This window comes from Carica papaya, chromosome 2 (genome assembly GCF_054855325.1).
Source record: "Carica papaya isolate Zhongbai chromosome 2, ASM5485532v1, whole genome shotgun sequence".
Lineage (NCBI taxonomy): Eukaryota > Viridiplantae > Streptophyta > Magnoliopsida > Brassicales > Caricaceae > Carica > Carica papaya.
Genome location: NC_142310.1, coordinates 15409057 through 15481145, shown reverse-complemented (window position 1 = coordinate 15481145; position 72089 = coordinate 15409057). Strand labels below are relative to the sequence as shown.

The 72089-nt window shown below is 35.6% G+C and overlaps 2 protein-coding genes, 1 long non-coding RNA gene and 1 pseudogene across 3 annotated transcripts; 2 read left to right on the top strand and 2 right to left on the bottom strand.

Annotated features, from left to right (window-relative positions):
• Positions 1-12874: 12874 nt before the first annotated feature.
• Positions 12875-15445, top strand: LOC110814837 (alpha carbonic anhydrase 7-like; annotated as a pseudogene).
• Positions 15446-29995: 14550 nt separating this feature from the next.
• Positions 29996-31332, bottom strand: LOC148268804 (uncharacterized). Its single transcript, XM_088212161.1, has 4 exons — positions 30821-31332; positions 30698-30739; positions 30511-30583; positions 29996-30428 (listed from the first exon to the last, which is right to left on the bottom strand). The coding sequence occupies exons 1-4, from the start codon at positions 30866-30868 to the stop codon at positions 30100-30102; spliced, it is 492 nt and encodes a 163-aa protein (XP_088068287.1). The 5' UTR covers positions 30869-31332; the 3' UTR covers positions 29996-30099.
• A 4186-nt stretch (positions 31333-35518) lies between these two features.
• On the top strand, positions 35519-36795 carry LOC148268803 (uncharacterized). Its single transcript, XR_015816720.1, has 2 exons — positions 35519-35848; positions 36566-36795. It is a non-coding gene; the product is annotated as an uncharacterized LOC148268803 (long non-coding RNA).
• An 11689-nt stretch (positions 36796-48484) lies between these two features.
• LOC110825944 (alkylbase DNA glycosidase-like protein mag2) lies at positions 48485-70669 on the bottom strand. Its single transcript, XM_088213394.1, has 2 exons — positions 69137-70669; positions 48485-48921 (listed from the first exon to the last, which is right to left on the bottom strand). The coding sequence occupies exons 1-2, from the start codon at positions 70315-70317 to the stop codon at positions 48900-48902; spliced, it is 1203 nt and encodes a 400-aa protein (XP_088069520.1). The 5' UTR covers positions 70318-70669; the 3' UTR covers positions 48485-48899.
• Positions 70670-72089: the final 1420 nt, after the last annotated feature.

Genomic DNA, 72089 nt, shown 5'->3' with positions numbered 1-72089 from the left:
CCTTCTCGATAAGGGAAGTTAGGGGAGTGGCAATACAGGAGAACCCTTCAATGAAGAGTTGGTAATAGCCGACCAAACCCAAGAAACTATGAACCTCCGCGATGTCAGTTAATTAGCTCTAATTAATGATATCCTCGAGCTTGAAAGGATCAACAGAAATACCCTCACCAAAAATCACGTGATTGAGAAAAGATATTCGTCCAACCAAAAGGAACATTTGCTATATTTGGCATAAAGGTGGTGTCGTTAGAGAGTCTTCAATACTTTGGTCAAGTGAGCGACATGCTTTTCGGGTGTCTTGGAATATACCAGAATGTCATCAATGAAGACAATGACAAATTGGTCGAATGCAGGTTGAAGACGCAATTCATGAGATCCATGAAAATGACAGGGGCATTGGTCAAACCAAATAGCATGACTCGAAACTCAAAATAAGCCATAACAACAGCAGAACGCCATCTTGGGAATATCCTCAGACTTCACCTGTAATTGGTGATAGTCAAATCTAAGGTCAGTCTTTGAAAAGATCGACGCACCTTAGAATTGGTCAAATAGTTCATCGATACGAGGTAGGGGATACTTACTTTTAATGATTACTGAGTTTGGTTCTTGGTAGTCAATACAGAGTTGAAGCATTCTATCATTCTTTTTTACGAACAAGACTAGAACATCTCATAGGGAGTGACTGGATCAAATAAATTTCTTCTGTCGTAGTGCGATTATTTGATGTATGAGCTCTATGTGTTCTACTTGGCTCATCTAGTAGGCAGGCTTTAGAAAAAGATGGGTTCCAAGGACAAGGTTAATGGAGAACTCAATCTCTTGTCAGGGAGACAGACTAGGCAGATCTTCCGCAAAAACATCCGAAAAATTACAGATCACTAGGATTTTCTGTAGTAAGGGCTTAGAATATATATTCCTAGGCATCAACGGTCAAAATTTTAAAATAAACCTGTTCATTTATTCACAATCACCCAAAACTTTCATAATCATATATTTACAAACGAATCTCTTTAATCCTACGATTGTTTTCGTTTTAGTGAGTATAGGGTTACGACCTTACTCTCACAATCTATGATAACTCGATAATTTTCTATTCAATCCATTCCTAGGATTATGTCAAATCTTGAGAAGTATAAGAGTAAGATGTCTACAGTACTTCCTTACCTGCGATACTTTACAATTTCTAAAGACTATGTGGGCTTTTAAAAGTCCCTCAGTAGGAATTTCTATTGTCAAAGTTTGCTCTAAAGATTCTAGTTTTATTTCTAAATTTCTGGCAAACTTACACGACACAAATGAATAGGTAGCACTTGTATCTACTAAGGCATGGGTAGTAGAATTATAAATGGAAAGTGTACTGTAATAATAACCAGTGTGGCTACTGCATTAAGCTCATCGAGGTGGTAAACTTGGCCCTGGGTAAGAGGTTAGACCATGACCCAAGGTTACCGGGGATAGTCCCAAGCAAAATGCTAAGTGCTCCTGCATTTGAAGTAAGAATTATTAAGGCAATGGAATGGGCGATCACCATGATCCTTTCCATAGTGATAAAAAGATTGGGTAGATTGGAGGGATTACCAGGAGGTGGGTGAGGGCCAAATATAAGTACAGTGTGAGGTCTCTTTTTGACATGGTTGGAGTCAGGGCAAGCATGTCTCCTCATCAGCTGTTGTTGTTGTTGCTATGAATGAAAATAGGGGAGGCATTATTACCGGGCTGCAATAAATCCCTCGGTCATCTTTGCATGCTCAAGTGCCTCTGCATAGGTGCCAGGATTCAGGATTGCGATATGATTATAGATGTCTCCTATAAGGCCTCTCATGAATTTTTAAGCCTTTAAGTTCTTCGTGGCCACCATCATGGCAACAAATCAAGATAGCTAAATAACCCTGGCAGTGTGCTGGTTGACAGTCAAGTTTCCTTGATGAAGGCCTTGGAATTCCTCCTCCTTCTTTTCCTGAATTTATACTAAGAAAAATTTCTCTAGAAAGGTGGTCATAAAATGGGTCCAAGTAGTAGAGGTGGGCAAGACATCCTTCTTTAGTTGCCACCAATGCTCCGCTTCACCAGTGAACATGGAGGTGATGAGAGGGACCTTCAGTTCCTCATAGAGGTCCAAGACATAGACGAACTTCTCAATTTATAGATCCAAGCTTTTATAGCCAAAAGATTAGGTCCGTCGTCAAAATAAGAAGGGTTTAGCCTCTAAAACTTAGAAATATTATGGGAAATGATCTCATCTATGGGATGATAGCTGTGGACATGAGGGATCTAGTCATATTGGGTTTGATTGTGACCTATTGTGACGGTAAGCTTTGAATAACTCGAAAGAGTTTTGTAAATTCGACCCTAGTTGGGGCGTCCTGGGCCTTTGTGTGGTCTATGTAATGCCTCCCATGAGTCATTCAGCCTACACATAAGAAAAAAAAGTGGGTTGCAAGAACGTTTTTTCTAACTCTAAAAATTCTTCTAAGACTTCTATGTCTAGTTAGAGGCTAAATGTAAGGGATTTTCCGAGGGTCATCCTCTGATACCAAGTTGTAGCATCCTAAATACTTGGTGGGGTATAAAGGTGCCTGGTAACAAAAACATATACGAGTGCAACAGAAAATGTATATAGCAAAAGTTAGAAATCCCTTACAATCAAAGTATAAGATGAGCGTTTATACATCTAGGACCAGTGAAAGTCACCGAATAAATACATATACAAAAGTTAATTACAAATACATTGTTAATCAGAGTGCAGACAAAACAAGCACTCGTAAGTACATTAGGGATCTAAAGAAAGATCGAAGTAGGCTTCAAGAGGCAACATTGCAGATAGTTCATCGCTATTGTTATATGAGAGGCCCTAGCATGAAAAAGGTGAGTTCCATGAAACTTAATAAGGAAAATAGTATTAAGATTATACAACTAAGGTTTCAAAGTTTATTCGTTTTAAATAAATATGTTTATCCAATAAATACATACCTTGAAGATCCATGGCGGAAGGACAGAGTAAGTATTTAGAAAACAATTGTTCTTTTAAGAAAATCCTTTTAGCATAGAAATACAACAATAATTCATAATGATAGACAAAATCAGAAACTATTACAAAAAAGAAATAGAAAGAAACACAACATAGAAATATTTCCATATTTACCTCTTTTACCATTTTCTTCGCATGAAGCCATTCTGATATATATCTATTGAGGAAAAAAGGGATTCTTGACTACCACTATGAATGATGCCAGATCAGATGATATCAGCATGTTTCGGTGTGCCAAACCAAATAAGGGTGGAATCTATGACCACGACCGTACGTCGCCACTGTGGCCCCTATCTATGGTTACACGTATTCGCTCTTGTCAGAGAGAACAATCATCATTCACGGGGAGTGGTTTGCCCAAAGATTCAGAGGCTGAGGGAAATACATAAAGCAGAAATAGAAATCTCTCATAGATACCCCGCCTAATGAATTTTACACATATTCCCCCTTTTCTTATTTTGGCACAAGGCCATCGTGTCCAAATTTAACGAATATAACATAATCAACATAATGAAACACCATAGTATGCATGCTTTGAAAATCATACCAGACAACAAACAATAACATCCATGCATCATCATAATTCAGTTATTTTATCTAAAAAGGGGACCTAGAGGTATAAATAGAAATACAGGATCCCTTACTGATACTTGGTGAGAAACTGAATTCTTAGAAGTGGATAGTAGGTCGCATCTAGAATTCCTTTGGTGTCCCCAACAATCTTCTTTCTTGCTTTCTCTTTCTAGAACTCAACTTTCTCTCTCTAAAAAACTTTATAAGAAGAATGAAAGATGGAAATGAGTGGAAAAATGAGGGGGAGGGGCTAAATTTATAGAGTTTAAGAGCTATTAGATGCGTGCCATATAGCAGGTATCATGGCTGTCCACGTGGTAGGGAGGGGGAGGCTGCCACAGTGGTACCCACGTGGTAGGGTGAGTCATGCCTGCCGGTGCACAAGGCTTGGACGTACTGTGCGCGCAGGTGCTGATGTGTACACATGCACACACAGTGCCTGTGCGCAGGGCACTTGCATGCACACCTACACACAAATGGCACTTGGGCGCGAGCCTACACCTATGCAGGCGCATGAGCAAGTGCGCAGGCTCCCAGCTGTAAGATTTTTCTAGTGTGTCCGAAGATTTTTCCCCGTCCTCTATTTTTTCAATTTCTTACTATTTTTTTCTCTTTTCTATGAAAATTTCCAAACACTACATACACATATATTTTCAAAATTCTCTAAAATACGGGTTAGTTCTTAAAAGCAAATAACTAAAAATATACTAGAAATATTAAATATAAGTGGCCTTATGGCCTAAATGGAGATTTTAACACCATGTTTAAGCATAGAGGTCTTGGGGTGTTATAGTTTGACCGCCATTATGGATCACAAACGTGCCCCTCATGCTGACTCGTGATTTCTTTCAAATGACCATCGTCATGTTGACCGAACCATCTCTCTAAATATCTCAGAATTTAGGAGACTAAACCCTCCTCACTTCAATGGTGGACCTGACCCATCTTGGATAATGCAAATCGAGAAATCTTCTCCGTCCTAGAACTCACCAAAGAGCAGAAGCTTCCCCTGGCAACCTTCATGTTCACTGGAAAGGTTGAACATTGGTGCCATCTCAAGAAAGATGCCCTGCCAACTACGACTACCTAGGATCATTTCATGGATACTTTTCTCAAGAATTTCTTCCCAGTATATGTCTAAGAGAAGAAAGAAGAAGAATTCCAAGACCTGCGTCAATGAGCATGACTATCAGTCAGTATGCCACCCAGTTTGTCTAATTATCCTACTTTGTCTTTGAGATCATAACCATTGAGAGTCAGAAGGCTCGAAAATTTCTGAAGGTCTTAGGGTGGACATCTTTGATCAAGTGCTATGTTGAAGCCAAATACCTATGCAGAGGTCCTTGAGCATGTTCAGTTGGCCGAAGAACTCCTTGCGGCCCATTACTAGAGCATCAATCATGTTCGAACACAATAATAACAAAAGAGGAAGTTGATTGGCCACGATTAGAATGAAAAACTACCTAGAATAGTTCCTACTGCCCCACCCCCACCTCCTGGTAACCTATTTAGCTTACCCAGACTTGCCAAAACTGTAAGTGCAATTATGGTAATTGGTCATGCCACCGACTAATCAATTCTACTACATGTGTTGGAGCACACAACACTTTGTAAAATACTGTCCCAAAAAGTCATGGGACACTGCTAGACAGATTTCCTAGGGAAGAATCTTCCATCTTGACGAGTTTTATGCCATGGAAACATCGACTATCATTCAGTGTATGCTTTCTGTTCATAATTCTACCTCTCGTGCTTTGATTAATACTAATGCCACCCACTCTTTTGCATCATGTGAATTTATAAAAAATTTAAAAATTAAACTAAAACCTCTATGACAAGTTGTTAAAACACCCTATAAGGAACTCTTAGAAGCACATGTTGTATGTAAAAACTATAGAGTGAAAGTTTTAGGTAAAGAACTAACTATAGACCTTATAATCTTAGATTTTTCTTGGTTCGATGTAATTATAGGTATGGACTGGTTAAAAAACTGTCAAGCTGCCATCGATTGTGGTGATAAAACTATAACACTTTGTTCTCCTAAAAAGAAATAATCCTGGGATTATAGGAAGTTTTGTTTTATAAATGAATATTTTTTGAATATTTAAATCTTTAAATGTGTTTAAGTACTTGCATGAAAAGGATTTTTAAGATTTAGATTGCCTATCTTTTTATAACCTCTATGATGCACAAATACATGGATTCTGAGAGATTAGTATAGATGATCCCTATTTTCTATAACTTTCTAGATGTTTTTTTGTGGAGCTACCAAGTCTTCCACCCAGGCAGGAGATCGAGTTCTCCATTGACCTAGTCCCAAAGATATAGTCTATCTACAAAATCACCTACCAAATGGGCTGAATAGAACTTCTAGAGCTAGAACATTATATCACAACATTGAGGGAAAAGAAGTTTATCAGACCAAGTCATTCTCCATGGGTTGCTCCAGTTTTTTTTTGTTAAGAAAAAGGATGGGACCCTTAGGTTGTGTAATGGCTATAAGGAATTCAACAAGGTGATAATCAAGAGTAAGTATCTTTTACCCTGTATTAACAACCTATTTGACTAATTACGGGGCGTATCAGTTTTTTTAAGGATTAATATCAGGTCTAGCCAGTTAAGGGTTAAGGTTGAAGACATTCCCAAAATGACGTTCCACTGTAGTTATGGCCAATTTGAATTTAAGATCATGCCTTTTAGGTTAACCAATGCCTCTGCAGTGTTTATGGACCTTATGAACCGAATTTTCAAGCCTGCACTAGATCAGTACGTCATCATTTTTTATTAATGACATCCTAATGTATTCCAATGACCCTCAAGAACATGTCATTCACCTAACTCAACTCTTGGGTATTCTTCAACAACACCGACTGTATGTTAAGCTCAGTAGGTGCTCTTTTTTGTTGGAACAAATTTATTTCCTTAGATCATATGGTTTATGGTGATGGAGTTTCTTTTGACCCTTCAAAGGTTAAGGCTGTAATTAATTGGAGTCAACCGACCAATGTCAAAAAAGTTTGTAGCTTTTTCGGACTGACGGGATATTATGGGTGTTTCATTGAAGGCTTCTCCATATTGGCGCTCCCTTAACTCGCCTCACCAGAAAATGTCTTATATTCGTTGGGATACCAAATGTGAAGAAAGTTTTGTCGAACTTAAACATCGACTTACCACTACCTGGTGTTGATTCTTCCTGACAATGTCGGTCAATTTTAAGTTTTCTGTAATGCGTCTCGTGTTAGTTTGGGATGCATACTCATGCAGCATGATCGAGTAGTAGCATATAGTTTAAGGCAATTAAAGTCTCATTAATATAACTACCCTACTCACGACCTTGAGCTTGCCACCATTGCCTTTGCTTGAAGATATGGTGCCACTATGACCAAATTTTAAAAATATATATCGATCATAAAAGTTTGAAGTATTTATTTTTTCAAAAGGAGTTGAATATGAGACAGGGGCATGGATGGACCTCTTGAAGGACTCCGACTGTAAGAAATACTAAATTTCTTACCGAAATCTCGAAGTTTTCTACATCTTTTCTTCTTTTTCTTCTCTCCCTCTCTCTCTCTAAGCTCTTGAAGTATGGAAGAATGGAATGGAAGTGATGGGGAAATGGTGAAGGGAGGATTCCTATTTATAAAAAATTAGGACTGTCGATTTGCACTAAGTGGTAAAATCTTATGAGGAGAGAGAATGTTAATGGAAAAAGAAGTAATGTGACGACTGACGAATGTGATCGATAGACGAATGATGTGACATAATGGCAGCATAAAAAATGGAGACACGTCACCCAATCGATGGCGGCATGTCGCCTAAGGGACGACAGCGCGCCGCCCGAGCCAGCGACGACTTACCGCCTAACCAACAATGCGCACTGCCCGAGGCAGCTGCACGTTGCCCAGTTGGCGGCGCGCCTACCTGCCACACGCAGGACCTACATCGTGCAAGACCTATAATGCGCAGCGTGCTGCACGGCTTACTGTGCAGGCCTATTGCGAGGACGGCACGCGCACAGGGTGCATGAAAATGCGCTCGTCTGCGCGTGATGGGACATGCGCGGACTAAGCCCATCTCTGTGCGATGGGACGCACGCGCAGACTATGCCTCATGCCTCATGCGGACAAGACATGCGCACGTCCTGTGCTGGCCGCGCGCGAGCGATGTGCGGTGCCCGCACGAGCAGGACCCTTCCCACAGGCATTTTCCTATGGGATTTCTGCATTTTCTCCATTTTTTCTAAAAATTATTTTTTAAATAACAACAAAATAAAGTTTTCTACGATGAAATAAAATGATAAATTTTAAGAATCATTTAAATTAAATAAAAATATGAAATTTAAAATACAAAATACGATATTTATCCAAAAATTAAAATTACGAAATACTTAAGGAGTTTAAACGACCTTAGGGCCCGAATAAATAGGAGTTCAAAATTACAAATTAGGTGCAAAGGATTTCGGGGTGTTACGGGAGGTTAGCTATTTTGTTAACTAGGAATTTTTTGTACAATTGATTTATTTTCTAACTTGCAGATAGAATTTTTGTTAATTATTCCATTCTATTCTTATTTACATTTTGCATTTTATGATTAATATTTAATCCTATAAAAACCCCCATCGTTACTTTTCATTCGTTGGTCAAAACAGTTATTCAGTTTTTAATTCCTTGTTGATTCGACCTTATTTACCATTGTTATAGATTTGTTTTATTGGATAATCAGGATTTTATTTTTGGTAGATTCGACACCCATCATTTGGGGGTGTGAAATTTTTTCTTATGAGTATTATAAAATTTATGTTTTCTCTATCAATAAAATTTTGAGTGCTTGTTTGATTATATAGTTTATTCTCTTTGCAATTACAATAAAATTAAATTGTTAACATCTACTATCAGAGCATAAGGATCGAGTGATATGACTTTAAGTTCAACAACAGAAATCTAAATTCAACAAGTGTAGTCATTAATTTTAAAGTTTGATGGCAAAAATAATTTTACAATGTGGAAGCACTTAATGGAGCTATGTTTGAGAAGTAATGGTTACAATGAAATTCTAGATAATGGTCTTGTTGAAAAGGAAAAGTCGTCAGCAGCTGGATTACAAGATTTGGAATGCAATCGTTTATTAAATAAGAAGGTTCTATTTTTAATTTGTTAGTCTGTGGAGCTGTTAGTCCTAAAAAAATATTTCATGCTAAAAGAGCGAGAGAGGCTTGGAATATTTTGCTCAAAATATATGAATGTGCAGATCCAGTCAAACAAACACAGCTGCAACGATTGAAAAGATAGTTTGAGCTAATGGAATAAGGCAAAGACGAAAGTATTTGTGATTATTTTTCATAAATGGAGAAGTTAATAAATGAGATAAAAAAATAATGGAGATCAAATAAATGAAAGAGATGTCATGGAGAAGATCTTACGTATATTTTCTAGTCGATTTGTTTACCTAATGATAGCCGTTGAAGAGTCTAAAAACTTGAACACTATGACCTTTAATGATTTACAAATTTGTTAAAGTCACGCGAGATGTGGATGAATGAAAGGTCTTTAAGCATAATAGAACAAGCATTAAAGGCTAAAGTAAATTTAAAAGATGAGAAGGAAACGCCCATATTGAAGAATAAAAGAGCTCAAATTTTGAGAAATAGTGAAGGAAAAAGTTTCAGAACAACTTCAAGACAAGGAGCAGCAGAGAATCAATTTTCTCAAGGTAAGTCTCATATCTAATGTCATGAATGGAAAAAATATGGTCACTATCAATATGAATAAAAATTATTTATTCAGTACTATAATTACAAAGGATACGATCATTATAGTAGAAAGTGTCATGCAAAGAGACTATAGCATAAAGATAAGCATGTTGTGATAGCCAGAATGATAATATAGAGACTTTATTGCTGGCAACTCATGAAACTAGTGGAAAGAATAATTGTCAATGGGTATTATACTCAAGTTGCAGGAATAATATACTGGAAACAAGGAAATCTTTTCTGAATTAGATGAACCCACTCCTTCGAGTCCAAGTTCTACTAGAGATGTCGTACAAGAGTCAACTGCTTTAGAATTAGTTTCAAGATAAGTAATTAGTTTAATAGAAATTTGTGAGTCATAATTTCGGGCTAATTGAGCTATAAAGCTTTGAAGAAACTAAGAAGCAACCATAAAGATGGGATGAAGAAGATGATGTGAAGGTGGATGATTTTGAAGAAAAACAAATAAAAGATCAAGATAAGAACCAAACAAGAGAATCCGTTCATGTCCAACTTGCTATTACAACTACATAGTATCATGAAAAGGTTGAGGAAATTTCAGCACCATCCGTACACAACAAATTTATGAGAAAGAGTAATGTGAACTAATTTTCTTGACTTCCAATTGGGCACCTATTTAAATAGATGAGATTGAACATAAAGTAGAAGATGAAAATAAGAAAGATGACAATCAGAATGGACTATCATCGATCAAACTTATTCTTCATAGAAAACTAAGAGAAACTATTGATATTCAACCAGTACCCGTGGGCACTACAACGTATCAAGAAATGTTAGAAGGATGTCTAGCTAAAGAGGAAAAAAAAAGGAATGCAAATTAAAGGAAGCATTATACAACATAAGACAAACACCAATAGCATGAGACAGTCAGATAAATAATTACTTCGAGCAGATAGAATTGAGTGACGAGTCTACTTTATGTGTCAAAGAAAAGAAATTAAATGTGGATATTGTTGGAATACTTAATTCATTTTCTTTAACAAAAAAGTGTAACGGCAAAGATGGCTGCAGGAAGTACAAAAAAAAAAAAGAAGAAGAATTTAGAGCATCCGAACAAAGGAAGAAGGAAAAGAAGAAAAGAAAATGAGGTAAATGAAGTAGATATATTTATTAAGTTAAAAAAATATTGGGAATAATCAAATCAAGTTTAAAGGAGGATGTTAAAAAATTAAATTTAAAGTAATTAATGTTGAAAATTAAAATTTGAATTAATTAACAATAAAGAGGGGAAGGTGAGGCTGCAAGGGGAAGGTGAGGCTGCAACAGTAAAAAAAAAAAAGAACAACAATAATAAAGAAAAAAAATACAAAACGAGGGAATACAAAACGGTAACCTTTCTGCTTATATATATATATATAGTTTTGAGAGAAGAGAAAATACAGACTATATTATAAGGTTATAAACAAAATATCTCTTTTAGTTATTTCCTGGCGGTCTTGGTCAAGAAATTGCATCAAGTCCTAAACAATTTTATAAGATTATAAAATCAATATATTTATATATATTCGTCGTATAGAATTATTCATATTCACCATCTTTTTGAAAATATATACTGGGAGGAAATATATGTAACATGCATGCACATGTGCATCAAAATCAAAGCAAGCATAGCAAGTTTAATTGCGTACACACAAGCAAAAAGAACATAAAAGCAGGATGTACATATATGCATATTTAAACATGACGAATTTATGACATATTATATATATATATATATATATATATACACTTATAAAGAAAAAGGACATCCATGTACCATTATATATATATGTACGATCAATTAATATTTAGAGACTATGTATAATTCGAAATCATAGGTTTAAGTTGATAAAGAAAATTTTAAAATATGGATAAATAAATGTAAATTTTACAAGTTAGTTTTATGTTGGATTTAATTATATTAAATTTAATTTAAATTTTAATTTCATTATAAATAAAAATAAGAATTGAAAATAAATATTATAAAAGCTTAAATATATTGAATGGTATTTTAATTGTAAATTAATTTTATATTCAATTTAAAAAAATATATTTTTATAATTCATTTATTAACATATGAAAATATAAATCTATATCAAAAATAAAATTAATTTTATTATGCATCAAATATCTAAATTAAATATTAAATAAATAAAATTTGTGATTAATGAAAATCTGATTTGAGAATAACTTTTATGATTGAGTTCTAGATAATATGATTATATAAATAAATAACATTCCCTTATCTTGACCTTCTTCTGTCATTGAATTGGACCTTCTATTTCTAGAATCAAGATAATATAAAGTATTGTGACCATTATAAAATCCGACGGTCCATATTGAATTAATCAACTAGATCTACAGATGAAGACTTTGGGCCTCGGCTACTCTACGTCGTCCATCATACGGTCTCCGTTAACTATTTCATTCAAATCAGACGGTTTAGTAAAAATTAATTGTTACTTTTTGGGAAGAAAGAATCTCAACGTTGATCGAAAATTAGGAAAATGGGTCATTTTTTGTTATATTAAAAAAATCGACCATTTCGAATAAAAAATAAGATGGAATACCGTATTTTTTGATCTTTTTCTTAATTTGTTATTTTAATTTTCTGTTTAGAATGTCCTGATAAAATTCTTCAACCAATAACAAATTGTATGTAAAAAATTATATATATAATGATAATATATTTGAATTAATGGCCTATTTATGTATGCTGGACTAAAAAAATTATGTCATCTTAGCTTATTAGATCTGAAGTTTCTCAAGCTCAAGTATTTACCTTCACAGTTAGAGAGCAATGTTTTGGAGCAACAGATTTAGGTAAATATTTAATACATTTCACTATCGGATAAGTTATTTTTGAAGAAAAAACTATACATTTCTCAAATCTGCATGCTCATCGGTTAGAACCTCTTAAGGGATCTTAGTTGTTTGGACTTCAGTAGGTTGAAAAAACAAATACAGTCTTATCAAGAATTTTGTTCTATGGAATATATCACTCATGCCCTTGTGAATTCTTCAAATTCTGTATGTAGCATTACTAATGCAATCAAGTTTATTTTTATAAAAAATTCGTGAGTTATCTTTTATTTTGTTCTAGAATTCGTTTTATTTATAGGTCATTTATAATAGGTAGAAAGGGATTGTGTTGTTAAACTAATTTAATATATAAATTAATTTTTTAAAAATTCATATTTTTATTTTATCAAATCGTTTGTTAATCAACTTATCAAGAATGGTTACCGAATGTTTATATAAATTCGAAAATAATTATTTAAATGTGGAAGAAAAATAAAACAACACTTTTTTTTAATAATTGTATTTGAACAAAGTTCAAAGCAACTTCACATCGCTTTCTAACTTTTCAAACATTCAGCCTGAAAATAAACAATAGTGGAAATTTTGAATATATATATATAGATACATAATTTTGTGTATTCACATTACGGAAATTTCCTATATAAAGACCATGCATTTCTTCCATTTGGTTCACGTATAGCACATTTACCAAGTTCTTCTTCAAGAAACCTCTCTGCTTTATAATATCAAGACTTTCAAATTGTATTAAGTTTGGAAATGGAGATGATCAAAACGGCAAACAAATCCTCGTTTTGCATTTACATCTTCATTGTTTCTCTTCTACTTGTCTTGCATTCTTGCCCGGTAGCGTCTCAAGAAGTTGATGAGTTAATTAAGTTTAATTTCTCTTTTTTGCTGTTTTATCACAATAAGATATATATAAACTAATTAAATATATATATATATATGTTGAAAATTATTATTTTTTGTTAATGTTAATTAATTTATTATTATTTTTTTTTTCAGAAAACGAAAGGGAATTTGACTACAATGAGAATGGAGAGAAGGGGCAAGCAGATGAGGAGAGATACACCCAGAATGGAGTTTTGTGTGGGAATGGAAAAATGCAGTCTCCTATTGATCTTTTGAGTGAGAGTTAAAATTGTATCTCACTTGGGAAAGCTTAACAGGAACTATAAGCCGTCCAATTCCACTCTCAAGAATAGAGGCCATGACATGATGGTATTTATATAAATATTCATATTATACATACACACATATGAGATATTCAACATACTTCGTTTAATGCAGGTTTAATCCCATTATATGTATATATATATATATATCTATATATGTATCCGCATGATAAAGATTAAATTTATAATTTAAAAGTTAGGTGACCAGTAAAGGTGCTACTGAAAGCTTTTTGTTAGGTGATGACAAGTGTTGTTAAGTAGTAGGTAAAATGTATTTGGAAACTAATCTATACAATAATTATATAACTTACAGTGCTTACTCTTATATATACGCAATATAAATATACCTATATATACGTTTATAACTTTTTTTTAAACATATATTTGGATTAATGCAGTTGAAATGGGAAGGTGGTGCTGGAACTCCCCAAATAAATGGAACCCAATATGTGCTTCAACAAGCTCATTGGCACTCACCATTTGAGCACACCATTAATGGCAGAAGTTGCAATTTGATTTCATAAATAATTCTTCTCATAATTCCCCATATATATCATATATTTATATTAAATGATATATAATAGCTATTTATGTAAAACTAATTCTTGAAATAATAATTTAAAGGTTTTATCTTGAACTTCACATGGTTCACGAGAGTAAAGATGGTAAAATCGCTGTTTTTGGTATCTTATACAAGCTTGGTCGACCTGATAATTTTCTCTCCTCCGTAATCATAATTTTTTATTTTGTAATATTAGTTATTAAATAAATTTACAATTAATTTTTATAAATAACTTATACTTATTTATTGGATTTGATTGTAAAGACCCGAAACTTAAAAGGAAATAAAATCATAAATTAAATACGGAAGCGAAATAATAGAGTTTATGATTTATATTTCTTATACAATAATTTAGAATGCCTAATAAGAATACGAGAATGTCTATTCTAAAAGAATAATGAAAATCAAAGAAATAAACAAAAGGCAAATAACTGAGCATTATAGAATGACCTTCACTAACTTTTGAAGGGAGTCTGGGTGGTGAACTATTCACAACCCTCTTGTTGATTGGGATCTGGATCTTCGTCCTCTCGATCTAAAATAATTAATAAAATGGTAAACTACACTTACCTATTAAGAATATCACACTACTCACCGATACAGAAACTAAATGTTGGTAAAAATCATAAAAACAACCAATGGAGCTCTTTACTTTCATTTATCATAAGGAAAACTATTTATTGCATATATTTACCATTGCGAGATTTTCAAAATTGATCTAGAGATAATAATTCAAATAACATTATAATCTCATATTCAAGTAAACTAGGACAAAAACTTCTCCTTTTTATTTTCCTACTAGTATCCCTGGGGGTCCATAGGGATGTCTAACTACGCGTGAACCAATATCTAAACTTGTCAACTAACTGGCCGTCCCTATACCTCGTCCGGTATGAGCACTAAAAATATCATCCCTCAATACCTCGTCCTGTATGAGGGTGAATAAGACCGTCCCAATACAAACCAAAATCCTTGGTTTACCTCACTTTTTTGGGATAGCTTCTAAGAAGCACTTGGTTCAGGATTGTACTTCAGCACTCACTATCATCTCTAGACTGATGGCTAGTCTGAATATACTATCCAGACACTCAAAGACATGTTGCACCCTTGTGTCCTGGACTTTAGCTATAACTAGTATGAGTATCTTTCCCTGTGTAAATAACAGTTATCATTCCAACATCAACATGGCTTTGTATGAAGCCTTGTATAGTAGGCCCTGCCGTTCTGCCACTTGTTGGAATAAATTTTGGAACCAGCATCATTTGGTACATGATTTCATCTAGGATACTATCGAGAAAGTTGCTATCATTCGAAGGAACTTAACCACCAACTAGAATTGCCAGAAAAGCTACGCCGACAACCATAAAAGACCCTTGGAATTTGCAGTTGGTGATAAAGTCTTCCTTAAAATCTTCCCTTACAAGGAAAAAATGCAGTTCGAAAAGACTGAAAAGTTAAGCCTCAATCATGTGGGACATTTTTAGATCATGGAATATGTCAGACTCGTGGCGTACTGCCTTGCTCTACCCTAAGAGCTTGCAGGTCTACATAATATTTTTCACGTCTCGATGCTCAAAAGGTACCACCCTGACCCTTCTCACATCATTCCTCGTAAGGAAATGCAGGTTCAAGCTGATATGACATACAAGGAACTCCCCACAAAAATTCTTGATTAGACTGACAAGGTTTTATCGATATTATTTTATTATTTATTTTTAAAAATAAATTTTCAGTAGAAAAGACAAAGAAAAGGGCAGAATGTATAAATCACTAAAATTATAAACAGATCATTAATTGCAAGACTTCCCTATACATTAAACTTACATGTAATACTCCTATAATTAAACAAAATTAAAACATTGATTAGTCATATATAAAGATATTTACATCTTCACTATATGATAGTGTTTAATTGTAATCAATCATTATGGCAAGAACTTTAATAATGTCATCAATTGAAGGCCTATGTAAACGATTATCCTCCAAGCTAGTCTTTGCTACAATGGCTAAATATAAGGCATCTGCCAGAGGATAATTGCCTTTAAAACAAGGATCCATGATGTTCTTTAGCTGCTCAAAACATCCTCCTCCTTCTTTTCTGCCTAAAATATGATATAATCGCTTAATAATTTCTTCTCCATGTTTTCTCTTCCCGAGATTAGCTCAAGCAAGACAATCCGAATGCTAAGATGTTTTCCTTTTTGAAGACAACTTGATACGAAACCCAAGATCAACTAACGTAATAAACAACTTCGCATATACATCAACAACCAGAAACTCAAAACCCTACGTAAACCCTCCTTACTTGATCTGCACTCAACAAGAAAATGAAAACCAAGGCAATAGGGATAAATTAATTAATTAGAATGCCATAAGAAAAATCTTGAAAAGTCAATGTGATTTGATAGTGTGCCTAAATCTACAAACAAGACTAACAAGAAAATATTTTACTATGTAATCTAAGAGTACATCACTAATAAATTAGCAAACTTAGTTATAGAGAGACTAGTAGAGTTTTTCTCAAATAAAAACTCTTTAGGATATATATCAAATATTTTCGAGGATAAATATAAATAATATACTACGAAAAACATAAACTATCCCCAAAATATAGATAAATATCATCAAAATTCAAGCCACATCAACAAATCTTTCTCTTGGCTTAAATTCCCTCTATAATCAAAGCAACTAGCAGTTTTGTCGCACTATCTTGCCAACATATCCCTACTGAGGCGTTATTGAGTATCACATACTCCAACCAAGTCTAGACCATGCTTTAAATTACTATTTGATTCTTGAACAAAGTGACATTTTCCATCAAGTTCTTCACATCCAACACCAATTATCTGATCTCCATCTGAACTCCCTAGTTCCTGCAAATCAACTGTTCTTGGAATTGACAAGTTATATGTAACCAGATTCTCATACTTCTATGGTTGTTTAATCTATCTTATCTCCCTGCCTATTGCAATAGTATATGATTGTTATTGATTAGGTGCACTATCACCTTCTTGATTAAGATCCTATACTTCATTCCATAGACCATTGGACTGAACTTCTAACTCTATTTGGTCTCTAACACCGTGAACTGATTCTACTATTGTCTTCTCCTTCTAACTGTGTAACACCCTAAAACTTTTGCACTTAACTATTATATAGAATTTCTATTTATTCGGACCCTAAGGTCATTAACTCTTTAAATTTATTTTTGGTTTTTGAATAAAATTGTGTTTAAAATTTAAAATTTTATATTTTTATGAACTAATTTATTTATTTATATATTTATTTATTTATTTTACTTATTTATTTATGTAATTGTTTATTTATTTTACTAATTTTGAAAATTTTTGGAAAAACAGAGAAGGAAAACGGCGAAAAAGGCCGCGATAAGTTTTTCTTATTCGCGCGAGCCCCTTGAGCAGTGTGCGCTGCCCTTGGGGGTCATGTGCTATCGTTTGGCCAGCGCACCGCTGCTGTTTGGGCGGCAAGCCTTTCGTCGTTGTGTTGCCATCGTCTCATTGACCATCTGTCAGTTGACGCCTTGCGTCGATCACTTTTTCCCTTCCCTCTCTCCTGATTTGTGCCACTTAGTAGAAATCTAACTGTCTCTCTTTTATATAAATAGGGACCTTCTCCACCACTCCTTCATCACTTCATCTTCATTCACCTAAAATAAATTTTAAAGAGAGAGAGAAGAAGAAAATGATAAAAAGAAGAGGAGTTAGGAAAAACTTCAATCTTTCGGTAAGAAAACTTAGTATTTATTTTTCACGTTCTAAGGAGTATTTTTAGATTAATAAAAAAGAATATTGCATGAATATGAGATGGCTCATTACGTATTTAATTATTACTATGTTTTAAATATATTTACATAAATATTCTATGATGTTGCAAGATTTGCATCATTCTAACAAATGAATAAATAAACATAATGAATATGGTGGCATGATAAGAAATGATGAAACATGATGTTATTTGAGGAATTTGTGAAAGGATTATGGATATTTTGCATGCATTGTATTTAAAATTAATATAATTCGTTTGGCTTTTTATCTCTGAGAGGTTTTGTTTCTCCCACATCTGGTTTGAAAAGATGTTAGATGACTGTTTCCTGTGGATGACAGCGTACCATCTGACGAGATTAATAGCATGATATGATCGTAGGGGTCACATTTGGATTTGTGCATCAATCTTATATTTCAATATATAAATCATTATATTTCAATAAAATGCTTGTGTCATTTACAGCAGTAGTTGAGAGTCCCTTCAGCCCTCAGTACGTTTGTGTCGAAACAGTTTCATGCGAAGGTTAATAAAACACTTAATAAAGATACAGTTGTGGTTGTGGTTAAGAGAAGATGGTACTTTTATTATCTCGGTTTAGGTAGATGTTATAGTTTTTTTTTTCTGTTCTTAATATGTTTAATGTTATTTATGTCTTGTTATGATATCTTGGCCACTTGTTTCTTTCAAGTTAAAAGATGATTTTCTTTAATCACCTAATTTATGTTCATCCATGAAAGCTTACGAGATAAGTCAACCTTATTGTGAAACTCGTGCTCTTCTTCAAAAGTTAATCACTTTTCAAACTTTAGTAACGTAGTTTCAATACTGTTTTCCTTACTTAGTTTATATAGAACTCACCCTTAATTCATGGCCCCCATATATGAAAGTGATGATGTGCTCGATATGTTGCCCCTTGAAACTTATCTAGATCCCTTCTCAGATCTATAGGATAGTTACGAGTGCTTTTGTAAAACTTGCACTCTAATGACTCTTTGTAAATATTTTAAACGGTTATATTTTATGTATCCACATTTTGGATAGCCAACCATTAACCTCAGGTGTAATGTGAACATTGATTTTATGTAAGGGCTTTCTATTCTTTCGCTTCAATATAAATTCGGTTATTAGCATTTATGCATGTTTTTGTTTTCTGGCTCCCTCCTACCACCAGATATTTGGGATGTCACAGTTCTTCTTGAAAATTTTTAAATATAAGTTACATCCTAGATTTATATATCTTAACTTACAATAGTTTAAAAATTTACATTAGCATGAATTAAATACTCTTATCATAAAAATTAATTTATATATTCCAACCGTTTTTATCATCAATTAATATGAAGACTTTTTCACAAGTTATGTAGTAGTCATGGATAAATGAGTTTAAAAAAAAGAAGATACTTTGAGAGATTGTAAAACTATTAATTAATATTAACTATAGATAGTTGTATTAGTTGATATAATAATGAATGTTCAATTTCTTAATTTATAACTATATCACTATGTTTAGTATATCAAAGTTGGAAGAAAACTTTTAAAGATAAATTGCAAACTTTTCAAACATATGTAACAAACATGTGTTGTGTCAAAACACATCATACATAAAATAGTATGCAAATTTGTTTTACAAAACATGTGATATGTCATGTAATAACACATGATTACTGCACGTAAAATGCTTATGACTTGCTTAAAACATGTGATGTGTTGCGCAATAATAAATGATCACTACAGATATAACGAGTGTTACATGATTTAGTGTTATGTGTTGTGCAATATTAATGCTCTGTTTGGATGATTTTTGTGGTGGGTAATTAATGTAAGGTAATGTATGGTAGGTGTGCATGATGGTAATTATAAAGTTATGACATGTTTAAGAAAACGTTGTATTAATATATGGTAATGATAGTTGTTTTGTTTGAATTGATAGGTTGATATGATTGTATATGTAGCGCCCAGACCGAGAAGGAGAGCCGCCGCACTCGAGAGCGCCGCCGCCGGTAAGCTCTGCTTCTCCGTGATTTTTTGGCCCCCCGAGGGCCCTAGGGTTGTTTTCTCGCAGGGACCGATGCGAGTGTGGCCGAATTCGGCCGGAAACGGCCGAAAACAGCCAACCCGAGGCGAATCGCCGTCGCCGGAGCACGGCGGAGCCGCCGTGCCGGAGTTGCGATATTGGCCAAAAAGGGGCCCTGAGCCTAATTTGAGATTTTTTGGAACACGTGCAGGTACCGTTAGTGTGTTTCAGTTACCCGGGAAAAATTCAGGGAAAATTAGGGACGACCTGTAGGCGCACTGTGAATCGTATTCGGATCCCAAAAACAAGTAAGGACCCCTCACCCTATTTCCTATCACGGTATTAAAGTTCAAAATGATAAAACGGTATTTCTTGAATTAACGAATGTGTGAAATTGCTTAAGGTTGCTAATGGAGCCCGAGTCTAGTGTGATTGATGATTTACTGTTATTTGGCCTGTTTTACAACTTTAAATGCAGTATGAGGTTTGATGTGTTTATTTTATAGTTTCGTGTGCATATATTACGTTTTTATTGGTTATGGGTTGAATGACTGAAAAACTGATACCGTATGTTGTCTGTTTGGCATGAATTACGATTTGCTTGTTTAAAATGTGAATTGATAATGCTTACTGAGGAAGAGGAAAATGAAAGATTGTGTAGACTGATAATTGTATGATGGGGTCAGCCTGACTAGATATCCTGGGAGATGGTGGACGGACCGGGTCCGTAGGGAACCCTACCGGAATTGTGGTCTCACATGCCGGACGGGGTATGGAGATCTTATGTGTTTTGGCGCCCATACCGGACGGGGTATGGGGACGGCCCGTTTCACCCTCATACCGGACGGGGTATTGAGGTTTATGGTTTTGGCGCCCATACCGGACGGGGTATGGGGACGGCCCTGGAAACTGATTATGAATGTTAAAGGTTAACGGGTAGCGGGACCCCTATGGACCCCCATGGATACTAGTAGGCTGGTAAATGAGAAAATGATATGTTGTATAATGATTGAATTACAAAAGGCGTGATAAGTGCTATGTTTTACAGCTTATATTATTCCATGATTGTGATAATGTTATTGTTTTTCTTATATTGTTTCATGAATTCCACCGAGGTAAGTGGATGGTAAAGGTTTTATCATAAATAAAAGGATTTGTTGTAAATCATGCTCCATTGGTCTTTTCTGTTTTTCTACCCACCTTTACCTCCGTGACGGTGAGATATCGTGATGTTCTTACTGGGCTAGTGTAGCTCACTCCTTATTTAACCATTTTAGATTAGGAAGACATGGTTCCCGAACCCGTTCCGCAGGAGGACGACGAAGGGGATGCCTAGAGACTCTGTAGTCATACTCATAGTTTTATTTTCGAGTTTCTCTTTTAGTTAGTTTAATCTTTTATATTTTAAGTACGTTTTTGGTTTTCGTGTAAGGGATGTTAACTGAAATTTTGATCTCGCTTCCGCATTTTATGTGTTTAAATACTCATTTCATTTTAACATTTCCGGGGCCGTTACAGTTGGTATCAGAGCCGCGTTTCCTCGGACCCATCCCTTACACAATAGTGCCTTAGATAAATACTCACCGATATATCGTTACTCAATTATTCCTTGTGAATGCAGGTACACGGGAATGAGGAGAGGAAGGCCCCCACTAAACCGAGCGGCTCAGGATAATTCGCTTCGGGAGGATCTTGACAGACTGTATGAGATGGTGGAGGCTCTCGTAGCTGCCCAGCGAAGGCAAGAGGAGAGAAGAGAGTTACCCGGACCTCCTCCGCTAGCGTAGGTTGAGCCCCCACTACAGCAGGCAGATCCCGTACCACCCCGGCAGGAGCCTGTTCCTCCACAGTACCAACCGGCACCACAGCCGCGGTACGACCCGGTACCACAGCCACAGTACCAGCAGGCGCCGCCACAGCACTTTCCAGTACCCCCACCACATCAGCAGGTTCCACCACGGGGTCCCCCAGTTCACCCTCAGCCGGTCCTAGTCCCTCTACCTCGGGACCCCGCTCCTTCCTTGATCGATCCCGGCTTCATAGAGAGGTACAGAAGACTGAACCCTTCTACTTTTGCAGGGGGATCCTCTTTTGAAGAGGCCCAATATTGGCTGGCAGAGACTGAGAGAGCCTTCGAGACCTTGGGAGTAGTTCCTGAGCAGAGGGCTGTCATTGCCTCCTACATGCTGGTAGGGGAAGCAGTACGCTGGTGGGAGCTCAAGCGGGCCACCCTGCCTACACCAGTTACTTGGGAGCAGTTCCTGGCGGCCTTCCATGCGGAGTATCTCCCTAAACACATCCAACATCTAAAGGAAATGGAGTTTGCTCAATTGGTCCAGGGAAATATGACAGTGTCGGACTATGCTCGTAAGTTCCTGGAGCTGGGCCGACATGCCCTGGAGACATTGATGGATGAGGGCCGAAAGGCCAGGAAATTCCAGTGGGGTCTCCGCCTGGAGATTAGACAACACTTACTCGTGATGGAGCTTGAGACGTATTCGGCAGTCTTGGCTAAGGCGTAGATCATAGAAAGGAGCTTTGACACCCGCCCTCAGCTAGCGGGAAGTTCCCGACTCTCAGCCCCGCTCCGCAGGCCAGCACCTATCATGCCTGTCCAACCCAGTAAGAGGCCCAGACCTGCCGTCCAGGCCCCTCCTCAGGCTACGGGGGCAGCACGTGGGAAGATCTGCCAGTACTGCGGCAGGGATCACGGGGACCGACCCTGCTACCGCCTCAACGACACCTGTCGCATATGCGGCAGTGCCCAGCACTATGCAAGGGAATGCCCCAGGAACCAGAATCAGAGAAGGCCTCCAATCCAGGGCAGAGTTTACAACCTTACCCAGAAGGATGTCGACGCAGACCCGGACGCGGTACATGGTAAACCCAAGAAAGAAGTTTGTATCCAAGAGATTCCAGTAGTCCGAGACTTTCCAGATGTATTTTCGGATGAACTACCCGGTCTACCAAGGGACAGGGAGGTCGAGTTCACCATAGACTTACAGCCAGGTACCCAGCCCATCTCAGTAGCTCCTTACCGAATGAGTCGCATCGAGATGGAAGAACTAAGGAAACAGATCACTGAGCTACAAGACAGTGGTTTCATTAGACACAGTGTTTCCCCATGGGGTGCCCGGGTTACTTTTGCAAGGAAGGGAGATGGAACATTGAGACTGTGCATTGATTACAGAAGGATAAACAAGGTAACAATCAAGAACAAATATCCTCTTCCTCGGATTGATGACCTTTTCGATCAGTTGCAGGGTGCACATATCTTTTCTAAAATAGATCTACGATCAGGTTACCATCAGGTAAAGGTAAGAGCAGAGGATATCCCCACGACGGCATTCCGAACCAGGTACGGACACTACGAGTTCCTGGTTATGTCGTTTGGGCTAACCAACGCCCCGGCCATCTTTATGGATCTAATGAACAGAATCTTCAGAGAGTTCTTGGATCAATTTATCATCGTGTTCATCGATGATATCTTAGTCTACTCAAAAAGTAGAGAAGAACATGCTCATCATCTTGCCCAAGTCCTACAGGTACTTAGGGAAAAGAAGTTGTATGCAAAATTGAGCAAGTGTGGATTTTGGCTCGAGCAAATCGCCTTCCTAGGACATGTTATATCGAAGGAAGGGGTGTCAGTGAACCCCGAAAAAGTTGAAGCGGTACTTGGTTGGGAAAGGCTGACAACAGTTAAGGAAATTCGCAGTTTCCTAGGGATGGCAAGTTATTACCGCTGGTTTGTCGAAGGGTTCTCCAGTCTAGCAGCTCCTCTAACCCGACTCACAAAGAAGAATGCAAGGTTTGATTGGAATGAGAACTGCGAAAGGAGTTTTTCAGAATTGAAGAAGCGACTGACTACTGCACCCGTGCTGGCTCTACCGAGTGGATCAGGAGGGTATACAGTTTATAGTAATGCCTCCTATCTGGGCCTGGGTTGTGTCCTGATGCAGCATGGAAAGGTTATAGCATATGGGTCTAGAGCTAAAGAATCATGAGAAGAACTATCCTACCCATGACTTGGAGCTTGCCGCAATTATATACGCCTTGAAAATCTGGCGCCATTATTTGTATGGAGAGACCTTTCAGATCTACACCGATCATAAGAGTTTGAAGCACATCTTCACTCAGAAGGATCTCAACATGCGTCAGAGAAGGTGGATGGAACTCCTCAAGGACTATGATTGTGACATCCTATACCATCCAGGTAAGGGCAACGTAGTAGCCGATGCCCTCAGCAGGAAAAGTGCAGGCACCCTAGCCCATCTGATGGTTTCAGAATGCAGGTCCATTGGGGCCACACAACAGGTTCGACTGCGAGATCTGAAGAGGGCCACATGTTTGAGCCACCTAGCAGTCCAACCCGAGTTAATCCAAAGAATAAAGAAAGCCCAGTCAATCGACCCCGCCCTAGTAACCCGCAAGAAGGATGCAGGACAGGGAGTGAACTCAGAATTTCAGATCTCTGCCGACGGATTGATTCGTTTCAGGGACAGAGTGTGCGTCCCAGACGACAGTGAGTTAAGAAGAGACATCATGACAGAGTCCCATAGTTCAAGGTTCGCCATGCATCCAGGAAGTACGAAAATGTACCAAACTATGCGATCTCGGTTCTGGTGGAATGGGATGAAGAGAGATACAGCCGACTTTGTATCTAAATGCTTGGTATGTCAGCAGGTCAAAGCAGAACATCAACGCCCGGGCGGGTTACTTCAGCCTTTACCGATTCCAGAGTGGAAGTGGGAACATATCACCATGGACTTCGTATCGGGATTACCCAAGGCACGATCGGGACATGATGCTATATGGGTAATTGTTGACCGACTCACTAAGTCTTCCCACTTCCTGGCCATCAGAATGACTGATCCCTTGGACAAGTTGGCAAGAATGTATATCCGGGAGGTAGTCAGACTACATGGAGTTCCAGTAATAGTGATATCCAACAGGGATCCCAGATTCACTTCTCGGTTTTGGAATAGTTTCCAGCAAGCTATGGGAACAAAGCTATCTCTTAGTACTGCCTTCCACCCCCAAACCGATGGACAATCAGAGAGGACAATTCGTACGCTGGAGGATATGCTCCGAGCTTGTGTCCTTGACTCCGGGGGCCATTGGGACGACCACCTACCCCTGATAGAGTTTGCTTACAACAACAGCTACCAAGCAAGCATCGGCATGGCCCCATACGAGGCGCTATACGGGCGTCCGTGCATGTCGCCGATCTGTTGGGAGGAAGTGGGCGATAGAAGATTGTTTGGCCTGGATTTGGTAGAAGAAACCACGTCCAAGATAGTTAAGATTAAGAAGACATCCAGACAGCTCAGAGTAGGCAGAAGAGTTATGCCGATACCCGGAGAAGGGACCTGGCCTTTGAGAAAGGCGACCGGGTGTTTCTTAAAGTCACCCCCTTCAAGGGAATTAGCAGGTTCGGCAGGAGGGGAAAATTAAACCCCAGATATATTGGACCCTTTGAAATCTTAGACAAGATTGGTACCACTGCCTACAGACTTGCACTACCTCCTGAGCTCTCCCGGGTTCATAATGTGTTTCATGTATCTATGCTACGTAAGTACAATCCGGACCCTTCTCATGTCTTGGCTCACGAACCGCTTCCACTCCGAGAGGACTTGTCTTATGAAGAAGTACCGGTCAGTATCACGGACCGAGAAAGCAGAATACTCCGCAACCGGGAAATATCATTTGTAAAAGTCATGTGGCAGAACCACACACCCAGGGAGGCGACTTGGGAACTGGAATCAGAATTTAGGACTCAGTATCCCCATCTGTTTGATCAAGAGTAATGAGGCAAATTTGGGGACCAAATTTCTTTATGGGGGGGAGAGTTGTAGCGCCCGGACCGAGAAGGAGAGCCGTCGTACCCGAGAGCGCCGCCGCCGGTAAGCTCCGCTTCTCCGTGATTTTTTGGCCCCCCGAGGGCCCTAGGGTTGTTTTCTCGCAGGGACCGATGCGAGTGTGGCCGAATTCGGCCGGAAACGGCCGAAAACAGCCAACCCGAGGCGAATCGCCGTCGCCGGAGCACGGCGGAGCCGCCGTGCCGGAGTTGCGATATTGGCCAAAAAGGGGCCCTGAGCCTAATTTGAGATTTTTTGGAACACGTGCAGGTACCGTTAGTGTGTTTCAGTTCCCCAGGAAAAATTCAGGAAAAATTAGGGACGGCCTATAGGCGCACTGTGAATCGTATTCGGATCCCGAAAATAAGTAAGGACCCCTCACCCTATTTCCTATCACGGTATTAAAGTTCAAAATGATAAAACGGTATTTCTTGAATTAACGAATGTGTGAAATTGCTTAAGGTTGCTAATGGAGCCCGAGTCTAGTGTGATTGATGATTTACTGTTATTTGGCCTGTTTTACAACTTTAAATGCAGTATGAGGTTTGATGTGTTTATTTTATAGTTTCGTGTGCATATATTACGTTTTTATTGGTTATGGGTTGAATGACTGAAAAATTGATACCGTATGTTGTCTGTTTGGCATGAATTACGATTTGCTTGTTTAAAATGTGAATTGATAATGCTTACTGAGGAAGAGGAAAATGAAAGATTGTGTAGACTGATAATTGTATGATGGGGTTAGCCTGACTAGATATCCTGGGAGATGGTGGACGGACCGGGTCCGTAGGGAACCCTACCGGGATTGTGATCTCACATGCCGGACGGGGTATGGAGATCTTATGTGTTTTGGCGCCCATACCGGACGGGGTATGGGGACGGCCCGTTTCACCCTCATACCGGACGGGGTATTGAGGTTTATGGTTTTGGCGCCCATACCGGACGGGGTATGGGGACGGCCCTGGAAACTGATTATGAATGTTAAAGGTTAACGGGTAGCGGGACCCCTATGGACCCCCATGGATACTAGTAGGCTGGTAAATGAGAAAATGATATGTTGTATAATGATTGAATTACAAAAGGCGTGATAAGTGCTATGTTTTACAGCTTATATTATTCCATGATTGTGATAATGTTATTGTTTTTCTTATATTATTTCATGAATTCCACCGAGGTAAGTGGATGGTAAAGGTTTTATCATAAATAAAAGGATTTGTTGTAAATCATGCTCCATTGGTCTTTTGTATTTTTCTACCCACCTTTACCTCCGTGACGGTGAGATATCGTGATGTTCTTACTGGGCTAGTGTAGCTCACTCCTTATTTAACCATTTCAGATCAGGAAGACATGGTTCCCGAGCCCGTTCCGCAGGAGGACGACGAAGGGGATGCCTAGAGACTCTGTAGTCATACTCATAGTTTTATTTTCGAGTTTCTCTTTTAGTTAGTTTAATCTTTTATATTTTAAGTACGTTTTTTATTTTCGTATAAGGGATGTTAACTGAAATTTTGATCTCGCTTCCGCATTTTATGTGTTTAAATACTCATTTCATTTTAACATTTCCGGGGCCGTTACAGTATATTAAGTCAAATACTAATTTGTCCCTATCTTATTATATGTAATGTTGAAGGGAAAAAAACAAGAAAAAATACTTATTTAATTTTTAAATTAAATTATTTAACTTGATAAATTATTTAAAGTATAATTCTTAATAAATTTTTTTCTTAAAATATCGAAAAATAAATTTATTATGAAGAATAAAATTTTATTTTTTTCTAATTAGTACAAAAAATTAATTTAAAACTTTAATTTTTTATTTGAAATTATAAATTTTAAAAAATCTAAAAAATTATCTATTACATAATATTTATTATTATCATTTCTATAATATAAATAAAGTAAATAAATAAATTTTATTGTAAACAATTTTAAGTTTTGATAATTTTTAAATAATTAAATACCTACGTACATTCAATCAACTTAACTATTTCAATCATTATTTTAATAATACGTACCTAATGAATATAAGTTATATAGCTTTTTACCCATTTGTTTAGAGTTGGACTTCTTTTAGTGTTAAGTTTTTCACCCATTTATTTATAGATTATTTATTTTAACTTATTAATGTTTATAAAATAATTATATTAAAATCTAAGGTAAATTTAAATTTATATATGAAATCTTATATTTATTATAGTTTAATTTTATAATATTTTTTATTATAAATTAATTTTCAATATTTTTTATTTATTTTTTTCATTCTATTGTTTAATAAATAAATAAATAAATAATATTTAAGCATTTTTAAAAACAACTCAAATGTTATTATTAATTAATCAAAATTTATTCAATTCCAAAACTTGATGAGCTTAAACTTCTCTTCTGATTAGATTTGTCTGATTAATTTATATATAATTTTTTATTTAACATTTTTAATAGTAAAAATGTAAAAAGTGAAGCTACAATTTTTTATTTAAAATTTTTATAAAAGTTTGAACATTTAATAATTGGGAAGAAGATCATCGTACATTGTCAAATTGCATGTCTTTTAAACCAAATATCATGCAGTCATGAAAAGTTTAAGTACAAATTATACAAATTATATATACAATTACTTATTGATAAGAAAAATAAATATTATATCTTTATATTGTTTTATTAATTATAATGGTTGACAATATACCATGTAATATATCTATATAATTAATTATTATTAACTCATTTACAAAGAGTTAATTCTTTAACTAATTTTAACTATTAATCATCATTGAAATTTAATCTTTCCAATCATATTTTTTTAGTTTCAAACTTATAAATTCACCTTTTTAATAGAAATATACATTGTATATATATGTAAATAATTTACATTCACATTCAACATAAATTAATCAATCCAAAATAACAAATTAGTCCATCATTATAATAAGATTCATACATAATAAGATCCATACAACTTAGTCCATTAGACTAATAAGATCCATACAAATTAGTTCATCAAAATAATAAAATTTATACAACTTAGTCCATAGACTAATAAGATCCATACAAATTATTTCATCAAAATAATAAGATCCATACAAATTAGTCCATCAGAATAATAAGATTCATATAAATTAGTCCAACAGCAGCTTCTGTTTTCACTTATTTGAAAATGCAAAGAAATTAGAAAATTAAAAACTAGAAAATAACAAGTCCAAAATATTCGAACTTGAGACTTAATATAAGTCATTACCTGGTGAACGAAGCAAATTCTCGATGAAAAAACTATGTCGCTCAAGAGGGCAAGTCACTAAAGCTGTAGCAATGTTTGGTTTGTCCATAAGAAGCATAAAAGCTCTTATTTCTTGATATGGATCGAAACCCATACGAGCAACCTCTTCATACAGCTAGCCTGCTGAAACAGTTTCTTATGTGCTTGTTGCCATATCCTTGATAGCATGTGCAATCATTCGAACTTCCTCAACCAGATACTCTTCTTTTTGGATAGTTGGCATACATCTCAATTTTTTCTGCCTAGCAAACTCTTGTATTTCTAGTTGGGGTTGCGAGTAGGAGTTTTGGGCGACAATCATTAAAACTATTCACACCACTAAATCTTGGGTATGTTGTTGGTTAGTCTCCTCAACATTCACTTCACGTTCAGCACCACTCCTTTCCTTTGTCCTATAGTTGAATGTGATGTCTCACTTGCAGATCCATCAGCTCTATTTCTTCCAAACATTTCTAACATTTTATCATAATTTCGCACACATTTGTTTATCAGTTCAGCTGCTGCGAGTTGAGCCTATGATGAATTAATATGTTAGTATTTGAATTATATAAAATATTGCAAATAACATAAGATATAGTAACAGATTTACCTTTATAAGTTGCAGTCAAACTTCCTCTTATGCTTCAAATCTTTAGTTATCGGATTCCATGTAAAAGTGCTCATTCCATGTTTGAAAACATCAAACCATTTTGAGAATTGTCTTTTTAAAATTTTTTATGCGGTTATGCATTCGCTCTTTATCAATGGTCAAATCGGGAAATACAGTATGCAGTTCTGTAACTATAAAATCAATGGCCTGTGTGATGAATGTCTCACCCGATCTACAACCACATAAATATTGATTGTAAAAGGCATATACTAGAACGTCATTCATAGCATCTGTCCAATGGACAGTGTTACTCCCCCTACCTGCATTTCTATTCCTCCTAGCCATTTTCTAAGGTATAAGAAAATACCAAATATAATCATTTTAAATATTAATATGCAATAACAATATAATTTGATTACAACAAAATAAACTCCAAATTACAGTGTTATATTAAAATACTAAAGTAACACACATGTCATAATCCATACAAATGCATTAAGTTATCACAAATTCATAAGCAACACAACTAGTGCAAAATATAATCAAATATTGTAAGCAGCCCACATATCAGCTGCTATCATATCTCTAATAACTTCCCGTTTTCTTGTTTCCTTAATACTATCCCTAACATTATATGGAGTTCATTTGTTGGGAAAGACATGTAAAAGTTATTCATCAACCTGTACAAGAATTTCATCATTTGGATCCTCTCCTTGCAAATAGTTGTACAAAATGCAACAAGCAAATATAGTGCGGTTAACAGTCTTAAGCTGATAATGAGGTTCACTAAAGCTTCCAATAATTGGAAAATATTTCTTAAGAACTCTAAATGCATGTCCAATCGCATTACGCAAAGAAGCATGATGAAAATTAAATAGCTCACGAGCATTGCGTGGTGGATTCCTTGAGTATTCGCTCAAATGGTAACGTTCTCCTCTATATAGAATAATTACTCCACCCTCCAGCATGAAACTAGCATCCACAAGGTAAAACTTATCTATAAACAATGAATAAATTAAATTATAACATTTTATTCAAAATTATACACTACATATTGAAATTCAATATATGTTAATTACCTTCGAGAATTATTAGAGGATTCTCATGTCTGTTTAATGCATCTTTTATTATTCTTAAATCTGATGCAGTCCCCTCCCACCCAGCTAGGAGATATGAAAATTTTAAATTAAATGTACAAGCTGCCAGTATATTTTATCTGAGAAAATCTTTTCTCCTGCGAAATCTTGGAGCATTTTTTCTAAATACTTTCACACGTATATGTGTTCCATCAATCGCACCAATACTATCCTAAAATTAATTATTCAATATTTAATTAAACTTGGACTTATGTAAAAAAAGTAATTGAATTTATATAACTTATATGTTCACCTTAAAAAATGGAAAGAATCTAGAATTGTTGGCTATTTTCGAAGGCATTTGTAATCCATTTGGCTGATTAATAAATTTATCTGCCACTGTACTATATTTCGTAGCACATTATGAAAATAACGACTTGTCGTCTCTCCAGATATTCAAAAAACCCAAGATATGACTCGATTCCTCTCATTGTGTCCTAATAAGTAAGTGTCTTGGCTACTTGTTCTTCTACAATTGCATGAGCAGTGGGTCTATCATCTACAACTAGTAAATGACATAAATTTATAAATGTTGGAGCTCTCATCCTAATGATGTGGTGACAAAACTCATTTGAAACCAAACTTTTCATAAGCTTATCCCAAGCTTCCTCTCTCTCTAGTCTTAATTCATGAGTACGCCTAGGTTTTCTCATTTTGTGAAGTAGCAGGACTAAAAGTATGACAAAATACTCGACTAAAATAGCTGCACATTTCCTAACATCCATTTTGCTTACCTTATGCGGAAACAGAAATAATACCAAATGTTTGAAAGAAAACCAAACAATTAAAAGCTATAAGAAGCTATTACATAAAGAAAAAAGAGTGATATAAGAAATATAAGATCTCAACATATTCAACATTAGTCTAAACCAACCATGCCCTGATAATACTAACACTTTGATAAACAGAGGGAAAAGAAAAATTCTATAAACGTATTAGACTCATTCTAGGATTTGAATCATGTTTTCACATAGTTTTGCCAATGATTCTTAAAAAATAGATGAAAAATAGTTGATCAAATGAATAGGCATTGCATCAAAGATGTAGCAGTTTAGAATGTCAGCCTCATATCATCACTTCAGATGTTGGCTGCTCACAAATAAAAACAGATTAAAGATTAATATATTTTGTGATTCTCCATGCCCATAGAAAATAGTTTTTTTTAGCTTCATTTCTTTCCTATCCTCTTTTTAATAAAAAAGTCATGAATTCACAAAAAGAGAAATCAACAATTTGCATAATTAATAAATGTTCATAAAATTATAGTTCTCATCATCAATGGACATGGGCGTTCTCCTCACCCTTTCGACAAACTTAACAAACCTACTGGAGAAGCAACATATAATCACAGAAAGCACCTAAAGCTTATGTACGATCTCTTATTTGGAACATGTTTCAAGTAACTAAGCTAAATTCTATGAAGTTGCAAATGAAACAGAAAAATGCCCATGCAAATATCTGTCAGCTCCATATGTGATTCCGTGAAAATTTTCAGGGAATCACATGAAGGAAATTTGCAGGGAAAGATTATACATATAGGACATGACCAAAAACCCAGAACCCTTCAGCCTTCAGGACATCAATAGATCTTGAGATAAGAAACTATGCAAAACGGACACTATTTCCTACAAAGTCAAAAAGGCAGCACCTAGAAACAGACTGGCTAAGCTGCAAGTGGAGTTCATTGTTTCTTCATAAAAACGTTCTGTGAGATCTAAATACCAACACTTGAAGAACAATCTAACGATTCCCATTTACTAAAAAAATAAAGTTTTTAACTATATCCAACAACTGCCAAATTTTTATTTGGGTGTTTGCCAATGCTTCTTAATTAAAAAAAAAAAAACCAAACAATAAACTGAGCAAAAAATTATTACAAAAAAATCTAAAAATTCAAAAGAAAATGGACACCACAGACATCCAAATAAATAAACGTACACACATAAACCTATAGATATAGCAAGCAACATATTTGAATTATGAAAGTAAAAACTAATAAGTGAAGTAATGAGAAGAAGAATAAACAAATAAAATGCGAAAACAATTATAAAAAAAAAAAACAGATATGAGAATCTAGTAGAGCATGCAAGTAATTTACTAATTTAAGCATGATTAAATATCTAATAATTTACTAATTTAAGTAATTTACTAAATTTACTAATCTAAGAGGCCATACCCACAATTGCAGACCCAACATATTTGTGCCTAATCCTTTTATTTGTGCAAGAAAATGGTCACCAACATTATGTTAAACTATTTTCTGATCAAGCAAGAGGTCATTATTTTACCTGAAAATGATGTCTAATTGCTCCTATTGCCATTTCTTGCAGATAATCTAAACCAAACCAATGAGAAAACAAAGCACCATTTGCAAATCGCATGTTCTCCAACTATCCAGAGTTATACATGTGCTGATCAAAGTAATTGCAGGAAAACGATTGCAACCTTCTAAGTGTTGTTATGTAGATGCAAGCATTTAAAATGTTGACAAGGTGATGCTCAAATCTAGCGTTGGCCTCTTATTTCAGTTCAATTGGGTTTTTGGAAAGTGGTCGGACAGATTGGTAACATTAAACCACCTTCAAACAAACTGTTAGCTAAATGACTATGCAATAACTTATAATTTAATTTAGTTGTATATATAAATTTTTAACTTGGGACTTGTGAACTTTTTTTGTCGTTTAGCTGGTGTATGTAGACTATCTATATATTTTTATATGCATACATACATGGAAGTAAACATAAAAAATATAAACAAATTTTTAGGTAATCTCAAACAAAACTTTCTACTCCTTCCACTTGCATGCCATACCCCGTTATTTTCTTCATTTATGTGGATATATATATATATATATATATATATATTCAACTATTAGATATTTTTTTGTGTATAAGACAAGAATCAAGAAAGAGAGACTACTGCAAGTTAATGATTTTGATTGCCTATGGACTATGAAACTAACACTCATCCACTCAGGCCTCAGCCAAACAAAACTTCAAGTTGGTTTAAAGAAAATACGACTAGGAACACATGAAAATTGCAGAGTTAACTTTGGTACCAGAAGTGGAGTTTTGAAAAAAATAGAAGGTAAATTAACAGAAGCGAAAAAGAGACTTTCCGAGGGCCAAGCCAAACAAGGAAGCTTTGAACAAGAAAGAAAAAACTTGCTTGAAGAGCTGGCTAGATCTGAGGCGAAGCAGAAGGAGCATGTAGCTGCCATTTTGCATGGCAAAAAAATTGCTATTGGAGAACTTGAGGCAACCAAGTCTCTGTTTCATTAGAAGCTGCAGGCATCGATCGAAGACAAGTTTGCTTTGGAATCTAAGTTGGTCCTTACAAAACAAGATGTTGTTGATGCAAGAGAATGATGCAAGTGACCTCTCTTGTCTATATGCCTAACTAGGTAGCAAATAGAGAAGGAAAAATAACAGTTGGGAATAATTTTGGATGCTGATGACAACATTAGTTTGGATATATGAAAAAAAGGAATTATCAAGAAATTTACAACTATTACCAAGAGTTGTAAATAATAAATGTTACTCCTCTGAAGATTACCAAGCAAATAAAAAAAAAAAAAGAGATATATACATAGATATATATGATTTTTAATATATATATATATAAGATAAATATATATAGATATAAGACAAGAAAGAAAACACATTCTCTTCTTCTGTTCATAGCAACACCAAGGGCAAAAATAATTACAGCCACCAGCAACAAAACTGAAGCTATATATATATATATATATATATATATATATATATATATATATAGGTGCGTATATATATGTGTTAAAAACAAACGAGACCAAAAACATATCAACAATCTATTAGCAATCTAATAGCAAACATAGAAAAAAGGAAAGCATACCAGCAATCTAACAGTAAAGAGAAAAACATTAAATATAAAAAAGAAAAACAACCAGCAAATCGTGAAAGAAAGATGATGCTTTTCGATGAGTTCAGATGGAGAAAATGCTTTGAAGAAGAGAAAGAAAGATGATTTTAGATGGAGACAAGAAGAAGAGAAGCAGATCGAGTGATGAAGGAAGCAGATGGAGAAGAAGAGATGAAGAGAAAAAAAAAAGAAAAGACGTAGGTTGGGTTGCTGAAAAGAAAAATGAGGTCTAAAATATAAGGGTTTTTTCAAGGTTAAAATAATAATTAGCAAAATTTAACGAAAGTATAACCGGAATAAAAATATGAACCTGTCAAAAATTACTAATTTATAATTTTAAAAATTTTTCTAAATTTTAACTGTTGCATACCATTAAATACCTTAAGATAACCATATCATCAGTAAACAAATATGATTTTGCCATTTTACCATCATACTTTAAAATTAATGAATCACAAACTAACATCATTCAAATAGAGGGCAAACGGTTGAGACACAAACACAATATTTTTTAAATATTATTTATATACTTATTTTTTAACAAAATTTTTTAAGAAATGGAGAATGAAATCTCATCTTTTCTTTTTAAGCTATAATTAAAATGTCTAAATATTTTTTTATTTGTAATATTTGCCCTACTTACTCTGATTTTAATTTATTGATAGATGATACTGCTTATATACGTAATTATTATAGTTTCTTTTATTCTTACTATATCCTTAAAAAGTGTAATCAATAAGCTCATGATTTGGCTAGGGAAGCATTACAACTAAATCAACTATCTTTAATTGTTTAGAAAATTTCTTAATATTTGGTCCCCCTACTTACTCTTGACAGGTTGGGTGATAAAAACTCTAACAAAATGTGTTTGTATATGTAATATTATACGTACATATATATATAAATAAAGGAAAGGAAGACCGATGTTTTCGCATATAGTACCGTAAACCAAATGGTTGATATTAATCCTTTAACAAGTCAAATTTTGGTTTAATATAAATGTTGCTAAAGAAGGAAAGGAGAAGATGGATTAGGAGAGACACGGTCAATTGTTATCACTATAAAATGGAAGCCATCTTGTCACTGTAGGAATGAGAATCTATAATTACATAAAAGTATATTTACAACTTCATATATACATATATATCATATAACGCATACATAAAGAAGGAAAATGGGAAAGGGTGCGGTGATGATTCTGGTTTTTTCATTAGTACTTATTTTATCAATACGCTCCGTTTTGGGTGATGAGACCGCCATGGATCATGTGGAAGAGGTTGCCTCCGACGTCAAAGAAGCTGCCAATAACTTCAAAGAGTCCGCCGGAGATGCATACGACGATACCAAGTCATGGGCTGAATGGGCCACAGACAAAATTAAGTTAGTTTTCTCTTATCTACTAATTATATTTTACCACAAAAAATTTAATAATAATAACAAAAATAAAGAATTTTTCTATACTTCTGTCTTTTTTCTAAGATATTAACTTAGAGGTGTCAAATTCACTCTCTACAATTTTGGTCGTGTTATTTTGATAACCTTTTTTTTTTTTTTTAATAAATTTAGAGTTAAAATCCTACCATGTAACACGTTAAAAAAATTATGAAATAGTAATTTTAATTATTTTTAAAATTATAAATAAAAATATGTAAAATATTTGAGGGTGTGGTGAATGTAATAAATATTTTTTGTTAAATGAATAGTAGCATAGAAAATGATAGAATTATCGAAATGTATAAATGTAAGTAGTCAATAATTATCATATAAAGTAAATTTGTAGCTAGAGGAAAAGAGACACTATTAGATATTCAAACATAAATTAAAAAAAAAAGTTTAATTTATTAGATAGGTTTTCTTTATTCTTAAAAATAGTAGGGTTCTATTTAGTATATGAAAGAAAAAAATATAATTAATTTATGGCGTAAATATATAATATATATCGAGAAAAATATTTCTGAAAAATCAACTTATTTTCATCTCTCATCATTATTTTAACTACTATTTTTTTTTATATATAATTATAAGTATTTATTTATAATGTTTCTAACCCAATTATCATTTATTTTATTATAACTAATTTTTTTAATCGTTGTCCAGGAATATAAACCTCGGTTTTCACCCTGAGGTAAATGGACCACCTCCAGAATTTTAATCACACACCAAGAAGCATCACAATAATTCACACTGTGTCTTACAAGTTTTGTAATGCTAATTTTTTGTTGATTGTTTAATTTATTTGTTTTAATTGAAGTTCATCTTTAATAAAATATAAATATAGTAACTATTATATATCACTAAAATAATAATTATTTAAACATATTTATTAAGACTATGACTATGTTGCCATGTCACGCTATATTAACAGTCACATGATTTTAACTTAATGAAAATTTAATTTATATTACATTGAAAGAATTTTGTTTTAAAAAAATAACAGTACATGAGTATCTTATATTTTAAGTCAAATAAAAAGTAATAATTTTAAAAGAATGATTTTTCTCATCTGAATAAATAGAAATAAAAACTAATTAAAAGAATTATTACAATACTTTAATTTTTGTGAGTAGTTTAAGTTTATAAAGAAAAATAAAAAATTAGTTATAACAAACACGCTAGTTATAAAATAAATTTTTTTTTGTTTTCTTAAAAATTGTTAAAGCTTCATTTCTCCCTCCGAAATTTGAGGTATGAATCCATCAATTTTGTCCAAATAAATGAAATAAAAGTGAGTATGAACTCAGAGTCAGGAGATGACAACTTATAAGAATGTTAAGAGTTTAATCCTAAAAACCTAATAAATAAAAGAATAATAAATTTAAAAAAAATAAAATAAAAAGAGAAATATTTTTTTTTAATTAGATAAGTAGAAATAAAAACTAATTAAATTTTTTTTTTTAAAAAAAAATGTATTAAACTTTTATGTTATTTTTTTTTATGAATAGTTTAGATTCACAGAGAAAATAAAAACGATTAATTATAAGAAATCTTTAATTAATAAATGACAAGTTACGTATAGAATAACTCTTTTTATTCCCAAATTGGATGTACGGAAAAATTAAAACTTTGGAGAAAAGGGAGAGATGCTTTTATCTTTCAATTTCTTTTATTAATTATTATTTTTGTCTAAATAAGAAAAAGGAAAGTATTCCCTTAAAGCCACGGGATGACAAAATTAAAACTACTACTCCTGTTGGACTTCATGCAAAAATACTAAGGTTTCATTGGACTAGTGTTTGCACTTTTATTTGGGGATATTTTTTTATATCTGTCCCATTATTGATGCAGAGTTTTTTTAGTTACAATTGTATAAGTCTCTATAATTACAATAAAGAATACCCTTAGTGGAAGAATTATAAATATTTGAGTTTGATTTCACAACTGAGAATGTTTGGAGCTTAGTAGAGAAATGAGAGCATTATAAACCAACAAGAAAAAAAGAGTTGGCTATCCTACAATCGTTATACTAATATAGTATTATGTTTACAGAAATGTTCAATTTCAAGGAAATGATATTCTTATAGAATGAAAACTTAGAGCACTTTTGAATCATCACCAGTCTAAAAAATAGCTTCCAAGGGAGATGATGCTCAAGTATTAGACTATGATAAAATAGAGCAATAGAGCACGTATAGAGCCAGCATGAAGTACATGTATAGGATGCTAAAAAAGCCAAAGACCTGCATAATCCAAGTATCTTCTCACACAACTGAGGGAGTTGGAAACAAGAGCAAATATTTTTGAAAGAGAAGTCACCAAATTGAAAACTAGAACTAATTGGTAAATAAGCAAGATAGATTGCGAGGGAAGGAAGGTCAGTTTCATTCAAGGTTTATATCTAACTCGTACTTGAGCAAATAATACAGTAACTAATAAAATAGCAGCCAAAGGGAATCAAAGGTGGCATGTCAGTAAAAGTATTAATACTATCAAGCATGCATTACAAATTATTTTAGCAAGGCTCACTACTCCATCGCCAAACCCAAAAGAAATTGTATTTGCTTCTAAAGTTATAACACCCAAATAAAAATAAAAATTTTATTTATTTATTTTTATTTTTATTTATTTATTTGATTTTTTATTTAATTTAATTTAGTTTAATTCAATGAAAATAAAAAAAATAATAATGATAAAATTGGGTAAAAATATTATTTGAATTTAATTGAAATTAGCTTTGAAAAAAAAGGATAAAAATTTGGATTCTGTGGGTGTTTTTGAAAAGAAAATCGGAAACTGGGGGTCAAAACGTAATTTAGAAAAGTTGTGCCACGTCAGCAGCCATGTCAGCGGCCCGGTCAGTAGCTCCGGCCAACCAGAACGCGCCGCGTGGTAAGGCAACGCTGACCAGGGAACAGGCCACGTGGGCGATCCGCGTGCGCGCGATCGGACGGCCCAGATCTGTTCCCACGCACACGGACGGCCCAGATCAAACGTGCGCACGGACGGCCCAGATTTACGCGCACGGACGGCCCAGATTCAATCAGGCACGGACGGCCCAGATTGTATCGCGATGAACGGTCCAGATTTAATCCCAATTAAATCGTGATCGAACGGTCCAAATTTAATCTTGATGGATGGTCGAGATTAAAAGGCAAAGGGTATAAATAACCCCACCCACACCTGACCAAAGAAACCCTAGCCGCCAGTGCTCGCCGGAGAAGAAGAACCAGACGCCGGAGGAGCCGGCCGCCGCCACCCGCCGCCGCACCGGGGAAGTTTCTGACCGTCGATCGAGGTAAATTTTCTCTCCCTTGCTCGTTTTTCGACGCTGAGTCCGCCTATGGCTAAACCGGAGCCAAACCACCGGCCAAACGGCTGAAAAACCCAACCGAAACCCAGCGGCGCCGCCGCGCCCCTCCTCGATTTTTACCTCCGATGAGGCCCTTCCCAGCCTCCGTTTGATGCAAATTTTATACCACTGTGATCACCGTTCTTTTCTCTACATGTTGATCGGAGCCAAACATCAAAACACGACTCACGCCGGAGGAGCCGCCGCACCCGAGAGCACCGCCACCGGTAAGTTTCGATTTTTCGTGATTTTTCGATCCACCGAGGGCCCTAGGGTTGTTCTATCACAGAGACTGATGCAAGCGTGGCCGAATTCGGCTAAAAATGGTCGAAAACGGCCAATCCGAGGTGAATCATCGTTGCCGGAGCACGGCATAGCCGCCGTGCCGGAATTGCGATATTGGCTGAAAGGGGGCCCTAGGTATAATTTGGGATTTTTTGGAACACATGCAGGTACCAGTAGTGCGTTTCAGTTCCCCGGAAAAAATTCAGGAAAAACTAGGAACAGCCTGTAGGCGCACTGTAGGACCGTATTCAGACCCCGAAACAAGTAAAGACCCCTCACCCTATTTCCTATCACGGTATTAAAGCTAAATAAATAATTAAACTGTACTGTATGACTTTATAGATGTATAATTGATTAAGGTTGCCAATGGAGTCTGAGTCTGATACTGTGTTGGTCTGTTATTGCTTGATTCAATTTCCAGTATTAAATGCAGCATGATGTTTGATGTAATTATATTATGGTCTCATATGCATGAATCATGGTTTCCTTATTATGATTGGTATTATGCTTAACCCGATATTGTGTTGTCTTGGTTGGTGTCCATTACTGGTTTACATGTTGTGTGTGTTTGAATGATTGAAACCAAGAAAAATGGTAAAAAAGTTATGTAAATTGATAAATGGATAATGTAGTCAGCCTGACTAGATATCCTGAGAGATGGTGGACGGACCGGGTCCGTAGGGAACTCTCTCGGGAATGTAGTCTCTCATACCAGACGGGTATGGAGACCTTCTGTATTTTGGTGCCCATACCGGACGGGGTATTGAGGTTTATGATTTTGGCGCCCATACCGGACGGGGTATGGGGACGGCCATGGAATCAGATTATAAATGTTAAGGTTCACGGGTAGCGAGACCCCTATGGATCCCCATGGATACTAGTAGGCTGGTAAATGAGGAAAATGTGTTGTTTAATGATTGAAATGCAAAGGCATGGTAAGTATTCTGTTATACAGTTCATATGATTTCATGATGATGATAATGTTATTATTTTCATAAGTTGTTTTCATGAATCTCACCGAGGTAAGTGGACAGTAAAGATTTTTATGTTAATAAACAAGTTTATTATAAATTATGCTCCATTGGTCTTTTTTGTGTTTTCTACCCACCTTTACCTCCGTGCTGGTGAGATAGTGTGATGTCTTTACTGGACTGGTGTAGCTCATTCCTTATTAACCATTTCAGATCAGGAAGACATTGTTCCCGAGCCCGTTTCGCAGGAAGACGGCGAATGGGACACCTAAAGACTCCGTAGTTATATTTATAGTTCTTATTTCAAGTATCTCTTTTAGTTAGTTTGTTCTTTTATATTTTGAGCACGTTTTTGGTTTTTGTGTAAGGAATTTTAATCAAAATTTTTATTACGTTTCCGCATTTGACATTTTTAATACACATATTTTACTCTAAATTTATGGGGCCGTTACACAAGTAGTTTTAAGTAATCCATGTATCATAACAAAGAAACCAAGGAACTCTTAGCAATTAAGTTATTCCTCTGCCTCCTCCACAATAGCCAACTAGTTCAATAGCGGCATCTGTCATCATTAGTGTCCTAAAGATCAATATTGACAAGCCCAAGGCTCATGAGAAAGAAAAACATGATGTGATAAAAAAACATAGTATGTAATACTAAGACCTGCAATTGGGCCTGAGATTAATTTTAACATTCGAAAATATATAAAAATTTATTTTTAAATTAATTTATTTTAATTTTTATTGAATTTATGAAAAAAAAGGTTAGGAATGAAATCAAAAATAATTTTGAGAAAAAAAGGTGAAAATTTCGGTTTAGAGAGTATTTTTAAAAGAAAAATTAGAAACATGGGGTCAGAGTGCAAATAGAAAAAAATTGTACCACGTAGGATCACCCAGTCAGTAACCCTAATGAACTGGAGCACACCACGTGATGAGGCACACTGGCATTGGTGCCACACGGGATGCCACGCGAGCGATCTCCATGCCCAGCAATTATATGGCTTAAGATCGATCCTGCGCGCGTGGACGATCCAGATTTATTCCCTTTTTAAGTGCGATCGGACGACCAAGATCAAATCGCGATAAATGGTTCAGATTCATTTCCTCCTTAGGCGCAATCGGACAGACGACATCAATCACGATGGATGGCGCAAATCAAAGCAAGATGGATATAAATACCTCACATCACAAGGGAACCCAAACATTAGCCGCCAACTCTGTCGGAGAAGGAGGTCGACCGCCAACCGCCGCCGCACCGGAGCCACTGCTGACAGTTAAAAAAAGTAAAAATTTTTCCTACTCGCTCAAAATTTAATTTTGAGCACCCACATGACCAAATCAAAGCAAAAAGGACTGTAGGTGAGACAGAAACTGCGGGCGAAGCCCAGCAGAGTTGTTGCGGCCAAACTCCCAAAACCCCTCCGATGACCCCCTTCTCGATTTTCGTTTCACGTGATTTTCTGATCTTTGTATTTGCCGTCTTTTTCTGTGCATATTAGCCAAAGAAAGAACCTCAGCTATAAAGGAGAATTGGTGGAGCCGCCGCACTCGGAGGCCACCCCAGCCGGTAGGTTCGGTTTTCTGTAATTTTTCGGTCAATAGAGGCTCTTAATGTATTTTTTTATAGGGTTACAGCCAAAACTGGCTAGGTCGAAGCGAACCGCCACCCACCATGCTGGAATCCCAAAATTGGCCGAAATGAGTTTTGGACACCGATTTTAAATTATTTGGGTATTTTTAGGTATATGACAAGTGTTTTGGATTCTGTAAAGAAAATTCAAGAAATTCGGTACCCGTTAGGAATCGTAGTAGGCAGTGTGCGTCTCGAAACATCGATTTAGGTAAGGATCCCTCACTCTTTTCTCTGTTACAACAAATTGAGGGTTAATAATTTATAATTGTGTGTTTTTATGAAAAATTAGAGAACCCTAAAAATAATTACAGGTCACTAGTGGAGACAGAACTGGTTAGTTTATGATCATTTCGATTTTCTATTTATTTTTCTGTACTACCTATATTTGTTTACTATTATACTGTGCGTAATTGAATTGATAGTTTTTAGAGTCTTTTTCGGTATTTGGTTATTTGGTTCCTTTGAATTATTTATCGGTATTCTGGTTATTGGTTATTTGGCTATGCTAAACTATACCATTTGTTTAAGTGGACTATGAGTATAAATTGAGTGGTTGATTGTTATGCTAATGGAAAAGATTTACTGGGTACCCGAGAAAGGGCAGATAGGCCTGGTACATAAAAACTCTTATCGTGAATATTACCTCAGTCAGACGGGGTTAAGAAGTCCTTTACCAATAAGGTCTAGGAGATAGGGTTAACCCTCATATCGGATGGGGTATCGAAATAGTCGAATGTTTAGCGCCCATTACCGAATGGAGTATAAAGATGGCCGATTAATTGTTTAATTGGATATTGAATGTTTCTTGTTATCTTATATGTGAAAATAAAAAGTGTATAAATATGAGTCTTCATAGGTTGCTTTTGGAAAAATTTGTTACGTTAATACGGAGTAAATGACTTTCTTTATATTAAATGAATTTATATTAAATTAAGAGTTTCATTAGTTGTTTTTATGATTTTTACCAATATTCAGTTTTCTGTATATGTGATTAGTGTCTTACTGAGTTAGTGTACCTCACCCTGTCATTAACTATTTCAGATCAAGAGGACCAAGATTCATATCCCAATCAGCAAGAGGGTTATAAGTAGTTCATCATCCGGACTCCCTTCAAGTACTAGTGAATGTGGTTCTAGAACATTTATTTATTCGTTTTATTTCAATTATCATTTGTCTTTTAGAAGAGACATTCTTATAACCTTATTGGGTATTCTAAATTATTGTGTAAAGAATGTAAATCTTAACTCTATTATTCACTTATGCATTTAATTTAAATTTAAGTTCCGGGCCTTTACATAGTACCTTGAAGAAAAGATCAAAATTTTAAAAGGGACTAAAGTGGGAGGATTACCGGATTTGCCGCTCTCATTTTTAATAGCTTGAGTAAAAATTCTCACAAAATTTAAAATGTCTAGATTTTTTAAATATGATGGGAAAGATTGTCTGGAAACTCATTTCTCAAGTTATACAATTAAGATGGTCAAATATGCCTCCAACTCGAAATTGATAATTTATTACTTTCCAGAGAGTCTAAGTAAAGTTATCGAGATAGTTTTTTTACCCTCAACACCACTCAAGTAAAGTATTGGGAGGATTTAGTGATAACTTTCTTGAAGTAATATGAAATATCTAATTACAATCTCCTTGTATCTAATATCTAATTATAATATTGATTGTTAAAATCGATTATCAGTATCCAAAAAGTATGGCTTGATTTTGAGAAGAGAGTATTTTTATTTGATTTATATACTAGGGAAGCTAGGCACAACTTAAAATTAAAACTAAAAGCTAAAAATTTTATTAAAGAAGAATTTTGATCGATTTCCATAACAGAATTGTTCTCAAATTATACAAACTAATTCTCTGGAAATTTTATCATACATTTCTAATTTTCTTAAATTGGTTATAAAGAAAGATATTTAATTAATCGTCTCCGTCATCATTCACATAATTATCTAAGAGAATCAAGTAAAGATAATTCTCAACTAAAACATAATTATCTAAGATAATTTGATAATCAACTAAATAACTGTCCCATTGTAATGTATATAAAATATTAAATTATTTTCCATTATGAAACAATTTTAGCAATGAATTTTGAAACATTTGTTACTCAAGTCCGATAGGGAATCACTCGCCAAAATAAAAGACTTCAACAACAACCAAATTTGAAATAATAAACTTTTATAATTTTATCTCAAATTCCAGAAAGGCTTTTCCAATCTGTTTTTGGATTTCGCAAAAAAAAAAAAAAATTTGTTCTTTTACTTTCTAACTTCCATCTTTATGCTAAATCAAGGATGAATTAGAAAATTATCGCTGATTGGTTGTAACTAATTTTGATTTAATTCTAGTATATTAATTATCTTGAAAATTAAACATAACATAATTTTGTGAATTATGTATTTTGGAACTAATATGATAAAATTCTTCTTCTTCATTTTTTTTTTTTTTTTTTTTTTGTGTGTGTGTGCATATTTTAGGAATTACTATGGTAAGATTGTAATTCATTTTTGAGTTAGTAACATTAATTATTTTATTGAATCGACATAAATTATTATGTAAAATTATGATTATGTTAATGGGATTAAACATTGATAATTCTGATCTAGATAATAAAGCTTGAACATGGGTTAAATATTTATTATTATTGTAATCTTGCTACTAGAGGTTAAATATTGGTTATTATCTTCTTACTAATAGAGTTAAACATTAATTAATGAAATTTAAAATTTTACTAATAGGATCAAACATCAATAATTATCATCCTACTAATGGAAGTTAAATAGAATTTATGATTCTATAAACAAGAGAGTTAAAAATTAGTTATTGTCATTATAACAATGGGAGTTAAACATTTGTCATGTTAACATATTTGTATGATAAGAATTAATTTTAACACTATACACTAAAAATAAAGTAACACTTTATTTGTGTGACTTTGTAATTCATGACACGAAGATTAAGCATGGTTTTTGTTTATAAGGAGACAGTCTTGTTATGCAAAGTTATCCTTGAGTAATGCTTATGGAGTATTGCTTGTTTACTGTAGGTAGGATATTTCTATCTGGATTGTTTATTGAGTATTTATGTGAAAAAAGATTGGCAAAATATTTAAGTGAAAGTAATTATCTTCAGCCACCAAATTTGTTTGTTTTGAACAGTTATTATTTTCTACAAATATGTATGTATATATAAATGTTATTGTCTTTCTTGCATGGTAATTACTAATTAAGAGAGTATTAGTTACTTACAATATGTCGAGCTTATATATATATATATATACATTTGGTGTTCTAAAATATAAGAGTTGTATCATTCGAATACCGAAACGATGATTAGAGTTTGACTAAAATATTTAAGTTAATTAAGATTTGTATTCCATTACTAAATTAGAAATTAAAAGAGATATTACATGATTTTATCAATAATTTATCTCGTGTTAAATGTATAGTTTTATTTTTTAATTTTTTGGACTTCTGCTAATATGCACACAAAGTTGAAATAACAAGACCAAAATAAATTAAACTTTCACATGAGGGAGAGTGCTACTCCTCTCCTTAATTTCCCTCTCCTTGCAAGTGTTGGAAATGAGTAGTCGAACCCACCAGCTTGTTCGGTTCTCAGATCCATCACTATACTCATTTGATTTCTAACAAGCTTATCCATGGCTGCCCATCTTTGTATTTTACCCGAAGTAGTTCTTGGAACACACCCACGTTTCACCAGAATCACCCTCCCAACTTTCACATTCTCTTCCTTGAGAACATCTTGTTTGATCCCTTCACACAACCTCCTCAAAATGCTCTGGTCTAATTTCTCGCTTCCCTGCAGCTCTGCAACAAGAGTAATAGTTCTTGAAATGCTGAAACAAGCAAGACATCCTCCTCTGAGAAACTGTGGATAACAATTATAAGCTGCAGTCTCGATGTAATGAGGATGTATCTCTTGATTGTTTTGGGTTTTGATAATGTCCACACACCGGCCAGTCACATAAAGAAATCTTTCTTGTCCCTTAACAATGCCTCGGTCGCCTGTTCGTACATAATACCTGCTACTGATCTTATTCTTGAGCCTCCCTTGGAATATTTTTTGGCTGAGAAAAGGGTGGCCGAGGTAACCAGAAGCATTGCTGGGAGATGAGATCCAAATCTCACCTTCGATTCCATCCTCAACAGCCTCCTTAGTTTGTTCATCAACGATTATTATCTCCACTTCATCCAACTGATCTGCAAGCTTTGCACTTGGTAAGAGCTGCTTGTGAGATGGAAAATAATCCCAACAGTCATTCTTGTTGTTTCTCCATGCAGTTGAAACAAAGGTACAATTCTCTGCAAGGCCATAAGATGGAGCTATACACGAGGGATTCAGCCCATAAGGTTGAAAGACATGAAGAAACTCTTCCACAGATGACTTGTAAAGAGGCTCGTTAATAAGGATTAGGTTCTTCAAACATAGTAGATTTAGATTTGAGTTTTCTTTCTGATCGGATTTTCCATGGTGCCTCATGACAAGAGTTAAGGCAAAGGATGGAACAGGAGTGCAAGTTGACTTAAGATCTGATAACATCTCAAGCCATAGCATAGGCCGGTTAACAAATGAAGCAGGTGATGTTAGTACACAGGTTGCACCAGATACAATGGTGAGCAGCAGAAACATTAGACCACAATCATGATATTGAGGCAACCAGGAGACAATGATGCTATTCGGGTGGAGATCATAAGCTTTCCTTGCTGTTCTAACATTGTGAGCAGCTGATCCCGCAGTCACAAGCACTGGCTTTGGAATCCCAGTTGCTCCTGACGTGTACTGAATCAAATATACTTCATCAACCTTGCAACCATTATAAGATGGGCTATCCATTACACCCCTTGAAGCAGTAGTTTCTCCGTGTTTTATATCTTCAGTTGAAATCCATATTAAGTTTCTCAGTATCACCACAAGGTCTGGATCGACAGAAGAAGAGCAAGAGCTGGTGTATTGTTGGACAAGAGCAATGTAATGAGGAGGAGCTACGGCAGCTTTAGGCCTGGTCTGTGAGACAACTCTAAGGAAGTGGTGGTAGTTTGGTTTGTGAAAAGAAGGGTGAGGTGGGAGTAGAGGAATGGTCAAGAGGCCAGCTCTTTGGCAGCCGAAAAGGACTTGAACGAGTTCGAGTCCAGGTGGGCATAAGAGCATTACTCTATCAGCTCTTTGCAAATGAAGCAACAAGGAAGATGAAATGGAAGAAGCAGACTGATTTAGTTGAGCATAGGTGAGGGTGGAGCCATCTTCAGCCCAGATGAAAGCTGGCTTAGACCAGAAAGCTGGAAAGTTCGACCAGATTGGAAGGTAGAGATCAACCACTGGTTGGTCGGGGAAACATGGGTCATAATTCTCCTGGTTCATGCTGTTAATATCTGTTTGTTTGTATACAATGAATCCTATCATAGCCTACGTTTTATAGTATCCAAGAAAAACAAAATGAAGCAAATATTCCACGGAATATCCAACTGATTTAACTAAAACAAATGTGCGGATCGGAATCTTCCATCCCGCGATTTGGTGACTAATGGAAGCACGTATATAATCACCATGTTCTAGCCGTCCTAACCTTTGTTGGCTTCTGCAAACCAAAATATCTATTAATAGCTGATAAGGGGGATAGATTTTTATGATGAAAATCGATATTGATGTTCTTTAATTCTTAACTCACAGAATAGATTCTTGTATAGTTTGACTTTTCTTGCATGTTGGGATTATCTTCGTATTAATCTGGCGTTTCAGTTTTGCTTTGTTTTTTCCAGACAATATCAGAATAAAATTTTTTTTATGCCGGGACACCATTACAATTTAGCAGAAGAATACTCAATATGTTCCCAAATATCCAATTTTAAATCTGTGCCATGATTTTAATTCTACACATTTTTTATTATAAATTATTCCTTGAATTTTGAAGTTATTTCAGAAGACTAATTCAGTTAAAAATTTAACCAAAAAACATATTCTTTGTTTGGGAATCCAAAAATATTAATTATCTGGGTTTCTTCACATAAAGAAAAATAAAATCAAAATTAAAATTTTTTTGTTCCTTAAACTCTGGCTTCATTAAAGATTTAATAATCAAAATTAAAAATTTCCAATCTGACACTTGTTATATTATGCATTTTCAGTCTTAAACCTTTTGAAATAACTTTAAAAATTCAGTAATTTTAAAAGTTTAATCATTAATTTGTAAAAAAAAAAAAATTATTTAAAACTGAAAGTACAACATTGGCCATAATTTGAAAACTAAATTGGGTTTGTCCTTATTGTTATTGTTAAAGCATTACCTGAAACTGATTTACTTACATAGCATATATATAAAACCTCAGATGCAATATTGAATTTCATAATTCATTAACAAAAGAGACCACCTAGTTTAAAGGATAAATGTTGTCAACATTTACATTTACACAGCAGCAAGAGAAGGAACCCATATCTGGAGGTTAAAGCATTTAAAATGATAAGAGTCCTGAAGCTGACTTTCTAAAAATTGGAATTCTTTAATTTAGACCAGAGATCTTGAGACTAGAGATGGTCTTTATTCAATCTCAAACCAGCAGATTTACTACATAGAAGTCGAAACACCCAACTCTTGCGGCCATTAATCTTTTAAGACTTTCAGCAACATTGGATATACCTACCAAAACCTTCGCTGCATTGCTTTAAATGTAGTCTGTCTAAACACAGGGTGGATTGAATGAACTGCAAGCTATCCACTTCCTATCTCAGTCATTGTCCCCAGGTGCAGGCCCTGGACATGGCAAAATTGAAGTATATTTGTTAAAAGAGAATAACAAGCATATTTATGATCTCAAGTTCACAATTCAAACTTCTTAGTTATATATATACTAGAAAAGAGGACTAACACCCTTGAAAAATTTGAACATAAGTATGAAGTGACCACTAACACCAGAGGCACTAGCCTCGTTTGCTAAATTTAGGCAGTACGATTCGTGGCATATCTGGCTCCTAATGGAACCCAAGATCTACCTATAAGCAGTGTGAAATCTACTAAGCAATTAAATTACAAGGAATATATCTGTTTATAGTCACAGCCAAAAATATAAAGCAAATATTAGACTTTAAATAGGTAGTTCAAGGACAAACAAGTGAAGTGGGTGATTCAGTGTCATATCCTACTAGGATATTCTCTCCAAAAGTAACTACAGGCAATTCCAAGGCTTCATTTCCTATACTAAAATAATTTTTAGTTTTCTTCTCAAATAGAAATATATATACATATAACTATACATACAAGCATGAGGGGATGCTTCTATATATTCATGCACAGATATTACTCATACTTACGCATGCAAATGTATTATGTATGTGTTTAAATATAAAATGGTGCACAAGTACATTTAATAAGTGGAAAGCAGTTTCCTAGAGAACACAAAATAAACTACCCCAGAAACAGATCTGAATGAAGAAAGATCTTATACAAGTTATTCCTGCTTTGGAGGCAGCTTGGGAGGATTCTCAAGTCAAATGAAAATCTTTTTGTTAATTGTTGTTTCCTGTGTCATGCAGCCCCTGGAACAGTGTCCCATCTTATTGATTTAACTTGACCAGTTCGTAGGATCTATCATGGATGACCTTTGGGCAGAAGGGATTAAGATGGATAAGAATGGACAAAATTTCTCTCTGATGCCTCTTGCATTATTTTTGGCTGATCTGGAGAGAAGGAGCTTCTAATGGAAAAATGTCTTCCATGGAACCCATGATAGTGGGTTTCAGCCCCTACGTCCGATTAATGGTTTCCATATCTTCAATGAGATAAACTCGGGGACTTAAAACAGATTTTTCCTACATATCTAATCAACATCCTCTCTTTGGCATACAGGCTGCACTTTCTTGGTACAAAGAATGGCAGCCATGAAAAGTATCTATATGTTATGCCAGCAAGAAAAGGGAAAATTAAAAATTTGACTAACCATGGTGCAGCTCCTCAATCAAAAATATGAACAACTTAATATTCAACCACAATGAAGAACTAATTTCTTTTGTGGACAAAGAAATTTATCAGAAACGGAGACAGACAAAAAGAGATAGAGATAAAGAACTGATACAAGGTACACATCCTTCTCTGGCGAAAAATAAGGCCTAATAAGAAAAGCTAAGCTGTGTGCCTTTGCCTAGAGGAAATCAAATAAGATCATCCCCTCTCAAACCACGTGAGGCAGTTAAAACCACTGCTTAAAAATTCTAGCATTCTGTTCTAAAAAATCGACCAAAAACTGGCAAAGATAGTTTGCCCCTGGAACATCTTGTCTCCTTAGTCCTCCCAACACCACAAAAATGAAAAAAAAAATAGTAACATCCAAGATAAGGGGCACACAATCACTTCCCCAGCCATGAGAAACGATCTACACTGGATCTTTCACCCCACAGGAAAATAGAGAAACAAGCGGCTGTTAATCCTTGAACTCTTGAAACACATCCAAGTCAGTACCGGATTTGAAAGTCTCTTGCAATCCTCTTTTTTTAATTTCTCTTCACCAGTTTCAGTTAAGAGCTTGTTGAATGTATGATTAATTGCCAAGATACTCACATCATTTAATACCCTAGACATGAATTTTCAAAAATTGAGTTGTAAAGCTAAACTTGCAAACAATGCTCATGGCACTCAAAACCTGCTTTTCTTCAAACTTCCTCCTATCTATTATTTTATTATTATAAGCAATAAGCTGCCTAGCACCAACCATTATTTCAACTGCACTGTGCAACTCATTGCGTATCATTGCCTGAAGTTGGAGCTAATATTACTACTAGTGACAAATGTGCTTTCCTGAGGGACCTGTTACAAACAACCTTTACAGGGAGACCATCAAATACTCCTTTTTCATGATCCAAATTAATTACCAGTTCTTACCCAAACAGGCATGTTCAAGACTTGATTAACCATACATATAGTCGATCATATGCTTCTTATTTGGTACCAGTTCTTATCCAAATGGACATGTCCAAGACTTGATTAACTATACATATAGTCGCTCAAATGCTTCTTATCCTACCAAATACTAGGAAATTGTCAACCAGAAAAGTCATAGTGGTCTTTTGGCCTATTTGACGCATTTCGTTTTTGGTTAAACTAGTTTATAAATTACACAAAAATAAGCCATGTGTTATTTGTTCTAGGTATTTAGCTTCACTTATATGCTAATGGCTTATAAGCCCAAAAAAACACTCATCTACTGTTTTTTCCACTTATAAGCCACAACAAAAAAGGTCAAATTTTCCTTGTTATACTTTTGGAAAAATATTCTTATTGAAGTTATTAGACTCTTATGTGTCTTTTTTAGACATTTTGCTAATTTTGTAACTTATATGCACTCAGGAAACTAAAATTCATCAATGAAAAAATTTGTAAATTAAATAGAAAAGCACTTACCCAACCACATATTCACTTATTTTTCAATAAGCCCTAAGTGCTTATAAGCTAAAAAAGATAAGTGAAACCAAGCAACCTCTTTATAACCTTTCCTTCCCTTTTCATTCATCAAACATCTCTTTTTTCACCACATCAACTGAGATCAAAGCCAAAGCAAAAGTTGGTAGTTGCAATAATAACTAGAAACTGAAGAGTTCCTAGGTTGAGACAAGCCCTAGGTCGGTCGATTTGCAAGTATTAATGAAGCAACTTCTACAACATATGCAAAACTTGCATAGCATGTGGATGACCAAATAAAGGCACCAAAAGGCCATCATTGCCAAAATGAGGTTTTGAAGATGGTGTCAATGTTGATGAGTAAGTAGATTGGAGCTTGCCATTAATATATGATATACAACTCAATGATGATACTGATCTGATTAGTATATGAGCATCAAGATAATGGTTAAGAATACTTTCAAAAATATAATTGTCAATACATCATGGGGAAAGATGCTTATCAAGAATCTCATGCAAGTTTCAAACAATTTATCATAGCTAGTATGTAGAGAATGCTTCACACAAAGATGCAGGTTTGAATGATTATGTGGAATTCTATTTTAGGCTTCTTAAATAATTAATTGAAAGAATTGTATATGCTCAACTCATCAATCTTTTGCCTATATGAAGTTGAAAACAACTGATACAGAAAATTACATGGTAGTTCCTTTGATCATGCAAATTCCTTTTTTATAGAAAACAGAAGCATTATTAAAATTAAGAAAACAAGTTACAATAGTCGAGGATAAGGTATCCTCCTCAAGCCTTACTAGAAAAAGCTTGCAAGCAAAGATCAATTACAAAGTAAGGAAAAGCTTGGATAAAGTGTCTTCACATCAAATTGCTGCAATTGCCTATTGAAGTTAGCAGCCAAGAACAGTAGCATGTGTATCGTATTCATCTTTGCAACGGATGCAAATGTCTCTTAGTAGTCAATTTCGTAGGTTTAGGTATACTCTTTGGCTACCAGTATTGCTTTATATCTTTCAATCGTTCTATCGGACTTATATTTGACAGTGAGTACCTATTTGCAACCTATTGGTCTTTTCCATTGGGCAAGTCCACTATTTTCCATGTCTAACTCTTTTCAAGTATCTGTATTTCAACATTCATAGTATTTTTCCATTCTTCACTAGTTAAAGGCTCATATATGTTTTGTGAATAAGTACTGTATTTAGGCTCATAATAAACATTTTGTAAAATGGAGAACATTTCTTAAGAGATATAAAATTCGAGATAAGATATAGAGGATGCTTAGTGCATTCTTCCATCCTCTTTCTAAGTGCAATAGGTATGTCAATATCAAAAGAAAAGAGTTCTCAGACCACCTTATTTCCAGCACTCCACTCGGATTCTTAAACTTGCTTTGGATTGGATTCTAGGCTCTTCCTTCTTGAATATAGCTCAGAGAATCGTGGGTCTGGTTTTGACTCAGTTTTAGGCTTATTTTCTGGAGGTATGGGTTACGTTCACTTTGTGGGTACCAGGTTTTTATTGGGATAGTTGTTGTAGAGGGTGTAGTCTTTAAAGGTAAGGGAAGATCGAAAAAGGTTGATCCTCCTTATCTTCCAATTCAATAGTACCTCCTTGAAGATAAAGTTTATCAAAGAAGGATTTTATCTCAACAAATGTAAGATCAGCCGATGCAAAGAAATTCTTAGTCGTGGAATGGTAACAACTGTATCGTTTGTGGGTGAGCGAGTATCCTGAAAACACACTAAATGGCTCTAGTCGAGTTTTCCTCTTTGTGACTAACGTAAGTAAACAAAAGCGACATACTCAAAGACCTAGAAATAAGGTTATTAGAAATTCTTATCTCAGGGAAAAATGAGACAAGAACTTCCATAGGATGGTAGCGGTCTAATACTGGATATGGTAACCAGTTTACAGGTAGGTGATAATTAACACAACTTCACCCCAACATTGTTTAAAAACATGGTTTTGAAACAAAAAGGCCCGAATAGTGGTAAGCAAGTTGCTATTTTTCCATTATGTTATTCCATTTTGTTGTGAAATATAAATATATAGGAAGACTCGTGAACAATTTCTAAAGCATTTAATTCTTACCCCAAATTGTATATAGATCAAATTACAAAACTGAGGATATTTGGATATGTTGTCTTTGTTCATTATCATTCTCACTAAAGAGGAAAACTTGATGCTTAGGTCCTAAACTATGTATTTGCAGGATTTTTTTATTTTTAAAAAGAGTCTTTGTGGAATACTTCTCCTCTCAAAATAAGTATATATGTTACCATTCGCCCACCTAAAAATTATATATATCTACAGATGTCATATTTATGAAACAATAATCTTACTTCACCTAATCTTATCTTCAGGAATACTTTACATTAGAAGATAAGGATACAAAATTTGTAATAGATTTTAACCTACTACTATTGATATACACCTCAAAACCATTATCACAACAGAACACTCAGAACCCACCAGAAAACTCACCACCCCAAGAAAACCTGCAAAGTCCATCATCTCAAAAGATTATACAAGACTCTAGATTTTCTAAGGTACATACAAGGAGGGAGATATCAAATGTTGAGCCAAAGTAAGTCCAAGAATCTGATCTTGATCCTGAAACTAAAATAAATCCCGAAAAACTTATACAATCTTTTGGTAATGATATATCTATTGCACTTCGTAAAGGTACAAGAGAATGAACTAAACACTTTCTGTATCTTATCTCACAATTTGTATCATTGAATAAATATTTATCAATCTATAGAAATGTACTGACAAGTTTAAATAATGAATATATCCCGAACTTAGTATTTATTATTCTGTAAGAAATAAAAAAAAATGCTATGAGTGTGGAAATACAAGTACTTGAAAAAGAACCAGAATTGAGAAATTGTGGATCTATCAAAAGCAAGAAACCTTCGGGATGCAATTGAGTTTTCTCAATCAAATATAAAGCAGATGGCATAGTCGAGATATATAAATTGAGATTGGTGGCAAAAAACTCTACACGGACATATGAAATTTATACCTGTAGCCAAGATGAATGTTCGAATCTTATTATCATTAACTGCCCATTTTGACTGCCATTTACAGCAGTTTGATGTAAAAATGTCTTATTATATAGAGATTTAAAAGAAGAAATCTACATGAATATTCTACCAAGATTTGACAGAGGTGTAGAACCTAAGCAATCACTAAGAGCATGGTTTGACAAGTTTGCAAGAGTAATAATAAATCTGGAATTTAAGCAGGCTCAAGGAAACCATAATTTTTCCATCAAACGCTCAGAGACATAGAAGAGTTATAACTCTCGTAATATACGTTGATTATATCATTGTAGCAGAAAATGATGATAAAAAACAACGAAAACTAAAACAATTTACTTGAGCATGAAAACGTGATATAATATGCTTGGTTGATGCAAAAACATGATTATGTGTGGGTTTGGTCCTTTGCCCTGCCTTTAGTAATGGTAAAGAGGATCATTCTTTGGGGTCTTGACTCAAGAGGATGACCCGATGGTCAAGTATGGGTAGCATGGGCTTTTGTGCCAAGTTGTGTTGATGGGCCCCCACTGGGTCCTAAATTTTGTGACCGTTATAAATGAAATCAGTATAAGAATGAGAAAATAATGGAAAATCTATTTGACTGTTATCTCTGAGGGGTTTCTGTCTCTACCTAACTTCATATCTAAAAATGTTGGTGAACTGCTGCTCCATGTGAATGAGATTAGTGTTCCCTCTTACGAAAGTGGATTCGCGTGGAGGTCGGTAAAAGACGTAAATAAAACTCAACTACTTGATAACATGACTAGGATAGTTGCAGATGCATCATGGTGGATTTGTATGATTGTTCTTTTCTATTCTATCAGGATCTTTATTATGCTCATGGTTGGTTCAACTAGTTTCAATTTCAATATATAATTATGTCTTATCTATCTTGTTCTCCTCTTTGCATTTACTGCTTAGTATATTAAACAATGTATAAATGACTTTCTTGAGAAAGATAAAGGTTTTTTTCAACGACGAATTGCTAAGGTAAATCATTTATTAAATAAGGACATTTTAATTTAAAAATTAATTACCTTTGAAAACTTTAGTAGTGTAATTTAAATATTATTTTCCTTACTGACTTATATAGAACTCACGCAAATCCATGTTTCCTTCCAGATGATGGAAGTGATGATTCGCTCGTTGAGCTGCCCCTTGAAACTTGTTTAGATCCTTTTATGGATCCTTAGGATGATTACGAGTGTCATATTTTATCTGCTCTGATGGAACCAATTATAATGATAAAAGTGACTCTTCTAACTTTTGTGTATATAAATTTTGGTAGCCATCTTCTTGCCCTCAATTGTAAACATTAATCTTATTTTTTGTTGTAAAGGATTCTATTTTTCGCTGCATACACATTTTATTATTTGCACTTATATTTGTTTCTGTTATCGCACTCCTTTTTATACCACCAGGTATTTGGGATGTCATAGCTAGTATGTAAACTAACTAGCGCTCCTATTAATTATAATCACAAACTAAGAATAACTTATGGATATACACAAATAAACAAAGAAATATATTATAGATTAGTTAGGAGATTAATCTATCTATCCCAAACAAGACCAAACATCGTTTATCCAGTAAGTGTTATAAGTCAATTCATGCACAATCCAAAAAAAAGTGCACCTACAAGCCGTATACAGAGTACTACAATATTTTAAAGGTCACCAAGAAAAGAATTATATTTAAAATGAATGACAAATTATTATTAGAAACTTATACTAATGCAAATTATGCAGGGTCGGTCATAAACAAAAAATTTACAATAGGCTACTATACCTTTTTTAGTGGCAATCTAATCACCTGGAGAAGTTAGAAATGAAACATAGTTGCGAGATCAAGTGTAAAACTAGAGTTTCAAACTATGGCACGAGGGGTATTATGAATTACTATGGATAAAAAAAATTTCGAAAGACCTTATAATCAAGTGAGGAAATCATATACGCCTCTATTATGGTAACAAGTCAGTCATAAGTATCACACTTATCTCCACCCAAGTGTGTTGAAGCTATCGCGCTCTTCACTCGCCAGTGAGTGTTAGAGTGTAATTGGTGTTTCTTTGTGGACTGTCTCCAGGCAGCGACAGTCACTCGGAATACTATGGTTGTGGGCCTGAGGCGTTTTTTAGTGGTTGAGCAAAAATCTTTTGATGTGGTTGGAGAGAGTAGTGGAGTTAGGATCTACGAAAACGGGAGGGGCTTTCGGAAATCAATTTTCTTCCAAAGGGTTGATATTGAATGGCTCATCCAGTGTTTCAGAGAGTTCAAATGGAAGGAGTAGAAGAAGCAGTTGGAGGAACCTTTGGATGGCATTGAATGGTAACAAAAGAGGGAAGTTTCTGGTATTGTCGGAAGGCTTTGATGGACCCAAGGGGAGAGTCAATAGAATTTTCCTTCCGGAGGGGGACAAAGCTGAGGGGTGGTGGCAGATGTTGGAAGCAATCTATGAGGTGGTGGTGTGAAGTTAATCCCCCCTGACTGGGCTACAAAGAAAGGAGTAAAGAGTGCACCAGTTTTGAAGAGTAAGAAGGATCAAACTATTTTTATGTTCAGATGCCCGGGGTGCTGCCTGAAATTAGGCCTACAAGAGGGGAAATGGTTCGAAAATACGTTCGCTGAGGCCTTGCTGAAATCGATGACTAATACTAATCGAGCAGGGCAAGAGAGTCTATCGGGTCTAAATGAGGTGGGTCGGGTCGATTCAAAATTTGAACTTAAAAAGAAAGGGGGGCACGTGAGAGAGTTTGAGCGGGAACTATACTGTGGTAGAGTAAAAAATAGGCTGAGAAAGAAATTACTATGGGTTGAAAAAGGTAAGTGCGTTGATCAACCTAGGCCTAATAAGAGTTCGGGTAGAAGCGGGTTAAACCCGATTCTCCAAAAATGAGGTTACCCGAGAGCTAACTTTAATCGGTTCCTGAGGGCTTAAGAAAGAAAGAGGAAGAAATAGCGAGGGTTTCTTAGGGTGTAGAAGCAGAAATGTCGGAAAGCGAACGGGAGTATGGGGATTTAGTTGTGAAGGGGAGGGAAGAAGCAGATTTTGACGTTTCTTCTATGGGTGCTCGTTCCGACGATAAAGGAGAACTAGATAATAAAAACCTAGCCGAGACAAGAGGAGAGTTGTACTTTGATGAAGAGTGCCTAAAGTTGTACGAGATAATGGTTCGGGATGAGGAAAGTGAAGAAGGCTTGAATGTGACACCCATCACCTGCGAGAATCAGTTGGTTCATGAGCTGATGGCTCTGACGGAAGAGGGAAGCTTGGAGAAGCAATATTCTAATTGGATCTAGAGGAGTTTCTTAAAGGTTAGTAAAATGTTTGGTGTCTTTTCATGGTTTGGAAAACAGAATACTCTCTCTGCTTGAAGAAATCAAAACCAGATTTACTGAGGAAAGGAAGGAGAGAAAAACAGTGAAGAAAGGCAAAAAGAAGCAGGGGGAGGGAGGAAGCCGAGAACTAAAAAGACTGCAGTGGTCTGCTAATTATAAAAGAAAGAAGAACTATGGGGAGGAAGGGATTCGTTTCCTGAAATTGTCTCTATAATAGGAAAAACAATCTCTTAGAATGTGAGGGGTTTGAACGATAGGAAAAAAAAAAGATGGGTTATCAAAGGATGTATTACAAGATGGAAGCCTAATGTTATGTGCTTGCAAGAAACTAAGATGGAGGAGGTCAACCAGCAAGTGATTAACAGCCTTTGGAAGGAAGGTAGAATTGATCGGGTTCATCTTCCAACTGTGGGGATGGCTGGAGACGTTCTGTTGATGTGGGATGGAGATAAAATGAAATGTAAAGAGGTTGTGAGGGGTAGGGTCTCTATTTCGTGCTTTTTTGAATGGAGTGGCAGGGGGAATGATTGGGTTTTTTCAGGAATCTATTGTAGAGGTTCCAGGTAGGAGAGAGATTGTTTATGGGATGAGCTCATGAATTACAAAGTGAAGTGGGGTGCCCGTTGGGTGATTGGTGGGGATTTTAATATGATATTAAATAGGGGTGAGAGATCTGGGAGAAATGCTAATCAAAGGAAAATTGAGGAGTTTGGAGAGTGGGTCGATAAGCTTGAGCTGGTGGATATCCCGTTGATGGGGGGAAGTGGACGTGGCCCAACGGTTTGGATGGGCTCACTTGATCGAAAATTGACCGGTTTTTTATTTTTAACGGTTTGCTTACGCAACTTGCAGGTTAAGCCAAAAAGTTTTACAAAGACCTATTTCTGACCACGTTCCTATTTGCATTTCCCAGATGGTATCATTTGGGGCCCGGGACGTTTAAATTGGATAACAAATGGCTGAAGATGGAGAGTTTCGGGAAGTTGGTGGAGGATGGGTGGAGACTAAAGTATGAAAGAGGTATGGCCAGCTTTATGTTTGCTTCCAAATTGAAGAAGAGGTTGAAGTTAGAGATTAAAAAATGGGCTAAGGAGGAGGAGGGCAGATTTGACAAAATACTGAATGACAATTTAGAGGAGCTAGGCGAGTTGGACAGTTTGGAGATGGATGGACTGTTAGGAGAAGAGGGGAGGGGGAGCAGAAGGGAATTAAAATTGGAAATCGCTGCCAAGATGAACTTGGAGGCAATTTCATGAAGGTAAAAGGCTAGAGAGAGGTGGATTAAGGAGGGTGATAGAAATACAAAAAATTTTCGTAGTTTGGCAAATTTTAGGAGGAAGAATAACCATGTTGAAGAGCTGGAGTCTGGTGGGGATACTGTTAGGGGTAATGCTGTCTTGAGAGAGAAAGCTAAGGATTACTTTACTAAGCTTTATATAGAAGAGGGGGAGAGAGGCTAAGATTGGATGAGCTTCCTTTTAGGCAACTATCGGCTGGCAGCAAGGAGATCCTGGAGGTACCATTTACCGAGGAAGAAATTCTGGACTGTTTGAGGCAATGCAATGGCGACAAAGCCCCGGGACGGGACAGATTTCATATGAAGTTCTTCTAGGATTTTGGGCTGTCATTAAAGATGATATCATGACTGTTTTTCATGACTGTCACAGATCTGGGGCTTTTGTCCAATCTATTAACACAATTTTCTTAGTTATTATTCCAAAAATTGTTGGAGCTCGTAACATAAAAGATTTCAAACTGATTAGCCTGGTAAGTGGTATTTATAAATTGATCTCTAAAGTCCTTGCTAAAAGTATGTCCAAGATTTTGGGCAAGATTATTGAGGAGAACCAAAATGCATTTGTGGAAGGAAGGCAAATCCTTGATGCTGTTATGGTGGCTAATGAGGTAGTTGATGAAATGATAGGGCAGAAAAAAGAAAGTATCATTTATAAAATTGATATGGAGAAGGCTTATGATTATGTTTGTTGAGATTTTGTTATTTAGATGCTTGAGAATATGGATTTTGGTTGTAAATGGAGGAAATGGATAAAGAATTGTATCTCTACGACCTCTTTTGTTGTGATGGTAAATAGTGGTCCTTCGTCTTTCTTCAGGGCATCGAGGGGCCTTCGCCAAGGGGACCCACTGCCACCCCTTCTTTTTCTTACTATTATGGAAGTTTTTAGTAAGATGATGGAGAGGGCAGGAGAGCTTGATCTGGTGAGAGATATATCGGTGGGAGATGGCGATTCAAGGGTGAAGGTCTCACATTTTTTGTCGACGATGCACTCATCTTTTGTGAACTGAACGTATCCTCTTTGCTTCGTTTGAAATGTATTTTAATTTGTTTTCAAATGGTGTTCGAGCTGAGAATCAATATGAGAAAGACAGAAATGGTTAGGATGGGGGATAGGAGAGATGAGTTGGAGATGGCTACGGTGTTGGGCTGTAAAATCACTTCGCTGCCCATCAAATATCTTGGGATTTCTCTTGGAGCGAAATTTAAAGATGTTAGAACTCGGGACCCAACTGTGGAGTTGGTTGAGAGGAGGTTTGCGGGTTGGAAGATGAGTTTTTTGTCAAAAGGGGGGAGGCTTACCTCAATCAAGAGTACGTTGTCTAACCTCCCAATCTACTATCTTGCTATATTAACTATCCCAGTTAGCATTGCTTCAAAGCTTGAAAGGATCCAATGTCAATCCCTTTGGGATGATGACGATGGTTGTAGAAACTATCATTTGGTAAGGTGGGAGAAGGTGAAGAAACCTATGGATAAGGGCGGGCTTGGACTTAGATCCATTGTGGATTTGAATGTTGCCCTTCATGGGAAATGGTTATGGAGGTACTGTAATGAGGATGACAAACTTTAGAGGAAGGTGGTGAAGGCAAGATGGGGGGGATTGGGAGCAGGATGGTGGGAGAAGAGGAAAATACAAATTGCATGGGATGAGTTTATGGAAGAGAATCAGTGGGGAAGGCCGTAGATTTCGGGAATGTATGGGATGGAAGGTGAGGAATCAAGAAAGGGTGAGTTTCTGGCAGGATGAATGGGTGGGGTCTTTTAAAATGAAAAACAGATTCCCTAATATCTACAATATAGCCTGTGAGAGGGACATTACAGTGGATAAAGTGTATGGGAATGTTGGTGAGAGAAGGGGGTGGAGTGTACAGGTTAGAAGGAACTTGCAGGATTGGGAAATTGATGAATATTGTAATTTACTCAATATGCTGGCAGAAATTAACATGGATAATCAGAAGGATAGGAGGATATGGAAGTTGGATTAGAAGAATGGGTTTTCGGTGAAGTTCTATTACAATTTTATATCCAAAGGGAACAATGGAAATAATATAACAGCTCCATTTAGAAAAATCTGGAAAATTGCAGCTCCCCCTAGGATGGCTTTCTTTGCTTGGGAAGTTTCAAGAGGAAGCATTTTGACTATTGACATGTTAAAGAAGCGGGGCAACATTCTTGTTAATCGATGTTACTTATGCAAGGCTGATGAGGAGACATGTGTCCACATTTCATTATTTTGCCCGGTTACTCACAGCTTATGGATGTTGGTGTTCGAGTTGTTGGGGATGAGATAGGTTATGGCGGGTAATGTAAGTAAAAAATTGTGGCTTGGGTAGGTATTTGTAAAGAGAAAAAATACTTATTTTTTATTCCACTTACCATTTTTGGGTTGTGTGTAAAGAAAGGAATACTAGAGCTTTCGAGGGAATTGAAACAGACTTTGTAAACATCAAAAATAGATAGTTTCATACTTTTGGTTCTATTTTGTTGGGTCATGACATTAAATTGAGATGACTAGGGGTGTGTTATTGACCACTTAATTGATATGTAAGTAGTATGTAATTAGGTGGTATTCCCTTAGTACCTTTGTGAATAATAACACTTTTATCTTTTATTTTAAAAAAAAAGTCAATCATAAGTATCACTCACAATCCAGTACAACACATGTAGACCAAACACATTGATATTAACAGACATTTTATTAAAGATAAACTTGACAGTGACTTAATATGTACGCCATACATGCCTACTAATTATCAACTTGTAGACGTGCTAACTAAAGGTGTAAGCAACCCAACATTCCAAACTCTTATTGGCAAGTTGGGAATGCACAACATTTATCTCTCACCTTGAGGTGGAGTATTAAAGAGAAAAAAAAATCATGGTACTAAATAGGAAGTAAATCAGAATGTTAAAGAGAAAATAAATTAGAATGTTAAAGAGGAAATAAATCAAGACATAAAAGATGGAATAAATTAGGTTAAAGAGAAAAATTATATTTTTTGTAATTAATTATATATTTCATTTTTTGTCCTAGAAAAGGAAATGACTAAGTTTATCTTTAAACTTCAATAAAAAATCCAAGTTACTTGAGTACAATCATCAATGAAACAGAAAAACCATCGACCCCCAAAAATAGCAAGAATATTTAAGGGACCCTAAGTATCATTATCTATCGAAGTAAAAGGCATATTACTTCTATCGCAAGCAAAAAAATAATGCGTCGGTGTTTTGCCAATTCACATACATCACAATGTTATAAGAATAAAAAACAAACAAGGGAACATTACCTTGAGAATAGAAAGATAAGGGTGCTCTAGTTTTCTGTGATGTAGTTATAGTTTATCTAGTTTATTGGTGGAGAGGGTGGCATGTGGTATCTCCAGTTTATCCAGGAAGTATAACTTTTTCCAAGCATCAACACATCCAATCATCCTTCCTAAGGTCTAATCTTGAAATTAATAACGAGGAGAAAAACCCACTCTAAAGTTAAGGTCTTCGGATAACTTAATTACTTATATAAGATTTGTGTATAATCAAGGAACATGAAGTACATCAATAAGAGTGAAGTGCGAGGTGAGATTCATCATATTTCCCGCTCCCACCACTATAGTTAGTGAACTATCAGTAGTGACAATTTGACTATCATTGGAACATGAAGCATTAGGTATCAAGAAATTTAGAGATGTTTGTCAAATGGTCGTAACTCTTGAGTCCATAATCCATGACATAAGAAAATGTTTCTTTAAGGCATTTAAACCATGAGAAATAGAGAGCATACTCGAATGTCCCAAGAGTCCAATACCTTTATGTTTTTCCAAGCATTCATCGCGTCTTCAGACGTTCAATTTCTACTTTGAAATTGCTGAAATCTAGAGTTTTTTCTACTACTTGTGGATGGATAATATGTGCTTGTCCTAGAGTGTTTTGGGGAATTATTCTTGTATCCACTATTTACTGGAGGAAATAAGCTTCCCATGCAACTTCTAACACTTCTTTTTGTGCCTAGGTTGCAAAAAGTACACCAAATATTGTCCATGTTTTCCCCTCTAGAGGATGAGTTGTTAGTTGGACTCGACCATTTTGTCTGCTGGTGTGTTTCAGGGCTTTTAGAAATCAGGGCCAAACTGTCATTGGAGTGGGCTTCTAACATGAACATTCTCCTGCTTTCTTCTGCATTAACAATAGTGATACCTCATTCAGCAACAGTAATTCTTCTTTTACCAAGATTTGGACCCTGACTTGTTCAAATTCTGGGTTAAGTCCCACCATAAACTGGTAGGCACAATCTTTTTCCATATACCGCTTTAAGTAGGTTGCATCCTTGCTTCACTTCATAATGACGCAGCAATGTTGGTCAAATTCCAGCCACCAATCATTTAACATGAAATAATATTTAGTTACTAATCTGTTCCCCTACTTTGTGGACCATATCTTGACGGTTACATCATAAATTTGGACTGCATATTTAACTCTAGAATAAGTCTTTTTAATTCCATCCAACACCTCTTTTGCAATAGGTGGGAAACATCATTGTTTTACTTATCTCTGATGACATGGAATTCCATAGTCAGGTTATGATCATTTCTTCATCTCAAGCATCAAATGTTGGATTCCGTCGTTTTAGTCTGGTTTCAAAAAATGGCTAAGTTTTCCTTTTTCCTTGAGAGTTGTCCGTCGTTTTAGTCTGGTTTCAAAAAATGGCTAAGTTTTCCTTTTTCCTTGAGAGTTGTCCGGATCAATTGTGACCAAGTTAAGTAATCTTTCATAATGAAACAATAAGCTGCTTGAATTGGCAGATATTCGTCACTAGATTGTGTTGGATTTCCCATATGGAAATTTGTTCCAATAATTTGAGATGTAACATCTGACATATTCTAAGAATTTTCTGGCAATTAAGGTTGAACTGGGAAGTCACATGAAGGCTTTTACCAGCTGGACAAGAGGCTGAGCAGCTGATGGCAGCGCGTAGAGGAGCAAAGTGGCTGATCAGTGTGATTGGTGCAGCTGGCCTATGTTTGAAGTAGCAACCACATCTGAAGCGGCTAAGCAGCAGGGATTGCACAGGTGTAAGCAATAGCATGAGAGTCAATGTGCATAGGAGGAGCCACAGCTTGCAGCTTGCAGCTGCAGGAGAGGAAGTCATGCCTTACAGCTAGGTTGCCGGTGCTGCCAGCTATGAAGGCCGGTCTTAGCTGTTGATGGCTAACGACTGGACTATGGTGGTCAGCTATAAAGACTAGCCCCCTTTTAGGGTTCCTCCTATTTCAGCATTGAATGTCAAATAGAACTTATAGAAGAGTCTATGGTTTTTTAACCTATGGCTCTGATACTATGCGAAATAATAAATTGTTGTATATTTCACTGAATATTAGAACCATATATACATAAGTGAATAATAACATCAAAATGAATCAGTATTAACTATAAAACTACAAAAATCCGGAATATATTACCAATATACCATTTACCATAATAAAAGCCTCATGTACACTTTTCAACAAATCCCATGATTTTGATGAGAACGATTTAGATTCCATTTCATCTTCCTGTATTGCACAAAGAAGCTGATCCAATAAGACTTCAACTTTCATAAACTTATTTTTGCGCCATGAACTTGGAATTACTTGTAAACTTGCCATTAAATCTATCAAGAATAAATTTCATTCTCTCAATTCCAAAGAGAATATTAGCCACAAATATTCTAACTTCGCCAAATCCCTATTAAGTACCTTTCAATTGAAAATTTTGTGTGTAATACAAAACATTAATTTTCTTGAGAAGAAAAAATTAGTATATTATATAAGAATCCAGGGGCTGCAACTCGTATATAAAGTATTATAAATCAGTTAAATAGTCCATTAGATCTTTAAGATCCTATAGAGATGATGACCCTTTATCAAAAATTCCGAGTTTAGAGATAGAAATCCTGGAATCTATCAAAAAAATATACTATGCCCTCAAAAGTCCTGTTTCTTTCCTTCCAACTATCCCATAAGGTGACGAGAGATATGGTCTTGTTGGTTTTTAGAAAAAAAATATAATTTTATTTCTCACCCTTTAGGTTGTTACACCTGTGTATTTATAAAATACCAATTCTACTAATAGGGAAATTCCTACTCTAGTAAACTTTTAATTACATTAAATTACCTAATTAAATAATAAAATAGAAAAATATCCTATTCAACACCCCCCCTCAAGTTGGTGCAGGGATATCTTGCATATCCAACTTGCTGACCAAGTTGCAAACTAGAATCAGATATGTTAGGCAGCAGCACGGTTCGGCTCGGCCTTAAAACGGCTTGGGTTCGACTCAAAATAGCTCAAGTTCAGCTCAAAATAGCTCAGGTTCGGCTCAAAAAACAGCTCAAAATTGGCTCAAAAACGACTCGAACTCAGCTCAAAAACAGCTTGAACTCAGCTCAAAAAACAGTTCAAGTCCCATCTCGGCTCAGGCAAATCTGTGCGAAGTAGAGATCGCGGCTAGAAAAGCTTCCTATTGAGCGACTCTGCGTGCAACGAAGAAGAAGTTGGTTGCTCGGCACTTTGCGCGGCTCTGCGTGCGGAGCAAGGAGAACTAGATCGCGCAGCTCTTTGTGTGGCTCTGCGCACGGCGGAAGAAGCTGGGTTGATCGGTTTTTTCGCACTCTTTGCGCGCAGCTGAAGAAGAATAGACCCGAGGTTAATGTGTCCCTGTGCGCAACTAAAGAAGAACTTACCTGAGGCAAACGCGGCTCTGCACGCGGCTGAAGAAGACAGATTCCCAGGTTCTCTCTTCGCGCGGCTCCGCGCGCAATGGAGGATGGCTGCTCTCTTTCTTCCTCTGCTCTAGCCTCTCTTCTTCTAATCTCCCTCTCTTCTGATCTGGGTCTTTTTACTCATTCTATTTTTCTATTTTAGGTTTTTTCAAAATCTTAAAATAGTACGTACTTTGGCTTTGATACCATGTTGATTTTTAGAGAAAAAATATAATTTTATTTCTCACTCTTTAGCTTGTTACACCTGAGTATTTATAGAATACTAATAGGAAAATTCATATTCTAGTAAACTTCTAATTACATTAAATTACCTAATTAAATAATGAAATAACTTAAATAATAAAAGAAAAAAATATCCTATTCAACAAGTCTATATTCTTGTTAAGACATTTATCCCCTTGGATGCTCTCCATGCCTGAATGTCCTATTTAACAAAACCAGCCATGTAACAAAGTTGATATGAAAGAGGACACAAAAGAAGAAGGTGGTTTTTTGATTCTGTGTCATTCTTACATAAGTAACATCTGAATCTCCTTTTTAATGCAATCAAGACATTAATGGTAAAAGCTAATATTAGATCTGCCCAGATTCCTAATCTGGCACAGGGGTTCAGGTTTAGAAAGCTATAAATTAAAAAAAGAAAACATAAGATAAACTTAACCCATCATAACAAGGACCAGAAACAATAAAAGGAACTGGGTTGTAACATCCATAATCACAGAGTTGTCTTAGGCACTCAACTTAATGAGAGAAAATTGATAAGTATTTTATTCATTAACAACATAGAAAATTATATTGACAACCACGTATGTATGTTTAGGATGTCTACATAGATTAATGACTAGAATACTTAAATAGAAAAAAAAAATAAGAATTCTAACTATAAGAATTCATAAGAGAATAATAAACCTATTCTCATATTTCATAAATAAGCTAAATATCCTCAATATATAAAGACAATAAAAACATAAAAATTCTCATAATAGTGAAATATGTCAATTTAAAGATATTTATATTCTACATCATTTTGCCCACTTGGTCAAAACTTAAGTATATTGGGCAGCAAAAAGGTGAAAGCATGGACATATCTTTCAAACAGCTGAAACCTGGCAAATCTGTGATCATCTTGAGGAAAAATGAATATTTCCAAATGAAATATTCCAAAGGATTAATGAGAAAAGTAGGCGTGACAAAACTGAAGGTCAAAAAAACTTGCTCACCACTATTAGGAGCCCAAAAAGAATGTTTGGCATAGCCTCTTAAGGTTGGACCTCACCCTTCTCCACGTAAAATCAACTTAGATATCACCATCCTCAACTTGAGTTATGTCATAGCCTACTACTAATTGAGAGATCCATCACTAGGTGACTCAACTCTTTAACAGAATTCACATCTTCCATAACCTCTCTACTTAGCTCATTTAGCTAGGTGATCAATGGTAACGATATTTCTTGCTCATAGAAAAGGATGGCTCCTAGCATAAGGTCACTGTAGCCATGTAAAAGATGACTAAAGATCTTATTGCTTGTATCAGAGAGATGGTTTAAGTTTAATGAAACCCTCTACTAAGCCATGAGCAATTGGTAAAGCTTTTTCATTATCTTTTCGAATACCATGTAGGAGAGAAGAGAGCAACCTCCCAAGACTAATCACTTTCTTGTAAAACATTTGTCACTATTGCCTCTTTGTTCAGATTACATCCTTCCTTTGGGCCACATAGACTTCAAGAAGTGCTTGAACACTTCTAAAACATCACTACATATGATCTAAGTTTTGCAATCCAAGTACCAAGATCTCCTTAACATTGCCTCATCCTCTAAGCTAATATTTGAAAAGTAGAAAAAATTAACTCAAGACTTTCTTAATCTATGTATTGTCATAAGAAATATTTGGTGCAGATATTCTAGTTAACTAACAAATGCAGTTGGCAAATTTAAGTTTCACATCAATATTTGAATGCTTGCAAAGGTGAACCAACCAATGCCTTCCATAATAGAAAAATCCATCTTACATCGACTTGGATGGATCTTGATATACTTTCAAAAGATAAATTTGGCTTGGTCCATAAGGTGAAGAAGTTCATTAGTCGAATGGGTGTTTGGAAGGATATCCCCAATGTCCATAAGCAATTGTCAAGTCCTTTACCAAATGGAGCCATGACTTTTGCCTACAGCGTAGTTATTCTCTCTTTCACCGTTCCAATTAAAAGGCTTAACATATATTTTAAATCTAACTATGATTAAATGCATGACTAAAAATTAAAATGCTCAAGAAGTGAGTATAGCTCAGGAACTTGTCCAAAATAGACCTCAAAAAGTAAAAAAGCACGTCAAAAATCTTATCAACTGGTCTTAACCAGTCAAAAATTGGTCTAGAGGTGGTCAACCAGTTTGCCAATCTTAGTATGGTTTACTGAGGGTGAATCGAACAATAGAGGTTTCAGACATGAAAACACCACATGAAGGGATTGGGATGTGGGAATCCGGCACTGGCTTCCAATGACCTTTTGACTTTGGGCTTCGGGCTTCTAGATACCTCTTCACTGGGTGATGCAATCTAGATCTGCTGCCGATTGCTATCTAAGTAACTAGAAGGCTGATTTTTTAAGAGGCAGCAGCCACTGCAACTCCAAATAGAGAGTGTCCCAGTATTTGGAGATCAAGAATGCCAGAACCACAGGTCAATGATCTGACTCTTCTAAAGCCAATGGCATGGGGGAGGTCTACCAATCAATGTTTATTGGCAAACTATTTCAAGGCCAAGGCTGCTGCTTGTGTATGGATTTAATGGAAAATAGATAAACATAGACGAAAGCAAACAATATTTCATGAAACGTTCGAAAGCTCAAGATCATTATCCTTATAAACTTAATTTCCTTAGTAATTAACTTCACATCTCAACCTGCAAGGACTTTAGCAATAACGGGTATAGACTCAATTTCCTAACCCATCAAAGGGCACAGACAACTCATTCAAACAGAATGAGGATTTAGAAGGAAAGGATGAGGTAAGTGAGCAATCACATAAAAACCATAATAACCAGAATACCGACTACAAAAAGCAAACAATAAGCTTTCTTAGAGAAGAAGCAAATTAATAATTCAAGCCAAAGGAATTGTACCCAATGTTGAACATGCTGTTAAGCTGGTCCAGAAGCTGGGGCTGCTGTGACTGCTGCTGCGGGTCCTCCTGTTGTGGCTGAGGCAGAGCAGCACCAGCTGCAACCACAGCAGCACTTGAAGGTGCCCCCTTAGCATCCACGAACCTCCAGAGGTACCAGGAGGCAACCGACCTGTAAGGCCTCCACTTCTCGCACAGCTGTTCCATCTGCGATGGGCGTGGCAGCTCCTCCAGATTGTACAGTAGCTGGACGCCCTTCCGCACCCCAAGGTCATTGATGGGCAGCACATCGGGTCTGTGCAGCGAAAATATCATGAACATATGAACAGACCAGGAACCAATCCCGTTGACCATAGTGAGCATTGTAAAGAGTGACTTATCGTCCATATTTACAATGGCGGAATCCGATAAGATCCCGTTCTGGTACTTCCTGGCGAGATCATGGAGGTAACTAGCTTTGCGGCCAGAGACACCGATTTGGCGGAGTTGTTGCGGGCTTAGGGACAACACAGTCTCCGGAAGCACGCCGGATTCACCGCCGCAGAGCGCGATGAAGCGAGTATAGATGGAAGTGCCGGCTTTGAAGGCAAGTTGCTGATAGAGAATACTTCGGGTAAGTGCAAGGAAAGGGGTTTGGAAGGAATCGAAGGTGGGAGGCGGATGGAGGTCGATTAACGATGCCAGAAGCGAATCAGCCGCTCGAAGGTGGCGAATCGCGGACTCGACCTCGCCCTCGTAGGAGAGAGAGCGAGCCACAATTCGCGGCAGTGTTAGGGCTCGGGACTGGGCGAGCTTGGGTTTGGTGGGTTTTGATGTGACGACGGCATCGGAGACCGCGATGGTGGAGGTGGTGTTTGCAGAGTCGATAGTTTGGGCGGAATTTGGGTCGAGGGTTTTATCAGGCGAGAGCTTGCGGATTTTTCGAGGACGGAAGGGAATTTTGGAGGGAGGAGAGGAGGTATGCGGAGTAACATTGGCTAGCTGAGAGACTGATTGGGCTTGCATGGCGGTAGAGTCATGATTCGGCTGAGTCTGAGTCTGAGTCTGAGTCTGAGTCTGAGTCGAGGTTTGTGGATGAGACTTGGATTGAGGTTGCGATTGGTGTTGAGGTTGCGATTGGTGTTGAGGTTGCGACTGCGATTGCGATTGCAGCTGCGGTTGCGATTGCGATTGCTCGCCCATATGCGATAAGGAAATTCGAAGTCTGGACTGCAAAATTGAAAGTTGAAGAAGAAGAAGAAGAAGAAGAGTGAAGAGAGTTTGGTTTCTTTCTTCTTTTATTATCTCTGAGGGAAATTCTTAATCTGTTTGTCGTCTTCGTCCTGTTCTTCCACTCTTCTTCTTCTCTCAACCGAAGTGTAATGTTGTCTGAGAAAGAATATACAGGCCATGAAAGAGGGAGATAAAAGGGAGAGAAAATGCTCTTTCACGTGATAACGGCAACCGAGTCATGGGCTCCAACTTCAAGTTTCAGTTATGTGTTTATGCTTCGATTAAGTCCAAAAAATCAACCACGATCAATCAAAATAGACAGAATCAAGTTGAATTGAAAAGTTTAGATCATAGGGGAATAAAGATTTGGTCTTTGGTCCAAAACTAAATAGAATTCAAAATTTTGATTCAGTTTGGATTAGACTAAAATAGAACAAAAATTTAATTAACAAATAAAAATATTATAATTATGGATTATTATTGGACACTATTATTTTTTCTTAATTTTATTAGTTATGTATTTAATTAACAAACATGATTTATAAATTTTATTGTTTGTTTTAATTTAATTTTTATAGATTTTATTAATTATTTTTAATTAGAATATAATATTTTAAAAAAACAAAAATAGTCTCATTTAATCAAGTTTTAACCGAAATAGTCTAATAGGTCCAATATGATTAAATTGAATGAATTTCAATCTAAAGTTAAATAACTGAAAATTTCATTTTAGTTCAATTTGATTATGAATAGATGAACACTCCAATTAGGTATATTTTTGGTTGTGCTCAATAATATTTATTAAATATTCTTATATAAAAATCTAATAATATTTAATAAATATCAAGATAAATTACCATTTTAACTCATAAACTTTAGATCATAATGTAATTTAGTACAATTTTTTTTTCACATTTTAGTCCTTAACTTTAAAATTTCTTTCAAAAGTACTAATATTGTTCAATATTATACAAAAAACAAAAGTTGAGAAACCTTCTATATACCCACAGGACAAGTATGCATATCATAAATAAGAAATTTTTACCTATACACACCATGCAACTAGCACGAGTTTAAATCTTCTCAATATATGGATAGCTTTTTATATTTGCTAGACAACTTGCACTGTATTTTATAAAAAAAATAAAAATTGAGAAGCAGATCTGATGACAATCAAGATATAGCTAATCAAACTAGGCCAAAAAAAAAGTTCAAGATCACTTGAGAATCCACGACCACATGAGGATTCATAACCATATGAGCTCGAGGGCTCACAACGACAAGGAAAAATATGGCCAATGATGTAAAAAACTCACAACCACCTTAAGAAAGAGCAAAAAGCAATCTAAGATGGGTTTCATGACCTCATGAGCAAAAAATGCCATGTTTTAGGCCTCATGAAGGATAAATGTCAAGGGATGGACTGTTCAATAAGCGATTCAAAATTAAAAACAATGTTTTTTTTTTTACTTTTACTATGTTTAGACTTAGTCTAAATTAGTTTTTAGTTTGTGCATGATTTTCTACTTTTAGTTGAAGCATATTTGCAGTAGCGCCGAGTATCTCTGTTTCTTTATTAAGTTCAGTTGAGATGTAATGCCTATAAAAAAATAACTTTGGTTATGAAAAATATCATAATGCAGAAAATAGTTTGAGTTCATTTTCTGTACACCAAGTGTTTGACAAAATTCCTCTTTTAATATCCTCATACGTGTTGGCTATAATATTTTATGCTTTACAGT

What these genes read in the sequence shown, in the direction of transcription:
- LOC148268804 (XM_088212161.1), bottom strand. Translation starts at nt 30,868, where the DNA reads ATGCCTTCGAAAATAGCCAACAATTCTAGATTCTTTCCATTTTTTAAG. An exon ending in GATTCTTTCCATTTTTTAAG is followed by an intron (nt 30,740 to 30,820) that starts GTGAACATATAA and finishes AATTAATTTTAG; the next exon opens with GATAGTATTGGTGCGATTGA. An exon ending in TCCTCTAATAATTCTCGAAG is followed by an intron (nt 30,429 to 30,510) that starts GTAATTAACATA and finishes CATTGTTTATAG; the next exon opens with ATAAGTTTTACCTTGTGGAT.
- LOC110825944 (XM_088213394.1), bottom strand. Translation starts at nt 70,317, where the DNA reads ATGGGCGAGCAATCGCAATCGCAACCGCAGCTGCAATCGCAATCGCAG. An exon ending in AACAGCATGTTCAACATTGG is followed by an intron (nt 48,922 to 69,136) that starts GTACAATTCCTT and finishes TGCCATGTCCAG; the next exon opens with GGCCTGCACCTGGGGACAAT.